Source organism: Argentina silus (genome assembly GCF_951799395.1).
Source record: "Argentina silus genome assembly, chromosome: 12".
Classification (NCBI taxonomy): Eukaryota; Metazoa; Chordata; class Actinopteri; order Argentiniformes; family Argentinidae; genus Argentina; species Argentina silus.
Genome location: NC_139666.1, coordinates 4,753,621 through 4,825,559, shown reverse-complemented (window position 1 = coordinate 4,825,559; position 71,939 = coordinate 4,753,621). Strand labels below are relative to the sequence as shown.

The 71,939-nt window shown below is 43.1% G+C and overlaps 4 protein-coding genes across 5 annotated transcripts in view; 3 read left to right on the top strand and 1 right to left on the bottom strand.

Moving 5' to 3' along the window:
• Positions 1–6,609, top strand: part of nckap1 (NCK-associated protein 1) — a 29,654-nt gene extending 23,045 nt beyond the window's left edge. For both annotated transcript variants that reach the window (XM_083681556.1, XM_083681555.1), the window contains exons 24-31: positions 351–444; positions 784–866; positions 1,231–1,311; positions 1,474–1,567; positions 2,952–3,068; positions 3,229–3,338; positions 4,042–4,131; positions 5,423–6,609. In XM_083681556.1, the coding sequence (XP_083537682.1) occupies positions 351–444; positions 784–866; positions 1,231–1,311; positions 1,474–1,567; positions 2,952–3,068; positions 3,229–3,338; positions 4,042–4,131; positions 5,423–5,539 (786 nt within the window). In that variant the 3' untranslated portion in view covers positions 5,540–6,609. The remainder of the gene's footprint in view (positions 1–350; positions 445–783; positions 867–1,230; positions 1,312–1,473; positions 1,568–2,951; positions 3,069–3,228; positions 3,339–4,041; positions 4,132–5,422) is intronic.
• A 1,155-nt stretch (positions 6,610–7,764) lies between these two features.
• Positions 7,765–12,228, top strand: frzb (frizzled related protein). The gene is made up of 7 exons (XM_083682316.1): positions 7,765–8,558; positions 8,660–8,698; positions 8,835–8,897; positions 9,162–9,227; positions 9,376–9,580; positions 9,859–9,922; positions 11,292–12,228. The coding sequence occupies exons 1-7, from the start codon at positions 8,105–8,107 to the stop codon at positions 11,364–11,366; spliced, it is 966 nt and encodes a 321-aa protein (XP_083538442.1). The 5' UTR covers positions 7,765–8,104; the 3' UTR covers positions 11,367–12,228.
• Positions 12,229–22,187: 9,959 nt separating this feature from the next.
• Positions 22,188–34,890, bottom strand: dnajc10 (DnaJ (Hsp40) homolog, subfamily C, member 10). Its single transcript, XM_083682585.1, has 23 exons — positions 34,792–34,890; positions 34,100–34,420; positions 33,842–34,010; positions 33,609–33,659; positions 33,439–33,521; positions 32,801–32,932; positions 32,615–32,708; positions 32,281–32,358; positions 32,089–32,132; positions 31,759–31,890; positions 31,475–31,564; positions 30,844–30,954; positions 30,287–30,401; positions 30,020–30,147; positions 27,775–27,891; positions 27,050–27,151; positions 26,579–26,734; positions 25,826–25,959; positions 25,615–25,668; positions 25,326–25,473; positions 24,869–24,991; positions 24,062–24,178; positions 22,188–23,604 (listed from the first exon to the last, which is right to left on the bottom strand). The coding sequence occupies exons 2-23, from the start codon at positions 34,322–34,324 to the stop codon at positions 23,593–23,595; spliced, it is 2,415 nt and encodes an 804-aa protein (XP_083538711.1). The 5' UTR covers positions 34,325–34,420; positions 34,792–34,890; the 3' UTR covers positions 22,188–23,592.
• A 111-nt stretch (positions 34,891–35,001) lies between these two features.
• Positions 35,002–40,696, top strand: nup35 (nucleoporin 35). The gene is made up of 9 exons (XM_083682551.1): positions 35,002–35,405; positions 35,851–36,012; positions 36,571–36,698; positions 36,783–36,840; positions 37,028–37,166; positions 37,700–37,769; positions 38,406–38,534; positions 38,685–38,843; positions 39,705–40,696. Exons 1-9 carry the CDS (start codon positions 35,393–35,395, stop codon positions 39,780–39,782), a joined length of 936 nt encoding a protein of 311 aa, XP_083538677.1. The 5' UTR covers positions 35,002–35,392; the 3' UTR covers positions 39,783–40,696.
• The last annotated feature ends 31,243 nt before the right edge of the window (positions 40,697–71,939 follow it).

The window sequence follows — 71,939 nt, the reverse complement described above, 5'->3', positions numbered from 1 at the left end:
TGACGGGTCTCAACATTTCAAAACCTAATCCCTGTAGCTCGTGGTGCCAAGACACCCATCAGGAACAATTACATGGCTCTAATTGTTTTTGTAAGATCATAGCTTTGTGGAGCATCTGGTGATGGTAAGGGCCTTTTCCTGTTGTGCGAAGGAGGAAAGCCTCTGGAATTAGGATCCCTAGTTTATTCCCTGCACAGCTCATCATGAGGCCCCTCTCCCTCATCTCCCCTTCTTTCCTCTCCTTCTCCTCTCCCTCAACTAACCCCCCCCCCCCCCCCCCGTTTTCTCCTTCTTTTCTCCGTCTCCCCCCCACTCCTCTCTCTCTCTCTCTCTCCTCTCTTCTCCTATAGAAACTGGTGGTGGACAACGTGGAAGTTTTAACCCAAATGAGGACCAGCTTCGACAAACCGGAGCAGATGGCAGCACTGTTCAAGAAGCTCTCATGTGGGTATAACTCTGCCTTTACACTGGCCTTTCCTGGCAGGGCCAGACAGCCAGCTGCAAAGGGGCTAAATCAGCCATAGATTGTCTTTATGAAACATTAATATATTTCTGATATACTGTATCCAGTCAATCGTACAACAGAGTACAGACACTCTCTCAGTCATCTCCTGCCTAAACTTTAGGCCCTAAAGTATGTGGCTTTGCTTATGTCTGCTGAAGGTCAAAAGACAAATCTTTTGAAACCTTGTGTACTTTGATATTACTGCCATTACTATAATGTGTTTTCAATAATAAGGGACATGAAGAAGCTGACAAGTTGTTGTGTCTTGGTTGTTTAAGCCGTTGACAGCGTGCTGAAAAGGATGACCATCATCGGAGTCATCCTCTCCTTCCGTTCACTGGCTCAGGAGGCCCTGAGAGACGTACGTTTGCTTCTCTCTCTCCACTTGAATGACACCATTTTATTATACTGTCTTCAGCTGGTCTCTCAACAACACCCCATGCCAAAGTTCATATGTGTACTTCGTGTAATATTTCTCACCTGGTGTCAAAACAAAGCATGTGTTTGCATTTGTGAAGAAATGATACAAATAAATGACACAATTATAATTAAAATAGTTTGAAAGTTAATCATTATCACAAACAACCCTAACCCAAACACATGTTTCATTGTTCACTCTTGTTCAATATTTTTTCCACAAAATTACAATAATATTATTCTATTTTGAAAAACAGAAGGACATAAATCCGGATGTTCTCACCATTGTTCCCATCCTTCTTCCTCAGGTGCTGTCCTGCCACATTCCATTCCTGGTCAGCTCCGTAGAGGACTTCAAGGACCACATTCCCAGAGAGACTGACATGAAGGTGGGAGATGAGGGGAAACAGAATGGCCCATGCAGGGTTTAAGATGAAGGCATCTTCTTGCTTAGTGCTACCTTTTACTGAGGGTTGAGTTCGACATTGAAGTCGACTGACTATGATGTCCTCCTGACCTGGGTTTCTGTGTGTCACATCTACACTTCTCAGGTGGCCATGAACGTGTACGAGCTGTCGTCTGCAGCAGGACTGCCCTGTGAGATTGACCCAGCCTTGGTGGTGGCCCTCTCCTCACAGAAGTCAGGTGAGAGAGAGGAGAACATGCATTATGCATTTTGGGGTTCAGTGAGTTTTTAAGGAAAACACATTTCTGAGTGATTACAGAGGGCGCGTTGTAACGAGTGATGCATACAGGCAGATGTATATATTATATATTATATATTATATATTATATATTATATATACATATGTACTCTCTCTAATAGTAACCTACATAAACTGTAACCAGACCACATTTGCCAACTAGTTTACGGGAAATATTGTTTTTTTGTCTGGTCCATTTTCAACATGAACTGCATTTGTTTCATGAAGATAATTAACCGTTATGTTTGGTTGTCGTGCTTGCATTGTAATTACTATCATATGCTTAAGGGGAAGAGTGAATCGATGTTGAAATCTCCCAGTTTGAAAAAGTAATCTGTTAGTGATGGCAGAGAGAGTTGGACAGACATCCCATTCCACTCTGCAGTGGCTGTTCAGGTCATGTTAGCCAGTGTTTTTACAAAGAAAACACAAGTCAACACCCTGTCAATATTGTAATCACAGTAGATATTTAGAGTTTGTTTAGTTAACGCTGGACACCTCTCAGCACCACAGAGGGACTTGCAAAGCTGAAAGACCCAAGCACAACATCTCTGCACATCGGTGTTAAGTTCCCCAGTCATGTGCCCTGCAGCCTCGGCCAATCTCTGCCTGTGCAGTCCAGACAACTCTCCAACTGTCCGTTTCCCAGTCTTTTTTCTTTTTTTTAACCCAATCACCACCATCCCCTCTTCCGAGGACGACTGGATTTAATTTATTTGTATTACTTCCTCACAAAATTAGACATACAATAGTGAGTTCTGTGATGCAAATATTATCCCAAACCGTCTCAGCCAGGTTCCTAGCCTTACATCTAAGGCTCTACCTTGCTCTAATTACCTTGGTAGTATTGATATCTTTCACTAAATCACTTCTCGTTTTGTAAAATGAATATGAAAAGCTTTTTTGGAGTGCTCTGACAACCCCACCCTATGTCTCTACTGTCGAGGGAAGTCCTCACCGCTTAACCCCCGTCAGGTCCCCTCAGCGCTGCGGATCCTCTGGCCTGTGCAGACATTTTAGTTATGTGCCCCCACTGTTCAAACACAGCTCTCTAATGTTTGCTATCAAAACACTTTTCGGCCCATCTCCCACCCCAAGCTCCACATATTTGAATCCTCTCCAAGTGTTGTCCTGTTAATATAAATTACAGTTAATTACTGAGCGTTAGTACAGTTTGGGTTGGCTCTCTGTCTCATTGTTTGGATGATATCCAAAACTGAAAATGGAATCCCCCCCCAAAGGGAGGATACTAGCCAAAATGAAGGCGTGTAAAGCTCTGATCACATTCATGTAATAATAACAGACATTTCCTTTCCTGGTAACAGAAAACATCAGCCCGGAGGAGGAGTATAAGATTGCGTGCCTGCTGATGGTGTTTGTGGCGGTCTCCATGCCCACCTTGGCCAGCAACGTCATGTCCCAGTATAGCCCTGCAATTGAAGGTACCTGTTTTCTGCTCAAATTCAGAAGGAGACGAGTGTGTCCGCAGATAATTTAACTTAAATGTGTTGTTATATGCACGGATGTGGTTAATTATGATCCCCAAATTAGCAGTGCTGTGAGATTTATTCGGAAAACTTATATCTTGTCATCTTTTTAAAGGTCACTGCAACAACATCCATTGTCTGGCTAAAGCTATAAACCAGATCGCTGCAGCTTTATTTACCATTCACAAGGGCAGCATCGAGGACCGCTTGAAAGAGTTCCTTGCAGTAAGTCTCATGGCGATGGTGAATTTGTTTTATATTGTTTCATATTGTTTCATGTTTTTTTTAACAGTACTTTAATCTATTTTTGATTTAATATCTCTCTGTTGGGTTTTCCACAAATGCTTGACGTCTTGTGTGAGAATTTATTACAGCGTGCGATGAAGGAGCATATTTATTTATTTCATTTTTGTTTTCAAGACCAGGATTGATAAATATCCATAAACCCCAAAAAATATAGAAGATTGCACATGACGGGTCTCATATATAGAAGATTCTCTCTTATATAGAAGATTCATTTTCCTGGAAGACTGGGCCTCTCCGTTTGTTGAGGCCACATGTACCTTGTTGTCCCCACTATTTCCACTGGACTGCTTTCTACTATTGGCTTGTAGCTTTGGTTTGCTGTGTCATTGTTGGCCTTTTATTGAGTTCCAATACATTACTACAAGTGTTGAAATGCAGTTGAATGCAGTTTCCAATCAGAAGTCATGAGCTCTATACCCTCTGAACCGTGTCAATGATCGGTTTCATTCCGAAAGCTAATGTTCCCACTAGTTCAAGTTTTATTCCTGGCGGCGAGGCCATTAGGAACTGGTGGCGGTGTGGAGTTATTGACCCTTGGGTTTAGCATGGCTAGTAAGTTGTGATGGAAGACACACCGCTACATCCACACATTGAACTTCATTCTTGTTCTCTTGTCTCCCAGCTTGCCTCCTCCAGCTTACTGAAGATTGGCCAAGAGACAGATAAAATAACAACGCGTAACAGGGAGTCGGTGTACTTGCTCCTCGATATGGTGAGTCCATCTACTGTATTTTAGCCCCCTCCCCCTCCGTACACACAGGACGTCACCCAGCACTGGACTGTGATTTATGTTACCGCTATATCAAGTGAAACGACCAACATATTCAGTTATGAAGTAGCCTTGATTTAAGGATCCATATGGTAGAAGTAGATTGGCGTTCTATAACATAGCCCTCTGAACTGGACGAGTGACTCAGCTCCCATAGGTCAGGGTAGCTATCCAATAAAGCAGCCTGAGAGTCAACAATATATACGCACGTCATCCAGCACTGTCCACTGATTTATGTTGCCACTATATCGTACAAATCGACAAATTCACTTATGAAGCAGCCTTGATTAAAGATTGATATAATATAAACAGATTGGCATTTTATGATATAGCCCTTGGGACTTGACACGGGGCTCAAAACACTTATATCACGGTGAGGCTACCTCATAAACTGCCTTGTGAGTCACCTCCAGTATTATAAATCCCCTATACATACAGTTCTGGGCCTAAAAATGCAACTGTACTGTAGTGCATTCAAAGGAATTGCTGCAGCTCTGCCATAGTATGTTTGTCTTCAGACGTGTGTTTCATTGTATGGGTTCTTGTTAAAGGAAAGCTAAATAACTTGGTCGCTTAACACAGTGTTGTAGCATCACCTTCATTACCACACATTTTTACCTCACACAGCAAGGCATGAACACATCCAACTTTGCGTACTTCATCTAGCGTCACTATCCTACGATTTATTTAGCCACTGTATCACACCCAACACATTCAGCGATGTGCCCTCAGTCAAGTCAGTCCGCTACCTACAGCGGGGTGATGAGCCGCTAAACTGGCTCTAGCATTGACCTTTTATTTAGCGTCGTCAGCTGAAGCTGAGAGATGCTGAATGGGAACTGCTTTGTGCCGGAGAATGAACAGAGCACCGTTTTTGTCTGACTGTATTGGAAATTACACATGCAGTCATGCATACACATGCATGGGCTTTTGATCAGAGAGGCTTACTCATTGGTGTGTGGGATTTGCCTGCCTTTGAAGGCTAATCTACAGGAGGTTGTGAATACTGAGTAATGGAAAAGGAAGAATCATCCGTCTTTATCCTGCAGCTGAGCTGGCGGACGATAGAACCCCCCCCCCACCCCCCCCCCCCCCCCCCCCCCCCCGTCTTATCCACGGGCCCATTGGACTTGATAACATAGAAAAGGCGAGATCACAAAAGTGTGATTAAAACTATGTGTTTCTGTTCTCACAGTGATTATTTTTGGCTCTGCTCATGTGTTTTTGTTACCAGATTGTGCAAGAGTCCCCGTTCCTCACCATGGACCTGCTGGAGTCCTGTTTCCCCTACGTGCTGCTGAGGAACGCGTACCACGCCGTCTACAAGCAGACAGTGTCCTCCTCTGCCTGAGGGGCTGTCTTCTGAGTGTGTCCATTGTGGAATTCTAAATCAACCCATTGCCGCCCACCCCCCCCGACAGGCAGTCCTGTAGATTTGGAAGGACTGGATAGGTTTCAGCATTGTGGTAATGATCTCCACCTTGCTAGGCTGGTTGTAATTTTCGCCATATTGCTTTACACTCATGCAATCATATCAAATTGACAGGAGTGCCCAGGGGTTAGGGGCTAGAGGTCAATTTGGAATTCAGAATAAACATTAAAGGCTGCCTCCCAGGGTGTGTCTCTCTTTGCCTGAGAGGCTGCCTCCTGGGTGTGTCCTCTCCTGCCTGAGAGGATGCCCCCTGGAGCCTACCATTCAGAATGGACAACCCCAGCCTCCTATAGCATACACTACTGTGGGCAGATTTTACTAACAGTCTTAAGACAACTAAACAATATTAGTTTTCTGGGACCAGGGTTTTATTAAATACAGTTTTATTGATGAAATATTCATTCATGTGTTTACCTAAATTAATCTGTAAGCTTTGTTGACAATGACCAGTGACACTGCTTTATTCCATTGTTTAACACAGTCTTTCTTTTGTTACTAAATGTTGAATGGGTAAAAATGAAACACTAATATTGTCATTGGGAAACGGGGATGAATTATAAGTATCACTACATGAAAAAAAAAAAAATTTGCTCATTATTTTTTGAAAATAATACAGTTATTTGATTCACATGTTCTGGAATTCATTTGTTGGATATGATGTGTATCTTTGTGAATTTGTGTTCCTTTGAAAAGTTTGCCAAACTGTTGAAAACATAGCATCTCTATTTGGAACTGAAGTATTGGTAACTAAATATTATGAAAAGTAACAGATGGTGATATTTGTACAAAGCATAGAATAATTTTTTAACTAATGCTCATGATGTATGGTTGGCATTACCACTCCATTGTACATGTCTGTACGGTATTATAAACATTCTTTCATATTTATTGAATGTTTATGAATTGTTCTTCTTTTACCACTTTTATATGTTTTCAATGTATGGGACTGTGTATCCTCCATAACGTGAATAAACCTTAGGCTGTATCCACATGTTTGCCTGTTTGATTTGTTTGAAATGTTTGGAGACGCTCATTTTTACTTCATGTTTCAATTTGGAAAAATCTGTGAAAGAAAAAGTCTCCCAACAAGTAGAAGCCTAGGAGCTAATGATATTGACAGAAAACTAACCTGAATTTGATGTTGTATTTCAATGCAGCTCTTGGTATCTTGAAACCAGAGGTTGCTTTGAACATGAAAGCCTCCACCAGAGTGGAGTTATTTTCGTACGTAGCCCACATTGGTTTTGGTAAATTATTTCTTGCTGTTCTTAGCTGTTTAAATATTATGGGGGAAGTGAACAGCCCTTGGAGTCCCTCACATTGATGTTCCCTTGTGTCAACGGTTTAAAACTCCCGAGATAATACATGTGATGTCATGTATTAAACAGACGTTTCAATGTTTCAGTACTTAACAAACGGCAGTTTCAATGCTCCAGTTTTACTTGAGAATAGTGTGAATTTTAAGAATGGCTGAATGGTAATCTGAAGGGTCTTTGATTTTGTACAGATCTTTCCCACATTAAAACTGACAGAGAGAGACTAGAATGCACTACTGAAGCTTGAACAGCCATAGGGTTAGGGTTAGGCTACAGTTAGTTTAGCATCCAGTTTATATAGATCTTAAATATCTATCCACCCTCTCTGGCTTCAGCCATCATGTCTGTAAACAAGCCTCCTAATCCCTCCATTCTGGCCTTTGTCTCCCCTCTGTGGCTCTGTAAACATAGAGGAGGCCACTTCACACTTGTTTAATCTGCCCAGTAATTTGCCATCCACATTAATCAAAGACCATTGTGTCCACTATAATTAGGCTTGATTAAGGTTGGTTGGGTTCTGGGAGCTTCTTCATAATTCACGGTGAACATTAAGGATTGAATTATTTTAATCAGTGTGAAACTAATTATCATATTTGAAGTATCTATTTCATTAAGCATGTTCTGGAATATTGTATTATATATATATATAAAAAACTTTTTTTTTTTTTAAAAAGCTTGGGAACAAGTAGGCTACCCCTACCCAGGAAGATGTTGAAGTAAGAGGAGGAGGGTCAGGCATGATGGGGGAGATTTGCAAGGGTAAAAAAGCTGGTCCCGCAGAGTGAGGTCACACCAGCGAGCAATCACTGCTGCGCAAACTAGAGGAGGGATCCATCGACCCACTCCGTCCTCAATATGAGCACACACGCGCCAGTGGAATAAGCAAAACGGGGGAAACTACGGAATCGTCTCCACTTGGAATTCGAAAAGTCTACAGTTTTTGTTTGTTCGATTTTTAACGCGAAGGATGACTTTGTCTCCGCTTTCGTTCAACCTTACGCAAAGTTTTTACCGGTCAGGGTAGACAGACTCAAACTTTACGCAGCGACGTTCCAGGTTTTACGCTTGCATTCATCGTTGAGGTTGATCCATGTCGCATTCATAACAAGATACACATTAAGTCTCGATTTTTGCTCTTTATCAAACCATCTGTCTAATTCAAGAGAGGATGTTTTCCCACGAGACCTATATCTGGTTCCTCGTGGTTACCTGCCTTTTTAGGATACCCAGAGCCTCGGGCGCGGCATGCGAGCCCATACGGATCCCTCTGTGTAAATCGATGCCATGGAACATGACGAAAATGCCCAACCATCTCCATCACAGCACCCAGGCGAACGCAGTTCTGGCCATTGAGCAATTTGAGGGGCTCCTTGGCACCCAGTGCAGTCCGGACTTGCTGTTCTTCCTATGCGCCATGTACGCTCCAATATGCACTATTGACTTTCAACACGATCCTATCAAGCCCTGCAAGTCGGTGTGTGAGAGGGCGAAGTGCGGTTGTGAGCCGGTGATGAAACGATACAATCACACATGGCCGGAGAGTTTGGCCTGCGAGGATCTGCCTGTCTACGACCGGGGCGTTTGCATCTCACCGGAGGCCATTGTGAAAGCGGAGGGACCAGGTAGACGAGAATGATGCTGATGAAAATTATTAGTCCATTTATTCAGCATTCGGAACCATTAATAAAATCATAAATTAATTGCAATTCTCTTTATTCCTTAGACAACCCATACTATCAAGACCCCTCCAAATGCTCACCTGGTAAAATATTGTTATCACATTGTTTCCACACACAAATGGGAATCTAAAACTAAACTAAAGCACTGCACGTTATACTTATGGATATTGATATTACTGTTGATTACTTGAATTGAAATAGTGTTTTTATTTTATTTAGAATCAACTCCTGACTTTCCAATGGATTCGCACAACGGTGGCAACTGTAAAGGATCCAACAATGGTATGACTAAATCTTACATTTCATTAGTTTATCATGGAGTTAAAATTCCCTTTTATTGAAGTCTTATTGTTACCTATAGTTACCTTACTGAAACTATATTGGGTTGTTTTATTGAAGTGTTGAAAAATGTATATTGTTTTACAACGTGATGTTTTAATGTTTTTCATTGTATGAATTTCATTGATGATGCTCAAAAATCTGAATAGGCCTGTTTCAGTCTAAGATGTTCTACAACGTATGAACTTGATCCTTTTATTGTTTCAGATCGATGCAAGTGCAAGTCAGTAAGACTTGGTCTCAAGACCTACTTAAAGAATAATTACAATTATGGTGAGTTTAAATTATTTGATTTATTATAGTTATAATGGTGTTTCAGTGGAACATGGCTCCCTTTCAATTTCAAGTGAGTCATTGATAGAATCAAATGACCTAAACACATGTTGATTTATCCGTTTTTCTTTCTCCTGATTTTCACCAGTAATTCGTGCGAGGGTCAAGGAGATTCGCAGCCGGAATCATGATCTGAGTGCCATTGTTGAAGTCAAAGATATTTTGAAATCGTCTCTGGTGAACATTCCTCGTGACACAGTAACACTCTACTACAACTCTGGATGCCCGTGTCCTCCACTCACAGCCAACGAGGAGTACATCATCATGGGCTACGAGAATGAGGAACGATCCAGGTAAGACCCTCCAGTCTGTTACACCATCTTTGTCAAGGCTAACCATTCATGGAGTGGCTGATTTATAGAGTATATAGTTGACTTGGGACTGACTTGACAGTGTGCGCTACACTTGTGTGTGTGTGAAGTAATAAAAAGTAATATAATTTAATTAGGGACTGGAAAACGTTGTGTACTTTAAAGGAGATTTCACTTATCAGGAGAGTGCTGTACATCTGAAGGAGGAGGTACACCCTCGACTGAACTGTCACTCATAGCATATGCCGTCTTTCCCAAAGGCTGCTGCTCATTGAAGGCTCCATTGCACAGAAGTGGAGGGAGCGGTTGGGCCGTAAAGTGAAGGTAGGTACTAGTACACCAACAATATCACACTTGGGCACTCGCTGATATCTACGGAGGCATGTTCTGTGCAGTGTGGAAATGAATGGCTACTTACTCTGACCAAACCTATATACGATTGAGAAAGATGAGGGTTTGCTTTAGCCTTCTCCAGAAGTGTGCACTCATGCACTCCCCCTTATGGATTTAAAAGGAATGGACTGATGTAAGTAATACGGTGAAAAGTCTGTCCAGCCATGCTGGCACCAATCCAATGCTTTTAAATGCATGAGGGGAAGTGCACAAGTGCAGACTTCTGGGCGAAGGGTAGAGAATTGGAAAGCAACCATGTTCTCTTGTTCTGTCCATGTGTATGTATGATCATTATTAAAGAAACAGTTCACCCAAATTACAAAATTGGTTAGATGGTTTCTCACCTTGGAAGTAGTCTTTGAGTAAGTAATCTGGTAATCTTCAAGTTAAGGAACCATCTAACCAATTTTGTAATATAGGTGAACTATCCCTTTAAGCTTTTAAGTCCCCTAGCAACTAATTTGATTTCCAGAATTGAGGGGAAAGTGTTGTGTTATAGTATCTACAGTTGTGGTCAGTGTGGAGGAAGTAACAAGCAGAGACAGCTGGATGTATACCGCTGGAACCTCGTCTCCAGGGACAGTTCACCCAACCTAATTGAACCCTTTGATCCTCATTAGTAGACTACAATACTCACTTTTGGTTTGTTCACTGAGCCACAGCCACCAGACGTAGGTTCAAATAGTATTTTAAAGTGTTTACTCATACTTTAGACATTTGTCTGGGCCTGCCTGGAATGTTAGATGGGTGGGGTTTGTACTTTTGGAACTATTTCATTAGTTATATCGTCCCTCGCACAGACTAAAAGGTCTGCGGCAGCCAGTTTTGCTTCCTGGCTTTTCTTGAAAAAAAAAATACTCAAACTAAAACAGAAGTGCTGAATGGGGATGTTAGTCTTCACAGAGCTATTTGGGAAAGTAACGCCAGATTTAGCGAGGAGCAATTCTTAATAAAATGTGTCGAAAGGTTGTTTGACAAAAAAAGCCGGTGAAGGGGGTTCCGAAATGGCAATTTTCTTGAATCATTGTGCAATAACATTGTGCAGCACGAGGGTGTCATATATCAGCTAAAAACATCAACATTACTAATGTGGGCCTTTGAGTTATTTGAAAAGATGACAAAGACTGTTTGAACCCAGGCCTGACATTAGTAGTGATTACCCTGAAATACTGTTCACTACTGCTCTGAAAAACAAGCTCAAATCACTCCAAACCCAGCGATTTAAGTCTTGTGTGTGTGTGTGTGTGTGTGTGTGTGTGTGTGTGTGTGTGTGTGTGTGTGTGTGTGTGTGTGTTTCCAGCGATGGGACCAAGTGCTGAGGGATCAGAGCAGAGGAAACTCGGGGAGAGGCGGTGTGAGAAGGAGCCGCCATTGAAACCAAGACAACGACGTCCTCGTGTTGTGACATGGACCAAAATGTGGAGAGAAAGTGTTTGTTTGCTAAAACTGAGAAATTGCACTATTGCACGTTTATTTTTTATTTGTTATCATTGTCACGTTTTAACGAGTTGTAGCTGAATGTAGGTTACTTTTTGTAGTTCCTTTGTTTTGTATGTTCAAAATGTTCATTTAACAGTGTTGTGTATGTGCATAACCATTTGGACCAGGGCCTTGGTTGGGGCTTCCTGAGAGATTGTGACAACGTCTTGTGGCAACGTCATGTTTAGAAGCACTCTAGAGAAGAGGGATGGATATTTATCTAGCAGCGACAGATTGGATGAAGTGGATGTTTTTAAGGTACCAAAGTGCTTTGACACGATGATGCAGTGCTCTGTTTAGCTTTAAATACTTTCAAAGGAAACACAAACGAGTTGTAATCGCGACGCAGCTGCGACGAATGTTCCCTACGAGAGGATGAAACACTCCTCAAAGGAGAGAAATGAACGAGTGGGGGGGTGCGGGGGTCTTTTGGCAAGTTGCAAAGAAATGTTTGGATGATTCAAGACTGGGAGTACATGTCACAAACACAACAGTAGGTTATTGAAGATATGTTTGCATTCCATGTGTACTATCCCACCAGTTCTGTTGCCTTTCCCCTTCCCATTTTTTGGTCTTTGTTGAACTGCTTTTGAGGTTTATTTCCTATTTGAAACTATCTGTTCTTCTCATGTACCTTAGTCTGGTTCGACATGCACAACATATATCAATCTATGAAATGCTTACCACAGCTCTGTTCAGATTATACATCAGATTTTGTTCTTTATTAAACATGTCTGGCTGGTGTCATGACCAACGTATGCTCATGTCTGCTCAAGTCCTGGTCATTGTTTATTTCAAACATATTGTATCATGGTCATTGAGTGTCTCTATACCTGTGTAGTTACACAATACAGTAGTTACTCTTTAATAAGAGTTTAGCAGTTTTTGTAATTATACACATCTGAAACAAGGACTGCTCTCATTTGCACTTGCATAATAACAAAACCACTCAACTCCATTATAAAGCAGTCGGTGATCAAATCATTGTGCAGCAACGTGTTAATACAATGTCAGAACTAGAGTAATGACAACATCGCCACAGGTGGAGATCAACTTGATGTAAAGTGTTACCGAATTGAGCAATGTTGTGCACAGTATCTGGCTGCACTTTAAACATGTTGAAAGAAGTGGGGTGAGTCTGGAACCAGGCCAAACCAGTATGCTGCTCCAGGCCTCTGAAAGCATTCCTGCTCCTAGAGAGAGGGGGCTTGATGTATCCTCCCCCAGTACACACTACACAAGTCTCTTCACAGGGAAATAGTGTGTTGGGACCTAAAATGAAATCATAGCTGTTTAGATATAGAGGCAGTCTTGCTGTAAACAGCCTAAACCTGCACAGCAGTGACAGTGAACCACAGAGAGAGACAGCCAGGCTTCCCACCGCCTCACACTGATATGAGAACTGAACACACATTCAAATTAAAGGAGTACTTCCTAAAAAAAATTAAATAATCAAGTATGTTTCTCAACAGTCCCACCAGTCAGTCCCAAAATATAATTAGGCTACTTTGTGTCAAAACGCATAATCATCACACTTTTCCGGGAGGCAAACATAAGCTTGTCATTAGGATATCTACGAGGCTTTTTGGAACCATATCAAAAGGTGGAAAGATTTTTGCGGATTTTTGCGTTTCTAACAAATGGAGTGGATTATGTAGAACCCACATGCCGTGGGGCAATGTCACGGCAGCCATTTTGTGCCAGGAAGTTCCCTATATATTACAGGGGAGACACGAAGAGTGAATTATGGCAATAAGGTATCAATCGGATGATTAGGTGGTCAGGAATTTATGATGGCCAGGTTGAGAATTTAGCCAGGACACCAGAGCTACCCTACCTGTACTATGTGATGGGATTTTTCCCAAGTGCCATGGGATTTTTCGTGCCCACAGGGGCCTCAGTTAATTGGATCTACCAATGATGTGTATGAACCATATGAAGCTTAATGTGTGACCCAACATTTATTGCATCCTTGCCCAGGTAAGGAGTGCGGTGCACAGTAGCACATTGAAGCAGACTCTCCCTGTGACACGCAGCCGTGCCTCGTTTGAGGAGGAAAAGGAACGGGCGGAAAAACAAGTTAACAGAAACTGTGGCTGCAGTGAGGTCATTGTGTTTGTGCTCAGTCACACCAGTGAAATACTCCTGCTTGCTGACCCATACCACGTTCTTCCATCGAGCGCTACCTAAAACGCCTTATTTATGGACGAGGAGAGACGGGCTTAGAGATTACTGGAAGGAAATTTACGAGCGAGGAGACTAAAGTTAATCATGGAACCATGGGAGGTTTATAGGATAATTAACCCAAAATGGCTTATTTACGACAACAAAAAATTGACCGTCACTTCCTTGACGTTGGGTTTCCTGTGAGTCGGCCTTCTCAGCCAGATCGTACTGGCGGGTTGTGTTTTACGGCAACCTGACACTTCTGATCAATCATCCCCCCCCCGTCCCCCGTCCCCCGTCCCCCGTCCCCCCCTACCCACACACACACACACACACACACACACACACACACACACACACACACAATTAATCTGTCCCGCCCCCCTTGCATTTTAACACACTGAAATTATGCACCATGTGGGAGCCATCAAAGTGCACTGCAGAGATGTAAATCTTGTTTCCCCTGTGCTCTGGTAGTGAGCTCATGGCAGGGGCACCACTCTGTTCAATCAGCCTCTGGCTCTGTGTCAAGCCCAGGGCCAGCCTCCCTAAACACATTACTGAGTTTATATGACATGTAGGCCTACAGTTTTTAATGACTTCCATAACACAGTCAAGCCTGCATATCATTCTGAAAACAGTAGATGCAGTGCACTTTTCAATGAATGATGTTTTAAAGCCCTCTGTCCGATAAGAGGGACATTTCAGGGACCTTTTTGCCCGCGAGTAAAACAAAAATATGGCAGACTGTACCTTTAATGCATGAACATCTGTTTGTGATGGGGTTAAGTTGGATGGAGTGGAGGCAATGCCTGTGATCTGCAAAGAGAGTTATCTCATTACAAAGAGTGACTTTGCAGCAATAGGATTATGTAACAACAATGAATATGGATTGCTATTTCACCTTCCTTTCACACTTAGCTGAAACAATGCAATGAAGCAGGATTATAAACTGTCCTCTGATCCCAGGTTTACTTTTGTTAGACTCTGAGGCGACCTCTCATCTGAGTAGCACGGTCCAGAATCTGCTGACCCAGACAAACTGCTCCCAGAACCCAGCTTCTGACAGACTGGGATACCGCACTCAGCGCTGAGAAAGTGCCAGAAAGAATAACGGACCTTCGTATTTCACACCATAAGGAACTGCTGACAAGGAAAACTGTCCTTCTGGGTCTCCTTCCCCTTTCTTTTCATTTCCTGTCACACCGTAGGGTAGGATTTCATGAATATCCGGCGTTATCAGAAACATATGTTCAAACGTGAAAAACCTTAAATATGATTCACATTTCAGTTGTACAGTAGAGAACAACCATTGTGTACTTGCTCGGTGGTAATGTCAGAGCAGTACCTCTGCCATGTTAGTTTAATTTGACCCCTCAAATATGTTTGACTGATTTATGATATTCACAGAGCATGTGTTGATGACTACATGGGACTAAACTGCAACAGGAAAAGATGAAAATAAATCTTAGGCACAACATTTGTGAATATGGCTGTCCATTTGAATTTCCCTGTAGCTCTTTATCCAACACAGTCCACTTTAATTTCATTGTGAACGTTTCTGGCACGCGCACATGTTTTTTTTGGTCAGTTCCTTGGTACAGTACGTAGGTAATCTGGTGCTCAACGTGTATACTTTATCATATTCCAAGAAACACTAATTAGAGTTTGCACGCAAATGGTTGTTTCAAGTCAGAATGAAGCCAAAAGCCCTTCATGAGTAACCTTTTCTGCAGCAAGTTAAACTCTTCTTTTTCCAACATGGCAACTGTTACACAGAAGTGAACATAAACATCATTAGTGTTCAGGCCTATTATTTACACGATAAGGAAATTATTTTGTTAAACATAATTTATTTTCTAAACTGGCCACTTGGTTCTCCTTCCCATATACAGTATAATGTATATAGTGGTATAATCTGACTTCCAGTCCACTTGGTTTACGCTTGATTCAAGCACACAATTCTGCAAACTAATTTCTCATACAATTTCATGTAATGTTTTCTCAGCTGCTGTTGCCATGACTGAAATGTTTTCAGGGCTTTGGACCTATTATAGGCTCCCCTCCATTCTCCTGCTTGCCTGTTAGGGCTTTCAATCCGTGAGACTAATGTAATGCTCCACACTATCAACACAATCCACAATCCCCAGTCTGAAGCCAAAAGCTGGGGCTCTGGGGGTGAGGGGATGGGTGGTGGGGAGTGTGTGTGTTTGGGTGGGTGGGTGACTTGGAGTACTGTAAGCCTCCCCCATATTACAGTACAGTACAGTACAGTACTATAACTCATTTTAAGCACTTTCGTATGGCCCCTAGCTTGCTTACAGATCTGTATATGCTTTAGCCAACCTCTTTAGCCAAACTATTGTTGTCATACTATGAGTACATGTACTGTATAGTCGTAGAAGTTGGCTAATGCACACAGACATCTGAAACCAGGGCCTGGCTGTGCAGTGTAACACATTCCCTGCTTCCAGTCCTTCTAATCCTGCTCCCGCTTCCATTACTGTAGCTTGGACGATGACTTCCGTCCTCCAGTCATAATGGGGCATATAGTGGCCGTCGAACTCACCATGAAGTGGTTGAACTTGCCCCAGACCAACCAGAAAAAAAAAAGACAAAGCAGACTTGGAAAAATCCTCAAAGTCTGCTCCAATCGGTCCTCAAAGAAATCCCTTTAAGTAAACACATCTCTGCTTATGAAACAACTTATGAAAGGCTGTATGGGCCCAATGGAGTCCAATGTGTAAGGGATGCCTGACTGCAGGTGCACACTAGGGTAAAGACAGGTTTGCTGAGTGAGAGGTCCAAATGAAATGTATCACAGATGTGCACTGTATTCAGAACCCACTGAGTCGGTGTGTGTTGCAACAGCTGTACCTACCTACTTACCTACCTACCTCTAATAGCTCTGCCACAGAAAAAACATAGTCCTTTAAATGAGGTGAAAAGCAAGTGGAGTTTTCCTTGAGGTCTGATGTGTAGGGCATTCATGTTGTGATTGCCCTGAGAGGGGCCGGGCAGGATCGCCCGGACACTTTTGTCTCGGGAAGTGATTAGCATGATTGGGGAGGCGAGCCTTCACCGGTACTGTCCACAGGACATGTAGCTGCTGCTGTAATGGGTCACGATGTCAGGTAGACATGCCACTGTTTCTGGAACAGGTCGTATGTCATCTTCAGAAGGTGTAGTAGTCATGGCTACCAGACCTGGACGGCCATCAGGCTATGTCTGCTCGAGCCTATCTAGAGTGCCAGATGGGCGGGGTTTGCACTTTTGGGACTGTTCCATTGCACCAGGCAAGCTCAATCAAGCATGCACGTATTTGAACTGATACGGTGTGATGGCTACAGACCTGGTGGATCATTGCTGCCTCTGAAACATGTGACATGTCAGGAAGGCACCTCATGTCCATGTAGTGGAGGTGGTTTGGAATCACACTCTCATGATGAGGTAGCCAAAAAAAAAACACCCTTCATACTCAGAGGAGGAACAGTGAGTATACAGATCTGAAACCCATTCCTAGGGTAGAGGCTACTTCACCCGGGAGCTGTGTCCACAGGCGTGGCCGATCATGGGAGGCTACTGTTTAGCCCTCCCTTTGGACTACGTCTTATACATTCACCCATCTATTAAACTAGATGAAGACTTGTCTCCCGCATCCCCTGCGGACGGCACTGACGCTTTAGGCTACGGTAGCTCTTGTTTTATAGCCCTCTGTTTGACTTCTGACTGTTAGTCCACAACCTGCTGGTAACTGCAGACTAATTGAGTCACAGTGGATTACAGGCCTCTTTATAGCCCCTGGCTGCTATTAGTGTAGGTTAATATCAACAGCCAGGCTCTGATTCTCACTCTACAGATCTGAGGGCCGGGGCAATGAGATGCTAAGCCCTTGATGAGCTCGACAACAGAGAGGGGATCTTCTGTGAGGAGATCCACTTATGCTACACAGTAGGACTGCAGATGTATGTGGACACAAGACTTACAGAGGTGGGGTCTGTCTGGCATCCTAGGGCTTTATCTCTCAGCAAATAACGATCTTAGCTAAGTCTTTTTCCATGTGCTCTTGCAACACATCTAGGGATTTATTGCGTTCTCTGCTCTTCTGTTTTTTTTTTCCAAGCATGTTTTGATAATGTTGCAAATTGCTGTGGAATAAGCTCACTGTACATTATGAATCTTGATATTTTCAGACTTCGTGTTTCGTTGAGAGAATAACAAGAGCTGTCGTCTCCTTCCTCCCTCAGCGTAACCCACTCAGAAGTAACAGTCTGTAGGTGACTTTACAGCCCTTTTAATTGAGAATGCAAGTCAAGCACCTGATGGAGAAAAGTCATTAAGTTTAATAGAGGACTCCTAGGCATGACTAAGCGGTGAAACCCATAAACAGACAGGATAAAGGCCACAGGGGACTCATGAAGCCTTTTCCCTGTGTATGTTCCCCCCGATGCTGGTTTCCCTGTGTATGTTCCCCCCGATGCTGGTTTCCCTGTGTATGTTACCCCCGATGCTGGTTTCCCTGTGTATGTGACCCCCGATGCTGGTTTCCCTGTGTATGTTCCCCCCGATGCTGGTTTCCCTGTGTATGTTACCCCCGATGCTGGTTTCCCTGTGTATGTTACCCCCGATGCTGGTTTCCCTGTGTATGTTCCCCCCGATGCTGGTTTCCCTGTGTATGTTACCCCCGATGCTGGTTTCCCCGTGTATGTTCCCCCCGATGCTGGTTTCCCTGTGTATGTTCCCCCCGATGCTGGTTTCCCCGTGTATGTTACCCCCGATGCTGGTTTCCCTGTGTATGTTACCCCCGATGCTGGTTTCCCCGTGTATGTTCCCCCCGATGCTGGTTTCCCTGTGTATGTTCCCCCCGATGCTGGTTTCCCTGTGTATGTTACCCCCGATGCTGGTTTCCCTGTGTATGTTCCCCCCGATGCTGGTTTCCCTGTGTATGTTCCCCCCGATGCTGGTTTCCCTGTGTATGTTCCCCCCGATGCTGGTTTCCCTGTGTATGTTACCCCCGATGCTGGTTTCCCTGTGTATGTTACCCCCGATGCTGGTTTCGTGTGAACCTTTCTCATTCTAGTCCTTGCGCTGTGTAACAGTTTAAACAAATTGATCTGAAGGGCGCACAAATAAAAACAGAATCTCCCGGTTTACCGGCACGTCATGAAATTACAAAGCTTATAACACCAAACAAATTCCGAAAGCATTTTTTATGATCGCTTCAGATGACGTACGCTTTTTGAAAGTCGATTGTGTGTTTTCCGTGAACTTCAATGTTCCCCTCATAAAAAGCACACTGTGGTTATAAGGTGTTACAACTCACTGACGCCAGAGCTGGTGGACACACTGCCAGCTATAACCCCCTTCCAATGGGCCCAGGTGGGGTTTTTCCACCTCTGAGTGGAGGGGAAAATAAACATGGAGCAATCATTCAGTCACCCCCAAGTCAGGCATGCACCGTCAGAGGAGAGAGAAGAGGTCAGGCCTCGTGGGGATACATCACAGTCCATTCTCCATGGGTAACAACTGTACCGAACCTGTCTCTATACATCTCAGAACTCTCTCAAGGCTTCTCTTGAGCTTCACACCAAAGCGAGGCTAATCCGTTTGATAATCAGTTAGGTCTGTAGCAGGTAGGTCTGATGCAATACTGCATGGACAAAAGCGACCAAAGCAACCATGAACCGAAATTTAGTACAGTCTTGATGTGCTTCCTAATTGCTCTACCATGTGCTTCACCCATGAAGCCTTAAAGGACGAGAACGAGAGGATGGGAACTGGTCGGCCGTTTGCGTCCAACGGGTCCACCGGGGTCGGGGGTGGTGAGAGATTTTGTTTCCAGTGTTTTCTCTGAGTGGCGGGTCCGGCCTGTGTGATCCCTTGTTCGGTGGAAGCAGCGTGTCGTTGGTGTCGGCATGGCGACCACGGGGCGTGTCCTGTTCCATGGCGCTGGCCAGGACACACACTGCGTGCGTGCGCCATGAAGAGAGTTCCTGACGGAGGAGATGGAGAGAGAGGAGTTTGATGTGTTGCCACGCCGTTCTCATCCCTGGACCGTTTCATCCTCCCAACATCTGTGCATTCAGGCAGGAGATGGCCATGAACCAACGCCCTCCCCTCCCCTCCCCTCCTCACCCCATCCCTCCTTACCCCTCCCCTCCCCTCTTCACCCCACCCCTCCTCACAACACCCCTCCCCGCCTCACCCCTCCCCTCCCCTCCCCTCCTCATCCCTCCCCAGCCTCGGCCACAGCACAGGAAGTACGGCCGCTGCGCTTACATGGGAAATGAGCAGATACCGGCGTTGAGCTCCCCGCAGAGGAGAAGAGTGATGGAAGGAGAAAGCAGAGCAAAGGTGGAGAGGAGCATAGTTGGAAGAATAGAGAGGGAGGAGAGGAGATAAAGTGGAGAGGAGCATAGGTGGAACCGATGGAGGGATGGAGAGGGAGGAAAGCAGAGATGGAAGGATAGAGGAAGGAGAGAAGATAGAGGAGAAGAGCGATGGAAGGATAGAGGGAGGAGAGCAGAAGGGAAGAGGAGCATAGATGGAAGGATACAGTTCCATAGATGGAAGGATACAGTTCCCTCCATAAGCATTGGAAATAGAAAGCATTTTGTCTTCTTTCAGCTCAATACTCCAATAGTTTGGATTTGAAATTAAACAAAGTAGAGATTTTCATCTTTAAGTCAATGTAGTTTTTTTCAGATTGGATTCACCATTTAGAAAGCCCCTACCAGCCCGTTTGCGATTGCTGAACTCACCAGTGCTTTCTTTCTTTTTGAATGATGTTACAAACTGTTGATTTTGGTAAGTCTAAGGTTTTGGCTATGTTTCTGATTGATTTTTCAGATATTTCAGCCTCATAATGGCTTCCTTGACTTTCATTGAAGTCTCTTTGGTCCTCATGTTGACAGACACCACTAGCAGACTCCAAAGGTAAAAGCCTAGAATAAAAACTAAAAATGCAAAGCCGAGAATCAGTAAGAGACGCTGAAAGCTCTCTTATGCCTCCACAAATGATGTGACACACCTGACTAACCAGAAACACCTGTCAACACCTGTCAAGCCAATTTTCCAACACTTTTGGTGCCCTGAAAGGGGGGAATATGTATACATATTTTTGCAATTTCTATATGGTGAATCTGAAAAAACAAAACATTGAATTAAAGCTGATAATCTGTACTTTAACTTCATAGTAATGTTTTGATTTCAAATCCAATCTGTTGGGAGTATAGAGCTAAAAGAAGACAAAATGCTTCCTCTTTCAAATACTTCTGGAGGGCTCTGTCGACCGGGAGGAGAGCAGGGTTGGAGAGGGGCATATGTAGCAGAGGTGGTGATGAGCTGCAGAATGCCTGTCTGAGACCTGACAATTCAAGTGTCCCACTTGGACCTTGAGGATATCCTCTTGGCCTAAAGGTAGACACTTGTGTCTTCCACATGGAAGACCTGGGTCGAACCCCGCACACATCACACATACAGTATTGAAGTATAGAGAGGGAGGAGAGCATTTGGAAAGGAGCTATGTCAAAAAAGTGTTCAAATACTTTGAGTACATGCTGGGGCGTGCCAGATGGGCAGATTTGCACTTTTGGGATTGTTGCCTAGCGCCATTCTCTGCTCTTGCATTGTTGTGGTCTCCCATTCCATTGTTGACAGTGTGTGAGGGCGTGGGCGTGGGCACGCACTTTGTCAGGCTCATTTTGCAGCCTATCTGTAAGACCACATGACTGTGACCATGTGGACGGGAAGTGTGGGAGCGCTCAGACCACAGACTGCAGTGTGGGGAAATGTGACAGGGCATATTCCAATTGGTGCTATTGCACCAGGTTCACATAATCAAAGCATTTGAAATGATTTTAAATGCTATTTGAACCCGGGTCTAGATAGTGGAGTGAAGAGATAATGGAAAAAACTGATGGTAGAATAGATGGAGGAGGTAATGTACAAGCAGGACAGTGGAGAGGGTGGGTATATGAACAGAAGTGAGACTGAACAAGATAAAGTATTAAAGGTCCAGTATGTAGATTTGGATTGCTAAATCGCTATGATAAAATGGTAGAGATCACCATTTGTATGTTTTGTGACATTTGCTGCTATTAGAAAACGTGGCGTATTGTATGTTTTCAGATGTTCAGTGTCACCAAAGAGAGCAGCAACGAGCAAATCTACATGCCTCCACTCAGAATCATATTTCAAAAAAGTCCATGACAACACTCAAACTCAACTCTGAAATACCTTGCCAACGGTAATGTAAAATGTGTCCATTTCTGTTTCAAAATAAATGCTCTGTTCTGTTTTAAACATACTCAATACATCAGACTTATTTCAAGTAAGTAACAAATGTGCAAGTCTCTTACGCTGTCTCGGGTGGGCATAGCCCCATCTGTGACCAGACTTACTGCTTTTTACATCTGAATGTTGTAGAAGTCTAGTCACAGATTGGTGGGCACAGGAGACACAGTGACACAGCTTCAAAGGTCGCAGACGGATAAACGACAACTCACATTGTGGATTTGAAGACATTTCTATGAGTAAAAATCACCTCGCATTGGCGTCTGCTCATTGTGTTTTTCGATAGGGGTACGGTAAACTGGAATGAATGACCTTGTCTCAGACAATGAGTACAGACTCGCTATTAGAATTGGGATACTGCCGCTTTGAAATATTCCCAAAAGACAACATGTACACAAACATGTATCCCAATGTACACATTTATTCTGGGCTAAAATGAGCAATGACATATTTAGTTAAAAACAAATATTGACATGTTCATAATCCTTTTAATTGCACTGAGACGAACCATCACTTGCAACGCAGACAACTGCCAAGTTGTATACAGTATGAGAACCTAGCATGCATGAAAACCAAGCTCACACACTGCTCTGCTGCCACCCAGTGGTTATTATAGGAACTGATATAGAGGAAAAATGACATTTATGACCAGAGAAGGTCTGCTGGAAGAGAGAACTCTTTAAAAAGACATTTATTCCATACAAGGTTCTGTGTAAAACAACTTGAACTGAGCATTTGAAGAAACCTCTTTGGAGTGTCTTAAAAGGGACACTTCGGATATGGAGTCCATGCATTTTCAAAACCAAAATGCTAAGCACCCACATGCCGCAAGTTACTATCAAACATCAGCCAGAGCCAGAATTATACGTGGACTTAAAATGACATGATTACAAGGACTTGATTTAGAAACAATGCTAACAGCTAGCTTAGTAGCAGTATTTCTAGCCAAGCATGATAGACAAGCCACAACATACTAGCAGGGCCTCAGTAGGTTATGAACGATTAAAAGAACGAGGAGTGTATCGTACATTTTCTGCTGTTTATCATTTTCAGTGTACGAAACGTCTTTTGCTGACGTACTGACTGATGTATGACTAAGTAGTAGTGTAGGTGTATAGGTTGGATACGTAACCATCCTCCCGGCAAACAAGTTAATACATAACACTTCCAACATGATCAGCACAGTGCGGTCACTTCACAGAATGAATAAAACACTGTTAGCTACACGCACAACGATATTGGCAGGGCATTATAAATTGCAATTGTGTGTGTGTGTGTGTGTGTGTGTGTGTGTGTCATAAATATCATAAAATGAAATGAAAACTTGAAATAAAATTGAAAACCATTGTCCAAGTTTCATCAGACAGTACATTCATAAAACAGGGTGGTCAAATACCAACAGTATCTGGTAAAACTAACAACAGTCTCCCCTAATCATTGTTGAAAGTCTTCACACAGAGAAAGAAGGGCTTCTTTTGACAGTAACAGAGGTAAACAGTAATATCTTGCTCAATGTTCCTTGGCAGTAATCCTCCAAAACAAATCTCTTCCTGGAGTCCTTTGTTTTTTGTGTGTGCGTTTGACCGTTCTTTGAGTTGTCCATTTTCCATTAGGAAATATGGCTCAGTGGAGTCGGGACCTTCCAACCAGATCCCTGACTCTCAGAGTTCATCCTGCAAAATACAGAAGTTCCTTGTTTCAAAATGCTGTCCAAATGTACCAGTTGATTTATTATACGTAATAATATTAGAATTATGACAATAAAATAATACAGTGAACTTTCAGTTGATATGAAAGTTCCATATAACTGATATAAAAACATGCATTTTGATATTACATTATCATAAATGTAGTGATGACATGATGTCAAAATGCACAGGTAATCCATTTGGATTATATTTCAGGTGAACTTTACTTTTGCACTTATTAACTGTGAATGAAGTAAACATAAACATGCAGGCTTCGGTTTGATGCACATTGGTCAAACTATGAGCACATGGCGAGGCTGACTTCAACTAAGCCAGGCCCAGAATCCAGTCTCATTTAAATGTGTACGCCGGAGAATAATTCAGCTCTACTTCGAAAGGTAAGAAAAAACATGGTGATTTGTGAGACGTGTAAGAGGCTTACCTTGAGTTTAGACGACTGGTCCTGTAACCAGGGAGACAGCTGCTGAAGCCTCTGCTGGAGGATGTCAGCGATGACATTGGCATCTCGACTGTTGACGTGCTCTCCTCCTTGGTCTCGCTGGAGTGACACACAGACACAGACACAGACACACACACAGACACACACACACACACACACACACACACACACACACACACACACACACACACACACACACACATACGGATTAGTTATAGGACAGTGCACTGGGGACTTTGGTCTCTAGCCTAAAAAGCTTGGTAAACAAGACGAGAAAAACATCATGTATAATCTAATACTGTAATACCAAAAGAGAATACCCATGGGCTGGAACGATCAATACATACAAATTAAGCAAGATACTGTGAGTCTAGTTTGTACTTTCCAAGTTAACTCGAGTCTCGCAAGGACAGAAATGTAGGGCATATACAATGACTGCTCAACAATGAGCCGCTACTGTATATTTAAAATCAACACAAGTTTGATTTCAAAGGCACCATTGTTTTCAAACCGACTAAATTAACTGGACTCCTTGGAATCTTGAAGTGTATGTGTTGTGTGTACATTCTTCCTGTATGTATGTATGCTTCATGTACGTACGTACATATGTATGTATGCATGTATGTACACATGTATGTATGTATGTACGTATGTAGTTACAGTATGTTCTTTGTTGTTCTGGTTGCTGTTTAAAACACGTCCCTTGGGAATAAATAAATAAATACAATCAAATAACGTTTGTTGAACTGAAGACGGGCCCATGAGGCGGAGAGGTGTTGCCAGCCTTACCCTCTTGGTGCCCAGGTGAGGGTAGAAGCGGACGCTGGGGTAGGCTGTGATGCCAGCGCTCTGGCAGGTCTGATAGTGGGCCTGGCAGTCCATCTTTCCCGCCCGCACGCTCCCTTTCACCATCTGCAGCACAGAGACGCAGCCATTAGGTGACTCACGCCCGCTGGGTGACTCAACAACATGTCCACACCACTCAGTCATTCATTCAAATCAGGTCAACACAGGTCACTTTAGACCAATCTACTGCAGACAAGAGCAGGGGGTGCAACACTTTAGCTCACTCAGGGGGAATTCAAAAAGCATTAACAAAGATGTGGGTGACCCAAGTATTGACATGATTTGCTCAAAGGGTTATGAATTGCACAATAATAACCTATGATGAATTACTAGATGTTTTCTTTCATAAACATGGAGTGAATAAAAACATGTTTGAGAGATGATTTGAGTGGCCATTTACCCGAGCGAGAACCTCAAACTCGGGGGCAAAGTGCTGGCAAGGCCCACACCAAGGGGCATAGAAGTCCAGCACCCAGTGGTCCTTCCCTCCCATAACCTTGTTTTTGAAGTCCTCTGGGGTCAGGTCCACTGATGCTCTGGGAAGAGTCCTGAGAGGGAGGAAGAGTGAGCGTGAGAGTGAGAGACAGAGAGACACCATTTCCTTCCTGTCAAATACATCAGATTGTAGTATGACTTCATGTGTTTTTTTTTCTAAGGAAGGAAGCGATGAGAAAATAAGAAGACCTTACCCCAGGGCCCAGACTTTGAGAGAGTGAGCGTCTCTGTGCCAACCACTGTAGGCTCTGGTGAAAGAAACAGACACGTAAACACACGAACAAGACTCATCCACAGACAACTCAGGATTCAAACCGCTAAGCAACATATTTACGCCTTGAAGGACTTTGTAGGACTGGCCGAGGCTCTGGCTTCGTCTCTCAGCCTTACGAGAGAAACACTTACTGGTACAGGTCCCGGCGGTTGGCACCCTGGGGGTAGAGGCGGATCTCGGGGTACGCTCGAACCCCCTCGCTCTGACAAAGGGAGTGGTGTTTCTGACAGTCCACAGTCCCCACGTTGATCAACCCACTCAGCCCCTGAGTACACAAAACTGAATATCCTCAGACACTAAGTTCTCATATACACCCATACACCCTCATATACACCATACCAGGTGGAGGCTGGTGGAGGTAGAAATCGGTAGACGGGCTCATTGGGGAGAAAAAAGACCTTCATGTACTGTAAATCCATATACTCAAACATCCTCAGACAGACAGACAGACAGGAAAAAAACACTAGTGTGCATATCTCAGGGATGCTCCAGACAGAATTAATCAAATGTGACACTGCTCATATTTGCTGTCTCCTCTCCATCTGCAAACTTTATATCTCAGGGATGTTCCGAACTATTTCTTTTTTTATTTTAACTTTAAAAAAAAAAAAAAAATATATTTTTTCTTTTTTTATATATTATTTTTAAACCTTGCTAGATTCAAGCCTCCAACACATTGACAGAATAGCTTACGTCACTGACTGGGTGTCTTGTTGCAGTGCAGTGTGCCTTAGTCAGAGGGTGGTATATTGGTGTACCGCAATGCCAAGGTCAATGAATGGCCCTGCCTGCAATGCTCGTATGCCATTGGACCACCTGTACCGCAATGCCAAGGTCAATGGATGGCCCTGCCTGCAATGCTCGTATGCCATTGGACCACCTACCCTGGCCATCCTCCTCCACTCGGGCAGCAGGGCCTGGCATGGGCCGCACCAGGGGGCGTAGAAGTCCACCAGCCAGGTCTCACTAGACTTCCTCCTCTTCACCACCTCCTGGAAGCTGTCTGGGCCCAGACTCACCACGGTGGGGTTGACCAGGTCCTGTAGGGGGAGAGAGGACTTGTATGATTGAATGAATGAGATCATTGAAAACACATTAACAGCCAAAACATCAACAATGCTATACATGCTAGTGTATACATTAAAGCTATCAAGAATAACATGGACCATGGATCACATGTAAAGTCATTTAATTCTATCCACCCGGGGTCCTCTAGTGGGGCTCTCCACCATTGGCAGGGCTGACAAACCCAGGACACGGTCAGCCATGAAAGAAAGACCTGTCCACTAGCTGACTACAACCCTGGACACGTCCACCCACAGCTAGAGGACTGACATAGGAACGGGGTCTGTCACCTCGATGAACTCCAGGATGCCGTCTGCAGAGTGATGACCCTCGTACTCGTGGATGTTCGACCTGTTAAAGATCACCGTCGTTGGATAGGAGTGGATGTTGTACTACAAAACAAATACAAATACATTACTGTGGTTTTCACTGTCAGTAACTCATCAAAAACACAAACGAAAATTAACGTCATCAAGCTGACACTATCCTAAACTGGGACAGGGACAGCATATTTAGACTAATTAGACTCAGAATTGCTTGAAACCATGAAGACCCGGCTTAGATGGGCAGGTTTTAATCATCAACGCTGGGTGGTGGATGGACAAGACACAGACTCGTTGTCTCTCTAATTTACTGTGCAATTACCCCTGTCAGGTTCCGCTGTGTCCCTCCCAGTCCCACTCTAACAGGGCTGCCATATGGGCTTCATCACCTCGGGGGTTGAGGGGGAACAGGAGGCTGGACGTGAAATAAGACCTGCGCCATCCAGCCTCACAACTCAGCTCAGCTTACACACTACACACTACACACACACACACACACACACACACACACACACACACACACACACACACACACACACACACACACACACACACACACAGCTAGCAGAACTCTGTAAAAGCGTCACACATTCACATACAGAGACACAGTATGCAAGCATGCCACACACACACACACACACACACACACACACACACACCTTGTATAATTGTATGACATTATGAAAACTCACCGTGCTGCAGAGTCCCGTGTGCACCGTACAGTCAAGAGTTCCAAACTTCATCTGACCAAACAGCTGGATGGAGGCCTTCCTCAGCTCGGGGAGCAGAGCCCGACAGGGTGGACACCACTACAGCGGTAACAGCAAGGTTAGCCATGGGTCTCACTCAGCTCCACATAGGCCTACATGCTCGACCATAGCCGGCTTAATAACAGCAAAGCCAGGCAGACACCGTGCCATTTCAGCCAAAAGGCACATTCTTACCACACAATTTACATATCGGCTGTAAACGTGGCTCATCTGCGGTGAACATGGTGCCTTTACTCCTAATTCCAAATTCCAAAGAAGAATAGACAACCCCTGCTGTTCGCTGATGGCGATTGTGTCCAAATTGTCCTTTTATGTTTTTTAGGCTTTTTCTCATTAAAGTAAAGTGTTAATTTAAATAAACTTTAACTCTTCACTCTACATGTCTAAATCATTATCATTTTAAAGGTAAAGTTCTGAATTAACACACCTTCAATGAATATATGACTAAAACCTTTGGACAGGGCAAGCTCCAGATTAATCAGAAATACATTACATAGTATGATGAAACAAAACTCCATGGTGCAGCTTCATATTACTTGTCAGGCATAGAGAGCTGATATTCCATACTGGCTGATAACATCTTCTAATGGAGGGGTTTGGAGGGTTCATGGGTGACTTTTGACCATTGTTTTGTTTTGTCTTAATCATGATCAGGCAGAACTTTGGTCCAAATCGGATTTACGGTTTGAGTTCTATTGAACATTATATGAATCCCACAAAATGAAAATGGCCAATTTGGGTACAATCAATTAGCTTATTTCTCAGGGAATATGCATCTTATCTTATTATGTTCAGAAACCATTTCAGAATAATCTTAGATGGTAGGTGTCATGGCTTGTTGAGTTGACATAGAATGTCCTGACAGCAACACACACATATAGAATCTCCCTCATACATTGTGAGTACAGTAATACTTCACTACAGGTAAAACAGGAACCTCACCCAACTGCACATATATGCTAACCTTGTCCCCAGGCTATAGTACAGCACAGAACATACACTCACCGGCCACTTTATTAGGTACACCTGTTCAACTGCTCGTTAACGCAAATATCTAATGGTGTGGGGGATATTTTCTTGGCACACTTTGGGCCCCTTAGTACCAATTGAGCATCGTTTAAACGCCACAGCCTACCTGAGTATTGCTGCTGACCATGTCCATCCCTTTATGACCACAGTGTACCCATCTTCTGATGGCTACTTCCAGCAGGATAACGCGCCATGTCACAAAGCTCACATCATCTCAAACTGGTTTCTTGAACATGACAATGAGTTCACTGTACTCCAATGGCCTCCACAGTCACCAGATCTCAATCCAATAGAGCACCTTTGGGATGTGGTGGAATGGGAGATTCGCATCATGGATGTGCAGCCGACAAATCTGCAGCAATGATGCTATCATATCAATATGGACCAAAATCTCTAAGGAATGTTTCCAGCACCTTGTTGAATCTATGCCACAAAGATTTAAGGCAGTTCTGAAGGCAAAAGGGGGTCCAACCCCGTACTAGCAAGGTGTACCTAATAAAGTGGCCGGTGAGTGTATAAGCCTGGAATTACAATGACTCAAACCTGGCTATGGGCCGTCCGGTTCGATGCTCTTCCTAATGAAAGGCAAGTTTCACGTGTTGGTCCACCAGACCTTTCGCGCATTTGGGCGGGAAGGAGACTACGTATATGCCAACGTACACTCAAGTTTAATCAACTCTGTGTCATCCAAGCCACAGAGCAAACACCTCTATTTACTTTTTGGGATTTCTACTAAGTCATGCTGACATTATTGAGAAATATATCCATCGAGATATCTTATCTTAGCAAGACGCCTATTTTACAAACACATATCAAAATGCAGCCAACTCTCTTAACACTGGCTCAGGCACACCTTATTCCATCGAATTCTAGAGCACGGTCAGGTGACTCAACCTGCTACGTTTTGCAACAGAAGTTATTGAACGCCATGGTCTCTCAACGGTTCACAACGTTCATGGTACAGCTCACTCTCGATCAGCACCCACCGTTGCTACCTTCCCCCAACGGGTCACTCAAAACACTTTGTTCAATTAACCGTTGTGCAGCGGTATGGCCTGCTGAACGTGGCCCTGGGGACCGTTCTAAACACCTGAAGCGGCAAGGCAAGTCAGTAGTACGTTAGTACATTAATACTCACTGGAGCGAAGAAGTCCACTAGCCAGGGTTCCTTCCCGTGACTGGGAAAGTTGTCAGGTCTCAGCGTGGTCACGTGAGCACTGACGCTCTCCTTAGCAAACGCCACAATGTTGTACAGGGCATCCTTCCCTGAGAGGACACAATCATGGAAGGAATTCAAATTGACAAGCATTCACTTTCTACTCCGCAAATTAGTGCAAATGTATTGCTGAGCGTATCGGAGGAAAAAACTAAAACGTGAAGAAAATGATTGTTTAGAAGGACATACCGTGGTGTATCTCGAAGTCATGAATGCCCAGGCCTTTAAAGACAGCAATGCAGGGCTTTTGAATGTACAGGGAGCCACACAGCTCTGCTTCGGTCAGGCAGTCAACTCTCCCCACCTGAGCAAAAGAGTCCGGATTTAAAGGGACAGTTCACCCAAATTACAAAATCCCATATTTTATTGTTACTCTGAAAGGAGTCTACGGACAAGGAAAGACTTATTTTTTATTTAAATGGGCACTGTCACTAACTGATAGCATTGTTGAAAGAAAAAACAATGAAAGTCAATTTACCCTAAATTTGCATGTTTGAAATATCATGCCCGAATCATCTCAAAATAATTTTAATTAAGTCTTTCAGAGAATTTGGGAATGACATTTCAAACATGCTAATTTATGGTACCTCAATAAGATTTGCCTCCGGGGGCTTGACTCATAAGACTTTTTCAGGTCACTGATTTGGGATACAGCTACCTATCTTATTATCTTCCAAGACACAGTAACATCTGAAAGCACACTACTAGAACTGTTGAACACACTGAGTAATTTGGAAGTATTTTACCTGTATGTGGGTCTCCTTCAGAAGTGCTTTGAGCTTCTTATACTCGTGAGATGCCAGGGTTTTCTGGCCAAAAGAGAAGCTGACCAGCCAGCGATGGTTGGCCAGTTTACTCTGCAGGATTAAAGTAAAACAGTTACACTTTCTCCTGAAGTATGAACTTGTGCACTTTCCCACATGGACGTAAAACCGTAGGATACGTCTAAGCAGGGGCTCATACACCAATCCATTCCCAAATCCATATGAGGGTGTACACAAGTGTGTACTGAGATTATGGACAAAGGGTGGAGAATGGGACACAGCATTTCTCCACCAGACAGGTGCTTTACTAATTGTTTTCAGAACTGATCCTTTAAAGAGACGCTACAGGATTTGTCAGTAATATTTTACATTATGGATTAAGTGTTGACTGTAGTGTTCATTACATAATGTTAATGATTTGTTATCTCATTAGACCACACAGTCCTCAGTAAGGCCAGCTCATGAGAGTGAGGAGGTGTGCCCATCTCTGTCCAATCAGGTGAAACAGGGACCTGGTTTTTGGCTCATTACCGCTAATTTTGGAACTAGTGGCTGAAAATATGCAGAAAATCCTGTGGCATCTTTTTAAGTATCTGATATACTGGGATCTTACCTTGAAGGTGTCCTTGGTCAGTGCTTCCAGGTCTGGCAGATGCTGGATCACCTCGGTATAGATCTCTCTCGTTTCCAAACTTTGCAAGAACTGTGAGAAGAGCGATACTCAGCTCTTAGAAAGCTGTGTTTTTCACGAGTAATACAACATTTTTTCCTTTTCCTTTTTCCTCTGAACAGCGACTTTGAGATGTTCTATGAAAAGCACTTCACAAATAAAATGTTTTAACATTATTACTATTATTACGATGTCCGTCTCCTCCTAGTTGTGTAGGCATATCTTACCAGGACACTCCCCTTCTCCTTGAGTGTACTGCCGGGGGGGAAGAAGGCTGTGATGCTCGTTGTCACCTCAAAGCTGTCGCACAGCTCCGCCTGTGTTGAACAGTCCATCCAGCCCACGTTCACTAGACCCTCCTAGTGAGGATAAAAGACAGGTGTTCTTATCTGATCATCATTTTCTTCCTGTTATTCTTTAGATTTCTTGTAATTGTACATTGCATCTGTGCAACAATATGCTATATTAATAAAGTCTGATTTGATGTTTCAGTGAAACGCAACATCAAGAATGCCAATAAGTCCAGTAAGGACTCGAAGACCATGAGCCAAACTTACCAGCATTGCAGCTAGTTTCTGTCTTGTTTGTGACTCAAGACAATCTACGAAGAGAAACAAGACACACATTATTATTTTCATTATAATAATTGAGTTTATCTGAGAGAAACACATATCCCAGTGTTTCTTCTCAACATACCGTAGAGACTGTGAATATCTTTATTTTAAATTATGCCCAAAACAGATTTTTACCTCCAGTGTCGGCACAGAAGGTTATCAGCCAACCAACTCCAGATGCAAATGCCTTCTCTATCTCAGTGAAGACGTTGCCTGAAAGCAGAGCACCATTCAATATCACTGCCTACTTTACTTTAGTTTAACAGGCTTAACACAAACAGTATCAACACAATGACAAGACAGTGAAGAGAATGGATGTCAGCAAAACTGATAAAAGATTGCAAGCAGATAGCAAGGTCAGAAGTTTAATTTAGATGCCCAGAAAATAGAAAGCAAATAGAAATGAATAGAAGGTCCTACACAAATAGAATATCCAGAACATATATGATAAAAATCAACTCATATCTACCTTGCCATAACTCTGTAACTCGACTCTTCACAAACTGCATGGCGAACTTGGTCAGACTTTCTTTGGATCTGTCTCCATAGTATTTCTCTGGATTCTGTTGGTAGACAAAAAGCTATTAGTTACTGTGATCCTTACATGATACTGTGACAGAACGATCAGGATGGGAAGTCGTCGTCGTCCTCCTACCATTCCAGCCTTGAAGATGTACAGGCTGGGGTAGCTGTTGATGCCTTTGCTGCGACACACTCTGCCATTGTCTCCGCAGTTCACGGCTCCTATCCTAATCCCACCGTCCATATCCTTGGCAAACTCCCTCCACTGTCAACACATACAGACAAGGAGTAAATAACAACATAGCATCCAACTGACACGTAAATATATGATGTTGACACTTCACACATTATGTCGCTCTTATTCCAGCGTATTCGTCCCTCAACACAAAACTCACTTTGTAATTAAAGCAATTACTACACTTCTACTAAGGCTGATACGATGTTGTTACGAGAAACAAGTACAGTATTACTTCACAGGAACAGGGGCAACTTCAAGTAAAATGTGTCCAAACAATTATAGCAACTACTAAAGGATGGGTGGATGGACACATGACTGTTAATAGACTGATAATGATTGTAGACTGATGATGACTGAATAAGCTTAATAGACTGATAATGATTGTAGACTGATGATGACTGGATAAGCTTAATAGACTGATAATGATTGTAGACTGATGATGACTGGATAAGCTTAATAGACTGATGAAGAGTGTAATGAGTGCAGATTTCATAATAAAGGTCCTTAGGATTATGCGGTGATCAGCGTCTTACCGTGGGGGCAAGCTCATGACAGTGGGAGCAACGAGGGAAGTAGAAGTTGACGAACCAGAGTTCACCTGAGTTCACTGCTGCGTCTAGGGATAAAACCAAGAGTCAGCATCATAGCATTACAGGGAAAGTTGGCTCTATAGGTTCACATTAGTGGCATTCATGACACTTACCAAAGTCACCCCTGTCTAACGTGATGATTTCTAGGTCATCGTCATAGATACCTGCACAAAAAAGAGACACAAACCAAGTCAATACAGAGTCCATAAGGAAGTCATAAAATCCTGTAATAAAGGAAACTAGTGTCTAGTCCAGCCATTTTCTCTGAAATGTTACTCTGCATTTCACATTCTCTCCCTGGCTTGCAGAGAAGATTAATGCTATTTAATAATGTTGGGTTGTTTACCAAAGTCATATCTGTAGTAATTCCAGCTCTCATAGCGGCCCCCCTGCTGCTGCTGCTCGTCCAGACCCTTCTCTCCATATTTGTCATACTTCTTCCTCAAATCCTCGTCTTTCAACACTTCATATGCACGGTTTATCTTCAAGAACTTGTCGTGGGCGGTTTTATCATTCTGGAGACAATGAGAGTAACAGTCAAAACACTGGGCTATGAAAGGAATCTACATGATGCGGTGGACTATGTTCATTGGGTTATACTCACTGGATTTTTGTCAGGGTGCATGGTCAGAGCCAGCTTTTTAAAGGCTTGTCGGATCTCTCTGGTGGTCGCCTCTCGGGACGCCCCGAGTAACTTGTAATAATCCTCATCAGAGGATATGGAGGCAACTAGACAGCTCAAGACAAGCAAGGGGAGAAACATTCTGCTCCAACCCCTTTGCTGAACTTGAAGAGTTGGTTTTGACTTTGCTGAGAGTTGGTAGTTCATTGTCACAAATTCTCAGTGTAAAGGGTTTCAATGCTGGACCTTTGAGGTTAACACACACTTCATCCTAGGGGAGGCAACCCTTAAACGTCTAGAAATCTGTGGAATGAAGAGGTCAAACAAAGGCAAACTCATCAGTATCAAGTTGGCTGGCAAGCTAATTTAAGTCATGCAATCTTGCACCAATGCCTGTTCAGTTACAACATTCTTCATTGACTTGCTATCTGATCAGCGGACCTCAGCGGACGCCTGCACACCAACACAAAGTAAGCTAAACTACCGTGGCTAGTTATGTAGCTGTGCTAGTTGTGTAAATGTCAGCTGGTTGGCTGCATAGACAAGTTTCAGCTTGCTAGCTTGCCATGCAATACACAGATCATTTGGAGGAACAGACCGTCCTAAACTACTCGCAATATATCCATTAATGCATATATAGTACCGTTCGGTTGAGATCTACTGAAATAACCTACCTTCCGAGGGACTTGTTCACACACCTCTATCCGGGTTCGGGTCCGGGAGTCGCCGGTGGTGATGATGATGATGATGATGATGATGACCGACCAATGAATGACTAGACGGTGACTGACCTGGGAAACCGTGACACCACGATTCCTCATGACGTGATGACTCCCAGAGCAGCGCCACGTTCACGTTGACGACAGCTCGCTGGTTTACGGTTTAGCCAGCTAGCTCGCTAGCTGCTCCTCCTCTTTGGGACCTGGTAGACAAATAAAGAAGGGACATAACTGTAGTATTTTGTCTGCCCCTGGAGACAGACGCTCAGAATAACATTTGATAGTTATACCTGACCGTACTCCATGAACTCTTCTTCTCCAGTTTGGGAGATTAGCTTGCTCGCTAGCTAGTTAGCTAAGTGCTAGCCACGGGAATACGCTGCTTTCGCGCGATTTGCGATATATTTGAAAATCGGAGCGCAGCGTCCAGACCGGAGAGACCGGCTGCTGCCGCACCGTCGCACCGCTGCCCTGAGCCAGCTACATCTGTCCGTTTCAGTCAGGTAGCTTCACTCAGTTTGGTCAAGGTTTTGTTGAAACAAGCTGTGGGTCTGGGATGGAATTCCAAGGTGAGTCTCATGCGCTAAGTAGCTAGCCTACCTGTTTTCAAAAGAGGGATATTCATTGCTGAATTGACTAGCCTGCTGGGCTAAGTCAGCATAGCTGGCTAGCCACATGTACACATGCAGGGGGCATGGGCTCCCAATTGTTGTTAGCCAGCCATGTCAGCCCATTGCGAGACTGTCAGCAAAGCATGGCAATCCACGTTGAGCCAGCTATCAGGATAGGACCGCCAGGGTGGGGCATGTAGGGACAGCCAGGGAGGGGTACCTTTCGGTCTATGGTCCCTTTGTTAACAGCATGAACCTAGCTAACACGGTTCTGTTCTAGACTAAAGACACTGTTTTCCAACAAAGGTAGTTCGTGTGGCCTATATAGCTTGTCTGATTATGCAGACTCCTCATGCATGGCTGTAGTTCACAACTGTCCTCTTATCTTGTCACATGTACACAGAACCAATGACTCTGGGTTCCCCAACGTCCCCCAAGCCTGGCCCAGGGGCCCAGTTCCTCCCTGGGTTCCTGATGGGGGATTTACCAGCTCCTGTCACACCCCAGCCTCGGACGTTTGGGGTCTCAGGTGGCATCATGGAAATGAGGTCACCACTTATGGCAGGTGAGGGACAGTTTTGTTTTGTGGGTCACCTCCAATTCAACAACAACAACAGACAAAAGCAGTAGTTCATCTGTCTTCACCTTTTCCACTCTAAACCGCTGTCAAAGACCTTCACATTGTAATTCTGTCAAATCTGCTAGCTACGCGGCACACAGCCGACTGCTAGGCCAGGCCTGTCATTTTTCACTACCAATCTTCCTCTGTAGATGAAGACCCATCTCTTCAGGCTACATCTTAACGGTCCCTAAAAAGACCTCTTCATCCCCACTACCCCCCTGTACAAGTTTCTTTTCTGTTAATACATTTTTAAAAAAGCATTGTGACTGCCTATGGCCCCTGATCTGAGCATAGGTTACTTTCTCTTATGATGACTGATGGATAGATGATTCACTTACTTAAACAAATGTATTTGTTCAAGTCACTTTGGATAAAAGCGTCTGCTAAATGCCGTAAATGTAAAATGTAAATGTAATTTTTGATAATGTGACACAGTTAGTCCTCTGCTCTCTCGGCAGTACTCCAGATGAACCCCTCTCTCTCTCTCTGTTCCTCTGTCAGGTGGCTCTCCTCCCCAACCCGTTGTCCCCACCCCCAAAGACAAGAGTGGCGCTCCTCCTGTGAGGAGCATCTATGATGACCTTGCCAGCCCTCTTGTTGGCATGTCCCCTCTTGGTGCACACAAGCAAGTAAGCACTTCTGTGAAAGAGTATGACTTTATGACGCTGTACCCAAGGGGGGTACATGTTATGACTGTTGTCTTCTCCTCCTAGCCCTTTTCCGTGATGCATACTCCTCTGTCTGGTTTCATGGCCGTCACACCAGGAACAGGTGATATTACCTTGTTGTTTCAACTCTGTACTGTCAGGGGGTTTGGGGGGGACGCGGTACGATAGCAGGGAATAGTTCTGTTACATTCTTACTTACTTACTTACTAGGCCCCCTTCAGTTAGAAGTTTGTTGCTCACATTGCTCACGCAGTCAAAAACTAATTAAATTGTTGTGTGTTGTCTGATAGCTTCGAATGTCTTTAGCCCTGGCATTGGGCAGCAGGCGAAGTCAACCTTCAGTCCTGCCCAAGTAGACCCTTTCTTCACCCAGGGAGATGCACTGTCCTCAGAAGACCAGCTGGATGATACCTGGATAACAGTATTTGGGTAAAGTCCTTGCAGCCCCATAACTTTCACAACAAATGGATGAATTTGTGTGTTTATTCATCACAATGATAGACCTGGGCTGAACTTTAGAAGGTGTTATACACCACCCCCTCAATAACTCTTGGGGTCCATCAGAAATACACTTGGTTCGCGAAGTGTGTGATTTATTGAAATACACTGAATAAGTGCAAATGAAACCTCAAACACAATTTCTTTATGAAACATTGTATGATGTTGGTTATGGTCAGTCAGTAGACTTAAACATGTTTGACTTTCTGTGCATCTTTCTCTGTGATCATTTCATGCAGCAAGACATGACAGTTGCCGCTCGTCTTGTCTTGTAAGCAGTCGCTGCAGCTCACACACGTTTTTATGATGACGATAGGCTCACCTGCTATCAGGTTAAAAGTACAGTAATAAACTTGGGGGGGGGCCACCGCAAGTTAGCCGCACGGGCGAGTCACCAAGGCGTCGGTGTATTTGTTGTGTGTGAAAATGAACAGCATCCCCAACTCTTCTTTTTTGATTGACAGGTTCCCCCCTGCCTCAGCCTCCTATATCCTGCTGCAGTTTGCCCAGTATGGGAACATCCTGAAACATGTGGTAAGAATGGCCAGAGCCTCTTTAAAGGAAGCCAGTTCACTCCGCCGCCATCTTGGCGACGCCTTTTTGGGCACTTCTTTCCAATAAAGAGACCAAACTGTGTTTTTTATTTCTTTATTTAGACAGGTCACTTATGGGAGGGCAAACACTCAGACCAAAATGACACGGATTAGCAACTGTTCCTTTCAGTTTTTCACATCACTGAAGTGTTTAGAAACATTTAGTGCAGTCATCTAATTGTTAAAAAATTGTTGTAATGGCTTAAAAATACTTTATTTGGCTCTGTCCTAGCCGTCCTAGCCTTCCTAGCCTCCTGCTCTAGTCTTACACACATACGTTGCTAGGGGAAACGGCGCGAGAAAGACGCGATCCTAGCTACACGAACCTAGCAACGACAACTGTCAGTAATGCTAATCTATAACTGCATGGTCATTGGTTGGACATGTATCCCTACATGGGACTGGCTCCATCTTCCCAGTCTCCCGCATAACCAACAGTCAATCAAGGGATTGGCATATGACTAATATACATAAAATATACCTCTGGAATTCCATTCCATTCCATAAAAAGTCAGTTCAATGCACAGTGCTAGCTGTGCCCTGCTACATCCATCCCTCTGTTTTTGTGTCCTTCCAGATGTCAAACACTGGCAACTGGATGCACATCCAGTATCAGTCCAAGCTCCAGGCGAGAAAAGCACTGAGCAAAGACGGGAAGATCTTCGGCGAAGCTATTATGATTGGTGTCAAACCATGCATCGATAAGGTACGCGGCCTTGTTTTACACTTTCTTTAGGGATGATAACAGGATTAATCCTTACTCACTACGGTATTTCAGTTTGTCTGTTATCAATTGAAGGGTGTGTGTGTGTGTGTGTGTGTGTGTGTGTGTGTGTGTGTGTGTTTTCCCTTTCAGAATGTGATGGAGACCTCTGACAAAGGCTCGTCCTCCTCCAACTCAGTCTTCTCTCCTCCAGTCAGAGTGAACGGCACCCCCAGCCACCCTGTGTCTACACCCCGCTCAACCATGAGGCCCTTGAGTGCAGCCTACAAGGCCTCTAGCAGTGACTACCAGGTATTCTTGAGTGCAGCCTACAAGGCCTCTAGCAGTGACTACCAGGTATTCTTGAGTGCAGCCTACAAGGCCTCTAGCAGTGACTACCAGGTATTCTTGGAATGAGTGGTCTTTCGGATACCCCTAAATTGAACGATGAATCCCAGTCCGACACTGCAAGTTAATTTTGGAGGGGTTATATTATTATACGGGAGGAGGATGGTGTTTGGAACTTTGAACTGAATTTCCTCTTGGTTGCCAGAGGTGGCAGATGTCCAACAGACTTACACACAGCTCCTTTAATCTTGCCTGGCGACCCATCCTGCACATTATTACGTTGCATCGTTCACTCCATATAATTCAATCTGGATCTGCCATCTCTGGCAGAAAAAATAACCACTAAAATAAATTCATCAGTGATTAGATTGATCCCAAACCAATCAGAGTATCAAAGCCTTTGACGTAAATCGAAGCGCCACGATGCACATGTGGGTTAAAGAAGCATGTTAAGACAGCAGCAGCAGTGAAACGTTGTGTTTTCCACCCCAAACACCCCTATTGAAAACACTTGCCGGCTCTGCGGAGCAAATCTCCTTATCCAGGGCACATTACAGGCAAGCCAAAAACTATTTCATAAGCCCAAGCCTGCAAATGAAAAGACCTTTCTCAGAATTTCAGGAATAGAATTCCTTTCAGAAACTGATGGGTTGGTCTCACCTATTTGTGGTCTGTATAATGATGGAATAAAGGATGGTTTGCCAGGTTTAATCTAGGACAGGGAAACCGGCCCAATGTCAAATGTGTTAATAGTGACTGTACTTTATGCTTTCATGGACAAGGACCGTTAAGTAACTCACCAACCATTTCCCTGGTTGATTTCAGGTGGTTGCAGACAGACAGACCCCAAGGAAAGATGACAGTCTGGTGTCCAAAGCCATGGAGTACATGTTTGGCTGGTGAGGCGTCTCCTCTGATGGTGAAATGCATGGTGGCACTGAAAGACTGGACAACCAACATTAGCCTTCTGTTTTTTGCCATTGTCTTGATTGTGTGTTTCACTGATTAGCGTTAAAGGTAGACTCAGCCGTTATGGCGTTACCACAAGAAGTGACAATGACTCACTTCAGATACTAACAAGCAAGACATTTCACTCAGCAATTCCATAGACATCAGCGCGTGTCCATGGCAATGCAGTGTGATCGCTGTGTAACAGATGCAAACCAACTGCTTTGTCATATCACTGAGTCTACCTTTAAACCATTGAGAGATCCTGTGGGTACTATGCACTTTATGGGCTGATTGAGTGACTGATTGATTTGATGACTAGGGACCGGATATTATTATAGATGAAGTGTTTTTTTTATATATACATAAAAAATCACGGTGCTAATTTGACAGAAAATATTTTTTCCTTTGTTACAATGTCTTATTTGCCACATTTGTCTTGAGCAGGAAAATTTTAAATGGGCCTGTCTGAATGAGATGATTGATTGATGAATTATACAAAATTTAAAAAAATAGCCCATTTTTCTGAACTAACATCTGACAGTCTGAAATAAAGGTTGTAAATACAGTATCTCATAATAGGTGAAAATGGTGCAAGGTTTGTTTGTGTTCATTGTGTAGTTTAGTTGACAAATATTCCTTGATCAGACTTTTAGAATTGTGATTTATAAGAAATGAGTTTTGTATACTTTTCAGAACATTTTGTATTTTTGAAACAATCACAAATCTTGTCAGTTTACCAAATATGTCTGTCTATCTTTTTATCTATTTAAAAAAAATGCTGTCTTTCTACTCGTACTGTACCTCAGTTGTCACATACTTTTGTTAAATAAATGTTGCATCATTTGATTTCCCAGTTGAATTTGTATTTTTTTTTTTACCATAACCGGTAACATTTGAATGGGGTATACGTATGTCCCCCATAAATGTATTTGTGGTTGAAATGTACTGTTTCTACAAATGTACCGTGTTGTTAAAGCCATTGACTCCGTCGTGCAGTATTTGCTTCTCAGTGTGTCGACTTTTCCCGTGACATCTCTTATTGATGTTCTCGTCAGAGGAGTAAGAATGAGACGTTATTATGAAGTGAGCGTCTGGTGACTTTAGCTCACCTAGTTCCCATGTGTGCATTCTTCAGAAGACTTCAGCTGAAGTTGAAGTGTGAAATAACTTATCACAACGCCCACTACCTTTTTTTTGAGATGGAAAAACTTTATATCCGCCCACCTAGAACCAACTATATTTTTCCAGAGTTTGCTATGCTATATTACCTCATGCATCTGCTTTTGTTTTGGATGTCATGCCTTGAAGCTTAAGTGGAAGGTGAACCAGGTGAGTCCTGAGGCGTGTGTGTTGTTCTCTGTCTTGTTTGTCTGAACTAAGAGTGGAACTGACGCCAGGCTGACGTTGTGTTGAAGGTGACACAGATCTGGTCCCTGGAGGCTCCCCCCCCCCCCCTCCCTCTGAGACTGATTCACACTGCCAGGTTCTGTGAGGTGAAATGTTTTGGGATGCACGCTACCTTGAGGCCTGTTGGTGATCTGATTCATCCTGATCAGTTGTGGGTTTTTTCTTCTCTTGAGCTGATGTTATAAACAACCTTGGGAAAAAAAGTGATTTTTAAAATGTCTTCCTCAAACTTGATTCAAGGTGTATCTGCCAGAATGATAACTCAGAACTATAGACTCCAAATCAAATGCACTGTGGATAACTCAGAGTTAGCCATGCACCCTCCTAAGATACTGATAATGTGTCCTTTGCTGACTTGTATTGTGGATGAATGTATTTTGTTGGCTTATGCGGCCACTAATATGTATGTATGCAAATGACAAGGTCACCTAGTGGGCCATTTTTACTGTACCGTCAGAGCATGCTAGATGACCATGATTCACCAGGGGCATATTGTTTCGTGTCCACCAGATGGCACCATTTTCCTGTTCGGGTGGTTTGAGCAACCCCATTCCTCAGAGCAAGATATACTGTATTTATGAAGTTACACTGTATCAGTTCACACTCAGTAGGTTTGAGAAATGCAATTGCCTTTTTTGAGTGTTGTTTCACAGTATGAACTGAAGTCCATATTTACTTGACTGCACCGTATTTATTTGTGCTGTATTTATTTTCCACTGCCACCTCAAGGATGTATTGGATATGAAGTTGCTGATGTCAAAGCACATTTCATCCAAAGTTTATAAACAAAGCAAGACCCATATTGCCTCCGAGGTTTGTTGCTCACGGTTTGGCATGCATGTTACTGTAGGTGTCTACACAGATGGTGTTTTTTCATACATTAACTGAAATGACAGCTCAAGTCTGAACATGGAGCTCTTTACAGCACAGCTATTTCGGTTAATTAGCATATACTTCTATCTTTAGCCAAATGTGGGTAGTTTTACTGTGTCCAACTGCAAATGAATTCATTTGCATGAATGTCCTTATAAACAAGCTTAGGCAGCGTGACCAGTTTTGATGGACAATACCACAGCAGTCCAATTTACAGCAGAGGCTCTTTTACACAGAGGCCCCCATTCCTTTTGGATAGCAACAAACCAGAACAAAAAGAACACGTAACTTTGCAAATTAACCGTTGTCAACCAATGAGGGAAATTCAGCATTGGACATGCTTTGCATTGCATGTTAAGTAACATGTTAAGTAACCTCCATACAATGTTAAGTGTTTTAAGCAGCTGGAAAAGCTATGATACATTATTTATTATTATTTCTAAAGAGAGAACACCAATGCTAGTATCAGAGTTTAAATTGTATTTGTTTTCTTACAAATAAAGGGCTTGATTTAGATTGCTTAGTGTGCTGTGACTTCGAGACAATTCCATTAGTGCCAGGCATCTAAATCAAGCACACGGAAAGTAATTGAAAGGACACACTATTTCAACCAAAGTCTGGGTACATGTTTTCTACACTAATTGTGCAATGTGTTGTGACGAGAGACATCAGTGATATACGTGATCTATCTCTTTTCCTGGCACATAATTGACAGTAAGTGTGCTTTGGGGGCACTGTGGAGGAATACATGACCACTAATACGAACCAGTCAGGATACAGCCCTCGTTAGCCTGGGCCTAATCTCATAGGAGAGCCATCCCAATGGAATTAAAGCATGTGTGCTCCCCACAATAGCATTTCTACAGGACCCTATTACACTTACTACTTTATGGACTTAATGAAATCTGGATCGCATTAATTCAGACGGGGGGGGGAAAAAAACAAGTGATTTGATTATGTGAGTGCTGGATGTGCGGAACAGAGACCATGTCGACAGACCGGCTGTCCGGGCCATGGAAGGAAATGCCACAGCAGCCACCAGCTCTGTAATGAAGCAAAAGTGAATTAAACTGGGCGAGCGCAGGAGAAGGCAGAGACCGTGGAATGAAACAATCCTTTATTCAGCACACAATGGAATAAGGTCTGGGGGAGAAAATCAATAATAATATCTCCCGATCACAATCATCAGTTTACTTGTGTGTTGAAATGATTCTCATCAATTCCCTAAAGAGTCCGAGGCCTGTGTGAAAGATCAATCAAACAATGGGGCTGCTGTGGTCTTGCTTAATTCATTCAGCCCCTCATATTGTGTGCGCCCCCAACCCCCCCCCCCCCCCCCCATGTGTTTGTGTGTGTGTGTGCGTGTGCGTGTGTGTGCGTGTGTGTGTGTGTGCTGGCATGAGGATCATATCTGAGAGAATCTTCATTTCTAGTGAATCAAGCCAAAAGGAGGTGAAAGGGAGCAGAAGGGGCGGGAGGGAGAGTACACTAGCTAGCTTTCATTTGGTTCTCATTGGAGATGAGATCCGGGAGGGCAGCACCTGCTGTATTGATTATACGTGGAGGGGGCTTTTCACAGATGGCGGCCAGCGATAATAAAGAATCCCTCTTTATTCTCCCCTGCAAGAGGGAGGGAGGGAGGGAGGGAGGGAGGGCCTTCCTGGAAACGATATGAGGGGGGAGAGAGGAGAAGCAGGTGGGGGGAGGGTGGGGGGATAGGGAAAGTAGTGGGAGAGAGAGGGGGTAACACACAGGAGGTGAGGCGATGGGAAAGGGAGGAACAGGAGAGGAGGGAATGGGGGTGGGGGGGGGTGGGTCACATATCAGAGACGAGACAGTGACAGGGAGTGAGGATGAGGCTAAGGAGGGGGAAGAGGTGGGACCGGATGAGAGGGGGGGGGGGGGGGGGGGCGGCGGGGCGTGGGGGGGTGGAGGGTGAATCACAGCTCCAGCGAACCTCAGCTCCTCTGTCAGTCCCACTCAGTGTGTGCCCTGACTGATTAGAAGCAACACAGGTTAAAACACCGAGAGAGACACACACAGGAAGCACAGCAGGGTCTAACCAGGCACACTCTGTGGCACCACTGGTTCATCAGCACACGGGGGGGGAGGCGGGGGGGGGGGGGGGGGGGTGGACAGCCGCTGGCGGTCGCTCGTGAACAGTGAACTGGAGCTTGAGCCAGAAGATTATGTCCAGGTGGGACCGGGGGCCATGATATGATGAGAACAGGATGTGAGTGCGCCGTCACAGGAAATCGGCGGCCATGTCACGTAGAATTACAATCCAGAGGTTGACAGCAGGCAGCTACTGAAGAGGGGTCAGATTGTTTGGCAAAAGAGACACTTTTTGCCAAGGGTGGTTGTTTTGTATACATAACAGGGCGGAACTTTTGTCCTTTTACTGACTCATAGCAAGCCGGGGTGACGGTGAGGAGTTGTCACACAGATGGCCCCGGGGCAATGCCTCTACCTCCACTCCTCCACTCAGACACACTCCACCACCACAGACAGCCGCCCTCTCTCTCACAGCGCCCATTGACCAGCAGTAATCCACGGGGCAATTTCCCCCGCAGCTTTACCCACTGATTGGTTTCCGTGAAGAAACAAGCCAATGTCAAAAATGACCTAGAACACTGTTGGTTGTAACATGTTGTCATGTTGTCTGACATTGTAATTTCTTCAAGAACATATTCAATAAATACTTCACATAAAAAGAACGGGAAAACCGTTGGTTAGTCATGAAGGGTATGTAATGTTGAAATGGTGAAATGTTGTTTGTGAACGAGGGTTATATTGTTTTTTGATGATGGTACTGTACTGCTCTGAAGATGGAGTGAATATCTATAGTCATTGATAGATTACATTTCTACAGTTTTTACTCGATTGGTGGAGCTACAGTGCCCTCCATCAGTATCGGAAAGAGGAAGCATTTTGTCTTCTTTTAGCTCTACACTCCAACAGATTGGATTTGAAATCAAACAATTACTTTGAGGTTAAAGTAGATATTCTCAGCTTTCATTCAATGTTTTTTGGCATGGTAATGAGCCAAACTACCAAACTAATTGTGTCAGAAAAGCCCCCCCCCCCCCCACACACACACACACACAATGTCCTTATTACCAAGCAGAGAAATGTCAGCGTTCTCCCTTACACGTTCTCCATTCATCTCCATATCAGATCATGTGGTCTAAGGGCTGTGAGCCACCAGTGAACTTCAAATTCAAAGCAGAGGAAATAAATTGCCCCTGAGGAGAGAACCAAGAATGGGAGACAAGAAGCAGAGGCTATCTCTTCAGGGGTCTCTGTTCCCTGTCCCAGACTCCAAACAAACACACACACACACACACACACACACACACACACACACACACACACAACATGGACAGCCAGACCCACACAGCTACATTAAGAGAGAGCGAGAGAGAGAGAAAGAGAGAGAGAGATGGAGCATGCTGCAAATTATATACCTGAATTATATATCGCCAGGACAACAAAGAGGATATGTACAGTATTAAAGCAACAATACCATTAATCAGTACAGTATGTGTTGTTTAGGAAATGTGCAATGTAACTGTCTAGTTATGCAAATGTTCTTCTGCGTTAGTGATTATGTTTATGAACTGGTGTTTTAAAGAGAGTACAAGAGAAAAACCTACATTAAGGGGGTGCATGCCGAGGGAAGGAGTTGCAATTACTGTAGTGCTGCTGCTCCTGTTACTGGACATAAAGTATAAAAACACTCTTAGTTAAAAAGTGCAAAATAAATCAGCAGCGACCGAGGAAAGAGATCACGTGATAAAGAATGTTCACTGTTTTGGTCCAAATAAAGCGCTTTCTAAGATCTGGGGGTCGGACAATTACGAACTTATTTCTTTATTTAAAAAAAAAAATGTTTACTAACACCTGCACACAATTGCCACCATTGGAAAACCTAGCATATGTACTTGTTTACACGTTTCTGTGCAAAACTACATGCTGCACCTTTAAGTTTACTGTATAAGACACGTTAGGTTAAAAACTCCAATGTAGCCTCATACAGTTATTCTAGAACGCAAGCACTGAGGAGTTGAGGAGATTGAGTTCCGTTCCTGATTTGTGCCAGAGCAGCATAGATAAAACATTATCTCTTGCTGCTGTTTGATCACCTGAATGACAAGTGGCAGCGACTCGGGGGAACTTGTTATCGGAGACCTCACCAAAAAGTGTGTCCACGCCTGCCAGAAGGCTATCTGCAGCCAATCAGTCAGATGTTCATTCATCCTTGGTCGGGCCTCAGTAACAGCCCACGTCCTCTCCACAGAGAAGGGGCCTATATCCCCAGCTTTAAAAACTGATATATCCCATTGATTAGCCGAGAAGGGGAGAGAGAGAGAGCTAGAGAGCTTGTTTTGTGTGTAGGAGCCTCCTCTGGGCAGTGCTCCAAGTTCACAGGTCCATCGACCAAAAGGTATAACTTCATATCATCGCTGCTTATAGCAGCAGGGCTCTCAGCAAGACGCTTAAATAAAATGTTTCCTTTATATTGTGTTTGATGGTTATTTGGTTTACTGAGTGTCTGTCTACCTACTGACTTTTTTTTTTTAAAGACATTGTGGTTATTGGAGAGCTAGTGGTCTGTTATTATTTTCTGTAAATACTGGCTACGTGGGGAGGAAACTAAAGACGAGGGAGGAAATTAAGGAAGAGCTTTCGAATACACAGAAAATGGTCTGCAGGCTGAAGTTGTTATTATGTTAATTAACACGCTTGCAAGATCTGGTACAGCTCCACGCTGCCGCAGTCACCTCTTTGTTTGAGGGAAATATCCTCTCATCAATCTCACTTATACAATACACTTGTTAATGACAATGGAAACACTAGTAAAAAAAGCTCTAAGCCTGGTAATCTAAGGAGCGTATGTGTGAATAATAACCACCTGCAAGCGAAGCTGGTGCCCTGGTTTGATTGAACAACAACCGTTGCACCCTTTCTAGTTGACCCATCCCATCTATCTTGTGTACCTTTTCCAGTCGCTTAGCGCCAAATGGCCTTCAGCCAGGGTTGGAGCCTCTCGTTATAAATCTAACAGCATTGTTTGCTGTGATGCTCAGCCTCAAGCAGTCTGTCATCACAAGGATACATGTGCTGCTGCTTAGAGCCCAGATACAGTCAGAGCAGCCCCCTATCGCTCTGTGTACCGCTTCATATCGTTCTGAGGAGCAGATGAAATAGGGAAATATCCGACCTGAAACTTGATGCACTAGTTGTTCTCTCTGCATGCGTATTGTTCTCTTTTTGAAGCGTTGGTCTCCCTACCTTTGGCGGTGAGTGTTAGAGGTCACGGGTAATTGCTGCTTTGTTCGCGTATAGGCCATCAAGATAACCGAGGTCACGCGGCCTCCTCCGGCACAAGAGGACCCTTGGGGCCCCGCCCCTCCTTTGGAAAGCGCCAGAAGAAAGTGTCAGGTGGAAGGTCAATCAATGTGGATCTGCCATCTCGTCCTCCACTTTCATATTTCTAATGGATCTACATTTCCTTTGACCTCTGGAATCACGTTGGAATTCATGCACTCAAAGGATTGTTTGCTTTTTTTCTCTCTCTCTTTAACCCATCTCTGTTTCCATGCAACAGCTATGCACAACATATCGATATATACAAACTTTGACCTTTGCGTAGGTAGTGCAAAGTTTGAAGAGTGCGCTCCAAGCCTTTATGGTTATAAGAGCGGTTTGCCGATGAATGATTGCCTGCCCGCGGGAATTATGGGTAAAAGAGGGACTCACCTCTGGAAATCTGACAATGAGGACTAAACTCTTATCGGAGATGGATTCTGCACCAATACAGGATAATAGAAGTCAGCAGAAAATAGAGCTGGCATAAAGGACGGGAAAAAATAGAAAAACTGTCACGCTTCTATCCCAACAGGGTCCCCACAGCAAGAGCCTATCACTGCAATCCCCCCTATGGGAGACCAGCACAGAATGGCACAGCACAGCCGGATTAGAGAACATTTATTCCCCTCTCAAGGTCTAAGACAGCGAGACACGTTAGCACACGGTTCCCGTCTGATCCATTTCTGCCCGCTCTTGGGATAATATTCGATGGTTTAGTTGTCCAGTGTCAAAAGACTCCTGTTATTCTAGATTTACGCTGCTTTACATTATGGTAATCATCAGCAGCCATGCAAGCACTCTACTCCAGCAGTAATATGCATAGCTTTGCTATGTTCATGTTCCCTGACAGTCGCCGCTTAGATTCCTATTTTGTTCTGAACATGAGATGTCATTAAGACTGATAGCAGTGGTTAGTGAAACTGGAGAAACAGCACCAATAAAAAACTATAGCAAAGTGCTGTATGGAAATACTACAAATTCCATTTGGTTCAAAGCACCGACTTATGAAAAGTACCTCCTCATCTGTCTTTGAGAAGTTGGCTTTTTTTATTGACTGTTTTTACAGTTTGAAGCACCAAAAAACATTCTTGCCGGTCTCAAATATGATTTGATTCCAAGTGCCACTGAGGGATTCCTGCAATCAAATAAATTGCTATTCCGAATACCTAAGGCTTTCACATATATATAAAACTGATAACAACCGTGTATGACCCCTGTTAGAGGAGAGCAGTTCGTATTAGATGCCCAACCTGAAAAACACTTATCACCCCGGCCCAGGAATACTCTGGTTGTACTCAGGAATGCGCTCCACATGCAAGATTAGCTTCAACTGATCCCATCTGCCAGGTAGAACTATTTGAAAGTCAGAACAATCACATTACGAACTGGCTTGGGAGGCAGGTGGGACTTGTGAGTGTGTGTATGTGATATTTCAGCAGAGATACAGGAGAGGGACCGCATATCCAACTGTTGGAGCAGCAGCATTGGAATAGAGATAAAGATGAGTTAACATTCCAGCAGTACCAGCCCACTGCACTCTGTCCAGAATGTTCCCAAGGCATCAATATAAACATTTTTAAATGACTCGTTGCTACTAGAGACTGTCATTCTGCCTTGTAGTTATCTTGATTATTATCTGCATAATATGTCGTGGGATCCATCCATTCGTTAGTTAGGATCAGTTAATCAGTTCAGTGACGCTCAACATGAAGTTGCCTCTAAAATACTAGAAAAACGTTGTACTGACATCATAGTCTGGTCATTGCTTTGTTACGCGCTATGAGAGTCTGTATGTCAAACTGCAGAATGTAAACAGAAATGGACAGACCTAGGCTGTGTTCCAAAATGCATTCTTGCACTCCATCTAGAGGGTATACCGTACTTAGCACACGTGCTAGATTGAGTGCAAGAATGCATTTTGGAACACAGCCCCAGCATCACTTTAGGAAACAGGCTGGAAGTTAATTAAAGGTAATTGAGTTCATCAAGGTCGGTAGTTAATTAAAGGTAATGGATTGCGAGCAATCGATCGTAATGTTACTACCTGTCCCCAAAAATGTTTACATTCCACAGTTTATGATGTGTGGACTTCCAATACGTATTGCAGAGTCATGGAGTTGAGACATTTTTGTTACAAGTTTTTGCTAATATACCTCCACCCCCCCCCTCCTGCTCAGTGACATTGCACTCCACTGACATTGCCCTCTGCCCTCTACACTGACTACCTTTACTGCTGCTACAAAATATCTGTACGGGTATATTTTATTTTTACATTACCATCTATATTTGTCCCACAACATTGCAAATTACGTTTACATCGGCCGTAATTTTTCCCATACAGTACATTTACTAAACATGTGTATTACCAATAGATAGATATGAGAATACACTGTGTACTGTGCTAGTAAAGAGGAATGTGGGAGAAAAGAACACTGAAAGAACACTTCCACCCTTAAATGCTAAATAACCTTCTATTTCATGACATACGTTTGGTGCCATATTTTTGTACAAAATAAAATTCCACGCCAAAGTATCATAATAAGACTCACATTACATCCCTATTTGCCCTTGTGTAGCTTCTATAGCTTGTGGCCCCGTACACGGGTGTTCTCAAAAGTGCACAACATTTGAAAACATTTCAGAACATTATGCATTGTTAATACACCTCAGGGCACAGGGCAACAGAGGGCAACGCCTGGTAAGTGGAGTTGGATTCATATCACTCAAGGTCCTCTGAAACTTTTCAAAAACATAGAATTTCACTTTCCTTCTCCTTGAATCTGTCCAGAGTGGCTTCTTATGTAGAGTTGCTGCAGAGGAAACAAAAATAATAGAGTAAAACAGTAGCGATGCCCTCCGGCCAACACAAGATGTATTCACTTTCTTTTCATATATTGATTTGTGATGCTGATACTGCTCTCACTTTAATTTCCAAAGCCTTGTGAAGTATAGAGCGCGGTATTAGGAATTAGTTATGTCCATTGCACACTGATTATAATCCTTTAAAGCGAGTGAGCTCTGGGGACTATAGCTTTATTTATACGGAAATCGCTTGTGGCAAAGTAGTGAACATAATGCACTTTCTGCTATATGGCTCCAAGCTCCTTAAAGTATTGCACAGTATACTTGATAATCAAATGCAAGAACAGTTTCACACACTTCAACATCACAACTGGTAATTATGTAGAGTAGGCGGATAAGTTTGCGTGTGGGTGTATTTCCGTAGTCCTGCCCTTCCAGTTCTGCAGTAACAATTCTAACACAATAGAGAATATCTTTACTGCCTGTACATTTCTAATGAACATAGCCATCTGTTGACTTAAAAAAAAACAACCAGTGAATATATACACCTGCAACTTATTTTCTTTTTTTTACTTTTCATGCAAGAAATGCTACAATCAGCTGGTGTTCTGTACCGCACAGCAATTGTCGACCTTTTGCAACTGAATTTGCACAACTGCTGCTTATCAACAGAAGGACAGTGGGGTGCTCCTTTCAATGAACCATGGGAGGATGTGCTTGGCCGTGCTATATTTGGACCTGGAGCATAACCCTATTTCCCACGGATACAGTATGCATCATAATTTTACTCCCCCCTGTCAGAGTCACAGGGCCCTTAGCATGAAACCTGTCCTGTCCTGTCCTCATCCCCATCACTGCAGTGAATGATTCCTTTAAAAGCTCCTGCCCCCCCCCCCCCCCCCACCCCCCAACCTGCACTTAAGGCATGTCACTGGCTGGGGACCTGAGTCAGCAGCACAGGTGCACTTTGGGTCCTGCATACTTCTGCTGATGGCAGGGGGTCTTTACTTTCCACCGCCGTTCCACAGGGACTCAAGGTAAGCAAGTTGGGACAGGCCCGGAAAACACACTCTGCTCTCCCCCCCTCACTGTACAGCCAGGTGACAGTCACATGTTCTCTGCAGAACACAGTTGTGCTCTCTAAAAGGGACCAAGGTGTCAAAATGACAGACCAATCTATGTATGGAGGAGACCGCCGTAATAGCCAGCGCATTGACAACTAAGTAATTGTAGTAACAGCAGGAGTTTCCTGAGTCCTCTTTCCAAGCATTCATCCTATTGTGGGTCTGTGAAAGTGAGGAGCACAAGGTCCCTAAAATCTTCTGTGTAGATCCGATCCACTTTCTCCTACCTTCACTTTGCCTCCTCTCCAAAGCCATTTCTATTACTGTGCTAGAATAATTTCTGCCTCTTTGCACTGGGAAAAGCTTCCCCCTGCCATAAATTAGGCGGTGAGTGGGGCCCTGTCAACCTGTCAGAGTAGTCACCTCCTCGGAATTTATAGTGTCCTGATTGAACCCTAAACACTATCTCACAGTTTTTAATGCTCACAAGATGCCAGAGGCTTCAGTAGGTGCAGGTCCATTCGCTTCTGCCTCTCCGTCTCCTAACGCATTGAGCTTCAGACACGAGCGTTGTGCTGATAATGACGTGACAAGGGACCCAAGTCAATTAGTTCTCCAAAATGACAAGCCAATCTGAAATAATTATTCTGAGTGAAAAACAGGAAAAGGACCTCGCTGAAATTAAATGTGCAGAGTTGCAGACTGACTATGATGTCAATCAGTGTCAAATTGAAATTAGAGTAATTGTGTTGCAATTAAGCTTTTCACAGGTCTGGTTTTTACATTTCCTTCTGTCTTACAGCCCCCATAATTATCTTAGTATGAGGAACTTTTAAAGGTTATTCCTTTTGGACTGTGGTTCTGTTTTATTGGATAGAGATAGTGGAAAAAGGGAGGAGAGAGTATGTCAGCAGGGCATGGGCTGGATTCAAACCCATGCTGACATGGGCATATGTGTGCACTGTAGGCTGGGGTGCTGGACCAGTGGACCACCCCAGGCCACAGTATGAGGAACTTAATTAATGTAAAGTAATTTAGGTATTAGGTATTTCCTGCACTTTATACATTCTGAGATAACCAATATACTACAACAGTACATCTGAAGGCATTAGGACATGAATGTGATTGCTGTTGCTATCTTTTATAAGAAGGTTTACAGATAATTTTAAATTGCATATGAATGTATACTGTACTATGGATATGAATGAGCATGTGTGTATGCTTGGTATCAGTGGAGTTTATTAGGGAGACTGGGAGGACAGTTATTTTTTTTATGAGCATGGCCTTATTTCTTTTACAGCATATTGAATGACGTTCATGTCATTCATATTCCATTCACCCAGCTCAATGTAACATTGATAGGTTTTGGCTATTTACATACCCACCCCAGGCATAATACTCGAATTTGCCAAACCCTATACCCATCATGAGATTGCTACAATCTAGCCTACAACTGAGAGATTACAACGTAGGTGCATAGGAGGAAAGTTCCATTGGAGTAATCAAGGTGACAGACACATTCAATACACTCTTTCCTGCATCTAGTGGATCTGTTGACTTTCATAGCAGCCACATACAGCGTCACTTTGCTCATGTGGACAATAGTTTCTTCTGGAATCCACACGCTCTCCTCCTCTCACCTGGTCCCTTCTCCTGGGGACTTCAGTGCACAACAGCTGTCTGTGATCAGGTGAAAAAAACCCTCTCCAAGCTAAATCTTTATATCATATAACCAATAACTGCTACACAGCTTACGTTGTCACCATATGACGATAGTTACGAAGCTAGAACTAAGTTGCAGAACGTACAATTCCAAAGCAACAAGCAGTTTAGCAGGTACACTGGCGGGCCCCGGTGGCAAATACATTAATAAAACCAAAATTATTAATTAATAAGTATTCCTCTCTGAGTCAGGTTGTTGTGTCGGCTTAATTAGCTGCATTAGCTAAGTAAGTGAAAGATAAACTCCAAAGAAAACGATGTATACGATTATATATATATATATATATATATATATATATATATATATATATATATATATATATATATATATATATATATATATATATATATATATATATATACACACAGTACCAGTCAAAAGTTTGGACACACCTTCTCATTCAATGGTTTTTCTTTATTTATTTATTTTTTATTATTTTCTACATTGTAGATTAATATTGAAGACATCAAAACTATGAAGGAACACATATGGAATTATGTAGTAAACAAAAAAGTGTTAAACAAACCAGAATATGTTTTATATTTTAGATTCTTCAAAGTAGCCACCTTTTGCTTTGATGACAGCTTTGCACACTCTTGGCAAGGTGTGTCCAAACGTTTGACTGGTACTGTATATGTATGTATATATATATATATAGCGTGCTCTCTCTATCTCTGTTCAACTTTTGTCTTTTTCTCTCTTTGAGTCAACTACTCAACATGTTTACAGCACTAGATTAATTTAATTCTCTGATCCTTTGATTGGATGGGGAAGATGTTAGTTCATACTGTAAGAGCTTGAAGGACGTCAAGTCGGAAGTCATCATAATTACTGTGTAAGTCTATGGAAGGGGGTGAGATCCACGAGTACCTAGTGAACAACTGTGTCATGTAGTCTGACAGCTTGCCTCGCAGTCTCTCCGAGTCACAACACCTACTAAGAAAGTAGATTTATTTGACAACACAGTTGTGGTCTCGCTATGAGCAAGTGGGTTTGAAAATGAAATGTGTCATTTCTTTTTTTGACATGCCTGAGGACATTGCAATGGTGAGTTCCAGGGTGATTCAGAACATAAATAAATAATAATGTCCATATCTTTTAGGTAGCCTAAAGCCTAATATGTGCGGCCTCGGGGAGAGACACAAAAGCTAAGCTCAAACGGTAGTAAAAACCTCTTATATATAATATACAGTAAATGAGAGAGTAAATGCGTTCCTGTGAGGCATTTGTAATGACGTTAATGCATCTTTCTCCCATCAGAGGGGGTACTGTGGTCTCAGCTATCACACAAGCGTGAAATTGGCAGAAAGGCGAAAAGTGAGACCATACTCTGCGGTTTTTGAACATCAGCAATTCAGGAGAAAACCGAGGTATTCTCAGCGAGATGCCAAAAGCGAGAAAACAACATAAGGTCAAACTCTGTGATCCAAAGTAGATTGGTTTTATTTCGTACATCACTAACATGATGGCATCTCAAAAGCTGCACAGACAAAAACACCAGACTCTCCCCCAGACTTTGCACTTCGACTGGCAGCTGTTCCAATAGCAATTCGCTGTCGCCCTCTGCAGCATTTGAGACCATTGAAAGTGACAGAATCAATTGCAACTTGCCTTAAGGCTGAGAATTAGAGTATTGACGCTGGTGTGATTTTGTTAATGGCTCGCCGGCAGAATGATCACTTAATTAACTTGTGATAGTGAAGAAAAGCTTAGCTGGATATTATATGGAAAGCAGATAAAACAATTATATGAATTGAGTGGATTTGCTTTGTGGTATAAATGGAATCTGCCGTCGTGATCATTACTCATGTGATGGATACCATAATCAGTATTATTGTTTCTATGGCAACAAGTTCCTTCTAATAAGTAACAACAACACACCACGCGACAAGCTCTGCGTTTAATGCCTTTGCTTTTGGGCAAAGGAGACCAGGAATAACTTAATAGGCAGACATTGTTTTGTTTGGTGAAGCAGATGCCATTTTGATAGGTGTGCTGCTGTGGAGCCATAGCAGTAATAACCTCTAAAATACAAACGAGCAAACTGCAGTCGTAATGGTTTGTGTTCTGCAGTGGGTCTGTGTGAAAGCACACTAAACAAGCAACTGTAACTGAGTTTATGAGGCAATCACAGTTCAAATCCTAACTTAAGGGTCGGGCCACAGCCACACAGACATTTCGGTTTCTGTCATAAACGGTTGAGCAAATGTTTTTTCTGAGGCTCATATGTCCATTGACAGATGACCGAGATGACGGCTGGCCATGTCCGTCACGTGTTTTATGAGCGCCAAAAGTTGAAATTACATTTTACATTTACATTTTTGACATTTAGCAGACGCTTTTATCCAAAGCGACTTGCAACATGTACGTGTGTCTAAAGAAAGTGAATCAGTCATCATAAGAAAGAAAATAAATCTAAGCTAGGACCAGGTGCCATTGGCAGTCACAATGCTAGAGGAAGGAAGGATTTTTGTATTTTATTTTTATTTTTTATTAACAGGTACTGTACAGAGGTGTACTGGGGGGTGAAGACGTCTTTAGGAGGGACAGTCAAGATGTAGCCTGAAGAGATGGGTGAGCTGAACATGCATCTCTGTGCATTTATTCTGTTTCTGTGTGACCGTGGCCTAAAACGTTACTACAGGCTGCATGTCTGCCCCTGTCTCTTTATCATACAGTTGGTGGTGGGGTTATTGTGCCTGGTGGTAGTGTGAGGACGTCTTGGGTTACATGCTGCCCTGCGCAATATTATTTCTCAACACTGATACTACTGCTGTCACTGAGCAACATCTAGGGGCTTTACACACTAAAGGGCTGACCCAAACCATACTGTACTGACTCAGATATTTTGCTTTAACATGTCATATGTCATTAATATGTCATATTTCCATACCTTTCCAGCACAGTCTTAGCAATTAAGGTGGAGGCATAACCTGACCAGCCCAGGACAGCTCAGTTTGGTTTGGCTCTGTAGTGTGAATTGGCGTCTGCAGCAGTTAAACATTCCTCCTCACTGCACGAGATCCCTGGCTGATATTTCATTGCCGATTCAGACCCTCCGTTCCGGTCTGTCCTAGTCACGAGAGCTGCAGTTGCCCTCTAATCCAACACAGGAAGCTGTCTGTCAACGTGATGCTGCCATGGTGCTGCTGTCAGAATGAGGACTGTTCAGCTCCACATCAGCCTATTTGTGAGAGGTTTCGATTTAGAAAGAGATTCCAGAGTAGTCTGATCAAACGTATCATCTGCTCTCACCACACTAGACACCACCCAAACCCACAGCCCAGAGTAGCTACGCTCCAATGCGTCCACTCAGTTTCATACATACCCAAACATATGCAATTCTGAGGACATCAGAAACGTCTACATTTATTGACTTCTTCTCGGAATGTCTGTTTTTTTTCCCCCCCTTGTTCTGCAACGTCTCTTAATTTAAAACATTGCTCCACGCCTTCCCTTTACTTTTCTTACACAGATGAGCGGAGGGATATTTGTGTGGACAAGTGCCAGTGAACTGTGAAAGTGAAATGGAAACCCATTTGTGGCAGACAGACATGTGAAGCTGGGCCCTTATCAGCGGCAGTTGGCTGCCTGCGTCCCTGCAGCCGAGCCGGGCGCGTTCGCCTCACCTTGCTCCGAGACGGAGGCAGCTGGTCCCTACATCCTGATAAGTGAATTACATCACCGCAGGCGTGGTCACCGCGGCGCGAGCAGCTCGGGATAGATAGATGGCTCAGATCAGAGATGTGCCTGTCGCGGCTTATCTCTCCCCTGACTTGTTTGTGCTCACCACAAAGGTACAGACGAGCAGTCAACTGGGGAAAATGAAGCCATTTAATAGTCTAAAAGATGTTTTTATAGTAAACAAATAGTTGATTGTTGGTCTCTCTACGGCGTTAACATTCTGACAGGAGTGTCATTGTGATAAGTAAGGCTTCAGTAATTACATCAATTTCTTGTTAAAGCTCCACTCCAGTCGATTTAATTTAAATTTTGTATCCTTCCTAAGCATCTAATAAACCAATGGGTGCATTTGCAGCTTGAAGACAGCAACTTTCAAATCAATTTATGTACCAATAACCAGCTTACTATCTAACTAGGCTACTTCAGAACTATGAATCATGTATGGATGCTCAATTACCTTTACTGCATATATCCTCCCTGTTGCTAAACACACAAGGACTAAAGGTGATTGGCTATTCAAATGAAGCCCATTTTTGACAAGACAGGGGCCAATATCATAACTTATAGAAACAGCTTGAAAAAGGGAGTGGGGTTTTCAAAATGTAAGCTTTGTTAAATGATGCAGAAGATACATTTCACATTTTCACAGTGTTTATTGAATATACCACTGTGCAAAGAACATTACCAATACAGGAAAAAGAATTTAGACTGGAGCGGGCCTTTAAAAAAGGTCCAACAAAACATTTCATATATTTCCTCCTATCCCTCAAGGTTTTCCCTCCCCTCTCTGTTTGTTTGTTGACAGAGGTTGTCTTGGAAGCACTTAACCATTTGGTATCCATTTAGTTCAATCAAAACCAAGTAGTTTCCTTCAAAGTTGTTCCACTTTTGGTTACACATAAAGGGATGTTCCACTTTTAAAAATGTTTTCCTAGATTGGCCCTGACTTTGTCTGTAGTTGATTTGCCCAGACAGTTTTTTTGTGACATATTTTGTTTCTTTAGATACTGAATAGCCATATTATGGTGCCCATAAGGCCCTATTCATTCATTCAAATATGCCCAGACACCTTGCAGACTCTCAAAACCAACTATTATCATGACAGAATCCCCCGCTGAACACTGTCTGCATCTGCATGTCACCCTTAACTGTGTGTAGTAACGCTGTAATAAATCTAGAAGCAATATTTTGTTACATAGTAATTCAGTCATTGCTTACACACAGTAGCAATGGAGTAAAATATAAAACTTTTAGCCTTTCCTGCCCGCCCCCCCCCTCAACTTTGTAGCCAAATTGAAGGAGGATTAGTACTGTGGGCCTATGAGGATTAGTACTGTGGGCCTAGGAGGATTAGTACTGTGGGCCTAGGAGGATTAGTACTGTGGGCCTATGAAGATTAGTACTGTGGGCCTATGAGGATTAGTACTGTGGGCCTATGAAGATTAGTACTGTGGGCCTATGAGGATTAGTACTGTGGGCCTAGGAGGATTAGTACTGTGGGCCTATGAGGATTAGTACTGTGGGCCTAGGAGGATTAGTACTGTGGGCCTAGGAGGATTAGTACTGTGGGCCTATGAGGATTAGTACTGTGGGCCTAGGAGGATTAGTACTGTGGGCCTAGGAGGATTAGTACTGTGGGCCTAGGAGGCCAAACTGAGCAAACTGGAGTTTTCCCTTGTTCCTCTAGGTGAGGTATTATTAACAGACCAAGTATGTCTGATACAATTACAGGATAAATAAGGAGTACTTTAATTTATTTTTCCTACATAGACCTGGGGGCGGTGTGTGTGTGTGTGTGTGTGTGTGTGTGTGTGTGTGTGTGTGTGTGTGTGTCCGTGACCTATTCATAAGAGGGACCTAGTTTTAGCCAGTGATACACGTTCATTGTTGTTGTGCGTAATACTCAGTATTCAGTGTGAGTTCATAGCCTTTGGCCAGACGTGGTTTATGACTTCCAGTGGCATTTCAACTTTGCATAATTTGTTTAAAGAGCTCCCCAAGCTATGACTGCTCTACTTAACCCAGCAAGTTTTTTCATAAAACTATGTGTACATGATATAGTGCATAACTACAGGTGAATGATTTGTAGATATAATATTCTTGTCCATATAAAAACATGGCACAATAGGGAAACTATTGTGCGTCGTCTCTGTGTTGACAAGAATAACAATTTACAGTACTTTAATAATGTATCACTGTCAGTTGCAAAAAAGTATATACAATATATAACCCACTATAACCTGCTCTCTATATACACAACAGTCTCTTCTGACCGACTACAGAACACACTCCATATCCTTTCTTTCATTGTCGTTTTTATGTGCAGTTCAGAAATGTCTCCCACATTGACATACCCAAGTGTTAGTCTCCATAGCAACTAAAAGAAGCAGTAAAATACATCTGTGAACACTATTAGCAATGTTTTGAATTCTTGAACTCACTTATCTATATTTATGTATGTATATCTCTGTGAGATGATGATTATATAAAAGCTCAAACTTTAATTACTTGATCTATGACGAGCTGCATTCCTCTCACTTACCAACTCCTTCTCAAGTTGCTGTTCCCCAAAACATTTTACAGTCATCAAAACATTTGCACTGATATTCTGTTCAAGAACTGTGCCTCATAGATACAATGATGATGTATCCTCCTGTCTTCAGTAATGATTCAATGCTTGCTTGAATCATTCACTAGAACATTATTGATTTGCTAAGACTGTTAGGCTGATTGATCATTGGGTTTACTGTTTAAATATATAATGTAAAAAATAGGCATGCGGCACCCTTGGAGTAAGTATAGACCATGCAATTTGTTTCATTTAGCATTCTCAAGGGCAACAATCATTGCTACACAGTTACTTTAACATTTATCTTAGCTGCATATCAGCATTTACATTAGCTTGCAGTTGGAGTCAGAGGGGTTTTATCAACACTTATCCACTTGTGCTGTAGAGGGGAAAAATATATTTTTCTTCAATCCTTCCTTAACTCACCATGTGTGAAAATCAAGGATTTTCTCCATGAATGCAGATGTAAAACGTACATTTAGCATGATGAATCAACGTTTTATGGTTTCATGTATTAAGAGCACTATATTTTTGGGATGGGGAGGTATAGCTTTAAGCTTCTTAAGTCTCCCAGCGGTACTTTGGGTCCTGGAGTTTGGAGAGGGTGTTTATGATGAGCTTTTCTTAACAGCCCACTGAGTCTTCGTTTCCCTCGTTTCAGCTACTTAAATGTGGCTATTTTCATCCCTGTTTCAGACAGGGAGGCAAAATCATCTATAGTGAGACTGTTTGGACTTGTCATAAGTGAGTCCTTTTCACAGAGGTAAGGTGACATTTGTGGTGTTTCTAACAAATGTTCTCCGCACACGCACGCAGGCACGCACGCAGGCACGCACGCAGGCACGCACGCACGCACGCACGCACGCACGCACGCACGCACGCACGCACGCACGCACACACACACACACACAGCCCCTGGGTGATTTATGATCTCATTGTATAGATGGCAGATGAACTTAGTCTTTTGTGAGGCTCTGTCTTTGCTTTCTTTGTCTTTTATGTGGCTCATTATGAACTGTCTACAATTTGTCCCTGAGTGGTTTGAGTCAAAGAAACAAAAGGTAGGTGTTATAATTCAGTTAAAAGGGGATACTGGAAACCTACCTTGAAAATGTTGGAAAATAAACTCAGAATCTGAAACACCTACCTATACTAAATCTCACCCCACAACCAATCCCACCAACAAAGCACTGCGCTCTGATATAGCCAATGTGCTGTATGACACACGTACAGTGCTTGTATGTGAACGTCTTGGCACATAATTCCAACCGCCATGTTATGTTCCTGCGTGTAATTGATCGGCTCACTTGGCCTTCCACGTTTGTGTTTGCTCTGTAGAGCATCCTGTCTGCCAAAATCCCTCCTGTCTGCCTCCTCCCATGGTGCCGCAAAAAAGAACATTAAGTGGAGGTTGTACAGTGCAAGACTCCCATTCAGAGTCTTTCATTATCTGATGTCCTCGGCGCGGCCCTGTTCATCACAGGTTGAACGGGGGAGTGAGGGAAAGCAGAGGGAGGCTGCCCGTACGGGATGGCCCTGCGTAATGGAGCCATAAACCTTGGGGTCCTCATTGATCCTGTTGCAGTAGACATGAAGAGGGGACTAATCTCAGTCTAGCCTCCCACCTTCATTCTTCCCCTCCCTGCCCGTCGGCCGGCCTCTCCGCACACAGGCTGCTTGAGGCTTGTTTACATTTTACGAGAGATCGTTTGTCAATTACAAGAACTTATCTTTTTGACCTCCAGAAAGCGGTTCAAGTCGGATGTCAGTGATGTTTATCTACTGTTGGTGGAGAGTCGTGCCTGTCTCCCTCAGAGTATATGAATCATTACAGACAGAGACATTAAATGCATTGAAATAAGCATTTTCTTTTCAGTTGCTGTTCTTATCACACGTCTTGGTGACAGGTGTGTTGTCTGCCTCCGCAGCCTGAAGCTATACCTTGTTAACACGAGGGCTCATTATTGCAGCTACATCACAACAGCATAAGAGCTCGGTATTGTTGCAGCTACATCACAACAACATCAGAACTTGGTATTGTGAAGAAAAACATCTACATCTCTCTTCTTCTACCTCTTGTGTGCAAATCGCAATGACCACTGGGAATAGAAAGCATGGAAAAGTATTCTGGCCACTATGCTTTATTGTTCAGACCTCCCAAGTACGCCAGGAGAACTCAGTATGTACTTGACATTTAACAGACTTGAGTTTGGAACGGCACTTAATCCATTATGCGTACTTTGTATACGCTCTAGACAGAGTGCAAGAACGCATTTTCGAACACAGCCTACAGTATGTTGCTTAATTCAGAGCTGAAGGGACTCATCATAATGGACAAATGGGATGCTCAAATAATGCAATTTCATAAAGGCAATGGCATAACAATAGGTTGTCATGGGTAAAGAGTCTCTAGAACCATTAGTAATTCCACTATTCCACTACATGCAGTAGGCAGAGATTCCATTTTGAGTCAGTTGTGTGAGAGAAGCATGTGGTTTCTGGTTTGTGTGTTCCACCGCGTGCAGTCATAAGAGAGCTCTTAATGGTTAGTATTGAGGACCAAAGAGATGTCAATTAAAATCAGGGAAGCCATTATGAGGCTGACATTTCTGAAAAAAATCTGAAACATAGCCAACATTTGAAAGCTAAGGAAGACTTTGACAGTGGATGACCGAAGAATGCTCACCATAATTAAGAAAACCCCCAAAACAACTGTCACACAGATCAGGAACACTCTCCAGTGTATGTGGCGTGAGACTACTATCCACAGAACTACTATCCACAGAACTACTATCCACAGAACTACTATCCACAGAATATGTCACCAGCCAAACTACAGAGGCTTCACTGCGAGGATGAAGCTGCAAACCACTAGTTTGCAGTATCTTCAAAAAGGATAGTCAGGTTACAGTTTGCTAAAAAAAACAAAACTAAAAAGCCTGCAGAGGTCTGGAAAAACATTTTAAGAACAGATAAGATGAATATGATCATGTACCAGAGTGATTGCAAGTGGAAAGTTTGGAGAAAAAAGGATCTGCCCAAGATTTACAGCATACCACCTCATCTGTGAAACATGGTGGAGTGGGCGTTATGGTTTGGGCATGTATAGCTCCCACTAGAACTGGCTAACTTATCTTAATTGATGATGTAACTGCTGACGGCAGCAGCAGAATGTATTCTGAAGTGTACAGAAACATCTTGTACTGTACATACAGTAAGACAATGCCCAAAACATACAGAAAAATAACCCAAAACATACTGCCATAGCAACGAGGACGTTTTTCAGGGCCAACAAGTGGAAAGTTCTTGACTGGCCAAGTCAATCTTCAGATTTAAGTTCAATTAAACATGCATTTCATTTCCTGATAAGATTTTAGACAAAAATTACCTCAAAACAAAGAACTGAAGTACAGGTCTGGAAGAGCATCACCAGAGAAGATACCCAGTATCTGGTGGGGTCAATGGGTCACAGACTTCAGGCAGTTATTGCATGCAAAGGACTGTCGACCAAATACTAAACACGTGTTTAATTTGGACATTATAGGATATATATCTGTCCCAATACTTATGATGCCCTGAAATAGGCATATGTACACAAATATGTACACAAATTACCATCAAATAAAAGCTGAGAATCTCTACTTCAACCTCATAGTAACTATTTGATTTAAAATTCTATTCTTTGAAGTATAGAGCCAAAAGAAGAATAAATGCTTCACTGTCCCATTACTTACACAGGGCACTGTAAGTGTCTACCAACAGACTTGCAGTACATATTTAACAATACAGAATCTGTACTAGTTTACTGGACTAGCAGCTATTGAGACCCCCAAAATCATGGTATGTCAGGTGCATTGCTCTCCCAATGTTTTTGTGGTTCGAATCACTGGCTTCATGAGGAGAAGATCTACCAAATTGTTATGTAATTGGCACTGCAAACCAGTTTTGAACATAAACAGCCCACCCCAAATGTCTGTCCTAAATAGCCATTCAAAGCATTGTGTTTGCCAGACTCTAAGCCTGGTGAGGTCTGACAAAAGAGACTACTGACACATACACTCACTCTGTGGGTGTTCTCTAACAATTCTCTTACACATAGGTCTGGTTTTTATTGTTCCTTACAATACAGTTTTAGCTGTGTCCCTGGAAACTGTGTCCCTGGAAACTCTGGAAGCTGTGTCCCTGGAAGCTGTGTCCCTGGAAGCTGTGTCCCTGGAAACTCTGAATGTCTTGATTGAGCAGACTTGCATGAAGGGATGGACTGATGGTGGCAATGACCTAGGTAATTACGATGGTACTAACATGTACCCCAGGCTACTGTTGGTAAAACGAAGGAGGGTCTACTACATACTGACAATGCAACACAATGTCACTTCTGATTGTGCCACTATTATTTATTTCATTATGTTCTTCTTATTATGAACCATGAAAAACCTGAACCATCTTTATGGGTTTAGAAAGATAAAAGACAAGCTTGAGTTATTTTGTAATAATTTTACAAATCCAAGTCTTATTTATGTGTAAGTGTTGAGAGATTACTAGCCAGGCAAACTCTATATAGAGATATTTTAGAAACTGTCCTGTTTGAATATATATCTTTATGAACCACTTTCCATTGTTATTTAGTTTTACTAAATAAAGCATTTCTTCACACACATGGCAGGAATCTATAGCGCATAGTACATACAGGTCTGATCAGTACAAGAGCTAACACGGAAACGACAGAGCCATAGGATTTTTCCATGATCCAACGAGACGTACACTTCTGATTGGTTAACTCACAACGAGACTATGGTTCTCATTGGTTGATTGAATAGTTTCTCAATGATGCAAAAACTAATGAAATACTGCTAACTAATAATGATGTCATCCACAAATCACCTTTTCAAGTTCTTACATGAAATACCATTTCCAGTTTTTAACCAGGAATATATCCCATATCATCTTATCTTTTATAGATTTTAGCTTCTCTTAATCATTGTATATTCTTCTTCCTTTTAGTGTCTAATATTTAGTACTAATTAACTTAGTTTAAGGATCATTCTATTTATTTAAGTCATTTCTTAACACTTGAAGTGCATTAATAATAGGCTCTATTTGTCTGGGTTACATAGACCTATGTTTATGACAAACAGAATTTTGGTGTGGGGCCTGACAAAGTTGTTAGAACGCTATCCGTGGCCTTATCCTCCTATGTCCTTATCCCCCTATGTTAAATAGTAGCCTATTAATGAGACAATTCCAGGCCGGGACTATTCGGCCTTGTTTGGTGGAATGTGTTTTCTTTTGCGGCTCCAATGTGAGTTCTGATGGCATTATCATCAGTGGAGTGGAGAGACAGATTTGTGCTTGGGGGAAAACAACATTCTAGTTACTTGGTGGCATGATGGTGGTCTATTTGTAATTTCGAAATTCTAACAATGCTAAAATGTACAGAGAGAGTTTTTTCAACACAGTTCTATTGGTGGAGAACAAAGTAATTTATAAGTCTACAAAAACATTTAAGAAGTTTACATATCTTCACATTTATTTTGTTTACAATTTAAACATGACATGTAGAAACAGTAGCAAAGACAAACAGCAAAAACAGAAAAGGTAAGACAAAACAAACAAAAAAACAGGAACAACAACAACCGCACAACGATACTGTAAACGCCCCCCACCCCTACCCACCTACAGTCATATTGAACTCTTATATAGCATTTTTGTATTAAGTACATCATAGAAATTAAAACAGTAGAGCCAGGTCAACGGGCAATATATCGATATAAAACACAGCTTTAAAATAAATAAATTAATCATGAGCAATTTTTACATACAGCTCTCAAGGTAGTCAAAGAAAGCAATGATGAGCAAACACTGATGCTTAGTCAGAGAGCAGAGACAGGTCATTAAAATAAGATATAAAAGGCTGTCATTTCAAAAAGAGAGTTCAGTTGACTCTCTTGTGTAAACTTTACTTTTTCAAGACATAAAAAGGACATGACATCTTTCAACCAGCTTGAAAGTGAATTCTTAGGGGATTTCAAGACTAAGAGTATTTCACTCAAAAGGGTGGTGAATGCGATAATGTCAGTTCCAATCTAAGGGAAGGGAAGAGCATTAGCCGGCACCCGGCTAAAAAGGGCCATGGTTGTATTGTTATATCAGGAGGCCAGTGTTTAAAAGGTTTATACTGCCATCGCAGCAGTGGTCTACCTCAATGCCCCTGCAGCAGCAGACACAAGTTGTGACGACGTGTGAACTGCTGCTGAAAGCCACCACAAGGACGTGACAAGAGCTGTGAAGGATGTTTGAAAAGATCTATTCCTCTGTTAGTGTGATTTACTGACAGTGCCAGCGTTATTGGTGTTACCTCCAAATAATCACTCAAATATAAATGATAGAGAGAATGGTTTGTGATGGTTTGCCTTATCAGATAGATAGGAAAAATCCAATTTCTTATAGTGAATTACAGAAATGAAGAGTGGAAGTCGTTTTAATATCAGGTTATTTTAACGAGGAATAAGCAATGGAACCAACTTGTGTTTTTCAAATATCCTTATCGTAGAGGAGATGACCCCTGGTGCTAGGACATTTCCCCTCCCCCACACACACCTCTAACCCACACATCCCAGCTTTGACTTCATTCACAGTTGGACAGTCTCCCTCATTTGGTTCCATGGATTTCAGAAGCATGGTTTTGAGAGGCAGGACCATTGAAACCGATGGTGTGGTTTCAGTGCACATCAGTGTTGTGAGAGTTTTTAGGGGTTTAAGGACCTCAATTACCTCCTCTGCCATCCTCACATCCTGGTCACACAACATAATTATGTCTTTGTTCTTCTTGAGGGCCGTTTCTGTCAATGCTGAGTAAACAGCAGCTTGCTGCTCAAGATACCGCGTCACCGTATCATAACTGGAGTTCCAGCGAGTGGGAACATCATGAATGAGTTTGTGTTTTGGCACATTCAGCATCTCCTGTTTGCTCTGCAATATATGTGCAGCTGTTGTGCTACGGTGGAAGAAAGACACAACACTTCTGACGTTGCCAAGCAGCCTGGACATCTGGTTGATTCCTGTTGCTTTTTGTGCTGCTAAATTAATTGTATGTGCAAAGCATCCAATTTGGGGGCCCAGTCCAGCTTTACTGATTGCATTGACAATATTTCTAGCATTATCTGTTGTGACTGGAATTGTGCTTCCTGGCCTCTCCAACTAACCATTCAGACACGACCTCCTTCAGTACCTCTGCCAGGTGTGTGCTGTTCATAAATGGGGCGAGTTTGCGGGACGGAAAAGGATGAATGGTGTAAAAGAGTGCATCGTGTTACTAGTGAGCCAGCGCACAGTTCCCGTGCTATGGTCAGGAGCTGCTAGGAGCGCGTCCCTCCTTGGCAGTTGACGTACGTCACTAAGGACACGTTGTCTTACCTGACCAGGAGAAGTCCCTGTAGGAATGAATAAAGTGCCTGAGGGCCAATAGTTGCGGGACGTGAATTTCCATGTTCCAGTGGCAGTTGGGTGTGATGTAGTGCGTAGTTACTGTTAAATAACTCTCGGTGGCCCTAGATGTCAACCCATCGGTCGTGAGAGCGACAGCAGATGCCTTGGATAAGCCGTGGACAACTGTAGTTTGTGCTTGTTTATAAAGGATTGGTATGATTTGGTGGCTGAAATGCAGACGAGAGGGAACCTCATAACGGGGCTCGATTACTTTCAATATTTGTTTAAAACCTGTGTTCTCGACAACGGAGTCTGGTCGCATATCCGCTGACTTAAAGACACCTATGGCATTTGTTATTGCGTTGGCCCGGTCTGAATTGTTAGCGAGAGGCTGCTTAATGCCACGGGGAGCTGGGTTTGTACTTCACTCTTGTACCTGTGATGTTCACATTCGGGTGATGCCGTCTCAAATGAGTGAGCAAGTTCGACGTACAGCCAGCGGCATGTCCGATCGCAGTTGAACAATGCCGGCATATAGTTTTGGTCCGATCCACCTGTCTTTGTCTTCGGGAACAAATGGGGTGTTAGGACATATCGTCATCCTAGATTTGCCAGGGGCAAACTGAATACATAAAGGATGAACCAAGATCGCATAGAGTTCGCAACCTGTCTTGACCGTGGTCATGGCTAGCAACAAAGCCATCTTATAAGACAATCAACTGGACCTTGCACGGGCTAACCCATAGATCCATCAACTCGGGTCCAGGTGGAATATCTGGCCCTGCGATTGGGATAGCAAGTCCCTGTGCAATGGGAGGTGCCAAGATTGTGCGTAAAGAAGCTGTGCTATCTCTGCCCGTCAAGGTCCTCCTGACCAATGCAGGGCAATCAGGAGAAAAGATAGATCGTGTGACCTCACTCTGTTCAGAGAAGGGAGAAATTAGGCCAAAAGGAGGAATGGCGTAAAAGAGTGCATCGTGTTACTAGTGAGCCAGCGCACAGTTCCCGTGCTATGGTCAGTAGCTGCTAGGAGCGCGTCCCTCCTTGGCGGTTGACGTACGTCACTAAGGACACGTTGTCCTACCTGACCAGGAGAAGTCCCTGTAGGAATGAATAAAGTGCCTGAGGGCCAATAGCAACTATATCACGTTGAGAACATGATATGGGCAAAGCCCATTGAATCTGAACAACAGTGGATGAAAAATATGTTATCTGAAATTAAGTTCCTGAGGGTTAGGGTTAGTAAGAATGTACAATTTAAGTGTACAATGTAAATATGAATCCTTCTTTACCCACTGCTGGCTTGCTTGCCCTATTTGTTGTTATAATTTCAGCATTGGATTACTATGGACCCCGACTCCACATCAACCCCTTACCCTTTGCTTTCTTATTTATTCTTACTCTTAATTCTTTATTATGTTATACTATCAGCATGATTACTGACAAATAAATTGCATTTGTCAACTTTGCTCCATGTTATATTCTGTTAGACATGATACAGAAGGTAATTGATCTCTGACATAATACTGGTGGTAACACATGATTAGGTCACTGACAAACTGGAGGTAACTCAGGACATACAGTCCACTGACATACAGATATAAATATGAATCCTTCTCATTTGCCAGATGGAGCATAGACCTTTAACATTTTGCTGTAATTTGCAATTGCAAAACAATGCATTTCAAGATTCAGCAAGGCAATGGAGAGATGATGAAACTCAACAATGATAAAGGGAAGTGTACACATTTAGTTGCCAAAAAGGAAAATGCTGGATATGTCTGAATTTCTGATCTCATGTCCCTGCAACCTCATTCAGTGAGCAGATAGATACAATCAATTAATAAAATGCAACCCTGGAAATATTCTTTATATTATACTGTGTGCCAATGTCATATTGCATCTGCAGACATCTTGCTTTCTCTGCTATGATGGTCCCATGAGACACTGTAGAACTGGCACTTTTCTCAAAAGGAACTTAACTCAACAATATCACAAGAGATGCAACATTTTTCAAATCACACAGCACATTCCTAAGCACACCTACCCTGGTTCAGCATGAACAAAAGAGCCTACTGTAGTGCTGCGGTAGTGGGATCTGCCTGACACATTTGAACATCCTGTGCCACCCAGTCGATTTTAATGACAATCACTTTGCAGAGGGAGCGTCAAGATAAGAGAACGGAGAGGAGAAATACGCAAAGTATACAAAGCAAATAGCAGCTCTTTTAAATGCTGCGAACGTTTCTGCAATCAGTGGCTATTTTAAAGGTTCAGACAAAAATACAACCTGAAACCAAACTGCAAAACCTATTAAAGGTTTTGCAGTTTACATTTTCTGATCTCTGTTGCCTTTTGTCAGTTGGCACCACATGAAAAAGTACTGTCTCTTCTCAGTCAGTTCAACTACAAGATCAGAGAAAATGCTCCCCCAGAAAAACAGCCTGCTTGATAATGTCAATTGAAAGACAGTGGTGTGAAACCCTCGGAACAGAGACTCCAATAAATCAAGAGGATGTCAGAGCAATAACCAAGCCCAGAGGAGACTTCAGATAGCACCATTGTAACAAGGCGTACAGAGAGCGGAGAAATGAATTCATGTGTCCTATTCACAATGCAACACAAAGCAAGCTGAATGGACTCAAAACTAATAATCAAAAGACAGGAAATACAATTTAAGAGAACAGCCTGAGGGGAGAAGACAACATAGTGAGACGTGGTGCCTAACCGAGGGGAATCCTACAAGAGCATTGATCGCTGGGAATTTCAATCACTCCTGCTTCTCGCAGGGATGCGGGACTCTGTAAGGTGTCAGGTGGCTTCTGTGTGGAGGTGGCTCACAGGTCAGTGCACTGCAACACTTCTTCAGCCCAGAGGCAAGGCTCATAGTAAACAATGATCTGGAGCGCTCTCTATGAGAAACAACATATAGACACTGGACATGACAGAATAATACTGGGGGCATGTGAAGGAAGAAGAAATCAAGGGAGGTCGTCCATTTCGGAAGCTTTTGAATTACTTGATTCTCAACGTGTATGCATGTATTAAAAAAAAACTGAAAGATGACATGGTTGACTCATGCATTGACGTTTTTATCATATTCAACAACCGACTGATCCGCCCTGAAATTGTACTGGAATAGATCCTCTGTGACACACAATGCACAAATACACACACACACACATGCATGCATGCATGCCTGCACATAGCCTACGCACAAAAAGATTGTGATTAGGGTTACATTATCGAGGGGCTGCAAGCAAGACTACTTAACATTAATTCTTAATGTATCCCAGTGCAACTTGTGTAAAACACACAATCAATTTAATTATTCTATGTTTGCCTTAGAATAACACAGGCCACACATTTGCCTGTCCAAATCCATCTCCACTAGAAAAGGTCAGTCACTGAAATTGGCAATAAGACGACCAGAGATGGTTAAGAGGCGCAAATTAGTTTTCTTTTCACCCTCCATCTCTCCATTTCTTTTTACCCAGATTGAGTTCTCAAAAGAAATGTAATTTTCCACAAGGCTAGACAAAGGTCACCTAAGCACATCCACTGCCTCCCCCCCCACCCCCCCCCCCCCCCCCCCCACACACACACACACACACACTTCTACTGATGTCCCTCCCCTTTCTGACAGAAGGTCAAGAGGAATGACTGATAATGGATAAACGGTTTTTCTGAAGGACCTCAAGATTTGTTAATTGTTTTTGAAATGTCTAGAATGGTGACCTTTCATCTCTAGATTTATTTTGGATTAATTACAGGTCATACAGGTCAATTTTCTCTCCTGTTAAAAAAAAAAGAAGAAAAAAAAGAAAAAAGTGGCATTGTGACTGCCTATGGCCCCTGGTCCGAGCATTGATTACTTTTTCTTATGTTGAATGATGGATAGATGACTCACCTACTTAAACAAATGTATTTGTTGTAAGTCGCTTAAAGGCGTCTGCTAAATGCCATAAATGTAAATGTAAATGTCATACTCAATAACCTTAGAGAATATTCATGTCCATCAATTACATTTAAGTTTAGCAGACACTTTTATCCAAAGCCACTTACAATAACTACAGTTGTCTAAGTAAGTGAATCAACTATATAACAGTCATCGTAAGTAAAATCTATGGTAAGAACAAGTGCCATCGGCAGTCACAGTGCTAAAGAAAGGAAGAAAACCTTTGAGTTATCATTATTGTTGTGGCTTTAACTGGTATTAACTGTGAGCAGGTTGTTCATTCTCTGAGAAGTATAAGGACAAGTAAAATGGCTTAATTTTGGAAGAAGCGAGAGAGAGAGAGACTTAAACTTCAAAGGCAAGCCTCATATCCTAACACGGTATGTGGGTTATGTTTTCTCTCTATTCTTTTAAAACAGTGACGAAAGAGAAGTGAAATACAAAAGCATATATTTATTTAAGTGTCATCCTTCAACAAGTGCACAAGGAGTGACTGAGTTAATGTTCCTCGATTTGCTGAGCAAATATTCAGCGCTCCTTCTAATCTTCAGATCTCCCGCTGGGTTTTGAGTGATAATTCAAACATGTTTTGTTCTCTTTAATACTTATTGCCCATACACACAAAGCTCCCCAGAATCTCTCTCTCTCTGTCTCTCATCTACTATTTACCTCTTACCTCAATCTGTTACGGAGGGGAGCGTACTCCAACAGTGCGGTTCCTAGATGTCTCCCTCTGGCCGCCCACTGGGGGGGGGGGGGGGGGGGTGGGTGGGTGGGGGGGTGGGGTGGGGGGGGGGGGGGGCGGGGACCACGAGCGACCACGAGCGACCACGACCGCGAGAGAAAAAAAAAAAAAAAAAAGGCGGAATGCGTAACCAGCGTGCGGAACTATTGTTTTGTGGAACCGGACGCTATTTTTAGTTCCGCCTCCTTAGTTACTGTTGCGAGGCGGGCTCTTTAAAGAGCTGTCAAACTAGCCGGCAAACTGCGTGGCGCTTTCTGAGTGGAAACATGGAGAAGTATTTGACAGGGGTGAAAAGAAAAATAACTGATGATGACGCAAACAGGTGTGAGGGCACCGTTATTCAAAAAACCAAGGCAAGAAAATATGACAAAGCTTATCTTGCTCTTGGCTTCACATCGACTGTGGTGGGAGGTGAGTTAATGGTCACTGATGCTTTATGTACCCTCACTTCCCTTCACTCCCCGCTGAGTCTTCAGTGTGTTCACT

Bases quoted from the DNA above. Each gene is read 5' to 3' on its own strand.
- frzb (XM_083682316.1), top strand. From the start codon at position 8,105: ATGTTTTCCCACGAGACCTATATCTGGTTCCTCGTGGTTACCTGCCTT. The intron at 8,699-8,834 runs GTAAAATATTGT...TATTTTATTTAG, and splicing joins CCCCTCCAAATGCTCACCTG to AATCAACTCCTGACTTTCCA. The intron at 9,228-9,375 runs GTGAGTTTAAAT...GATTTTCACCAG, and splicing joins AAAGAATAATTACAATTATG to TAATTCGTGCGAGGGTCAAG.
- dnajc10 (XM_083682585.1), bottom strand. From the start codon at position 34,324: ATGAACTACCAACTCTCAGCAAAGTCAAAACCAACTCTTCAAGTTCAG. The intron at 32,359-32,614 runs GTAGATATGAGT...CTCTGCTTTCAG, and splicing joins AGTTACAGAGTTATGGCAAG to GCAACGTCTTCACTGAGATA. The intron at 27,892-30,019 runs GTGAGTATTAAT...TTACCGCTGTAG, and splicing joins TAGTGGACTTCTTCGCTCCA to TGGTGTCCACCCTGTCGGGC.
- nup35 (XM_083682551.1), top strand. The intron at 36,699-36,782 runs GTAAGCACTTCT...TTCTCCTCCTAG, and splicing joins CTCTTGGTGCACACAAGCAA to CCCTTTTCCGTGATGCATAC. The intron at 38,535-38,684 runs GTACGCGGCCTT...TTTCCCTTTCAG, and splicing joins TCAAACCATGCATCGATAAG to AATGTGATGGAGACCTCTGA.